The sequence below is a fragment of the Vulpes lagopus genome, chromosome 11 (genome assembly GCF_018345385.1).
Source record: "Vulpes lagopus strain Blue_001 chromosome 11, ASM1834538v1, whole genome shotgun sequence".
NCBI lineage: Eukaryota > Metazoa > Chordata > Mammalia > Carnivora > Canidae > Vulpes > Vulpes lagopus.
Window position 1 is genome coordinate 25,876,558 of NC_054834.1, and position 69,102 is coordinate 25,945,659.

Genomic DNA, 69,102 nt, shown 5'->3' on the forward strand with positions numbered 1-69,102 from the left:
ACTCAACACCACAAGAACAAATACAAGAAAAAAAAATGTGTAGAAGACATGAGTAAACATTTCCCTAAAGAAGACACCCATATGGCCAACAGACACAGACACAGGCAAAAAGGCTCAACACCACTCATCACCAGGGAAATGCAAATCAAAACCACAATGAGATATCACCCCACACCTGTCACATTGGCTGATTCAAAAGTACACAAGGAACAAGTGTTGTAGAGGGAGTGGAGCAAAGGGAATTCTTGTGCACTGTTGGTGGGAACGTAGACTGGTGCAGCCATGGTGGAAAACAGTGCGGTGGGTCCTCAAAAAATTAAAAACAGGGCAGCCCGTGTGGCTCAGCAGTTTAGCACCACCTTCAGCCCAGGGTGTGATCCTGGAGACCCGGAATCGAGTTCCACATCAGGCTCCCAGCATGGAGCCTGCTTCTCCCTCTGCCTGTGTCTCTCATGGATAAATGAATAAAATTTAAAAAATTAAAAACAGAATTATCATCTGATTCAGTCATTCTACTATTGACTATTTACCCAAACAATGTAACAGCAGTAAATGAAAAGAAACATGCACCTCAATGTTACTCCAGCATTATTTACGGTAGTCAATGTATGGAACCAGCCCAAGTGTCCCTAGATAGATGAACACGGAAAAATGAAAAAGGTGTGGTATCCACGCTCAATGGGATATTACTCAGCCATAAAAATGACTGAAGTCTTGTCATTTGCACCAACATGGATGGAGCTAGAGAGTATGATGGTGAGTGAGATAATCAGAGAAAGATTAGCGCCATATGATATCTTCATACCTGGAATTTTAAAAAAAGATTTTATTTATTTTTTCATGAGAGACACAGAGAGAGGGGCAGAGACACAGGGTGAGGGAGAAGCAGGCTCCATGCAGGGAACCCGACATGGGACTTGATCCCGGACCTCGGGGTCACGACCTGGGCCAAAGGCAGACGCTCAACCGCTGAGCCACCCAGTGGCCCCCTTCATATGAGGAATTGAAGAAACAAAGAAAAGTAACAGAAATAAATGACAAAGTTAAAAACAGACTGCTATCTATAGAGAACACACTTCTGGTTCTCCGGAGGGCAGGGGAGTGGGGATGGGGAATAGTGAAGGGGAGCAGGGTTGCACCCACACTGATGAGCATGGATAATATATAGAATTGCTGAACCCCTGTACTGCACACCTGAAACTAATCTAACACAGAATGTAAGCCATCTTGAATCTTAAAATAGATGAAATGAACAAGGGAAAAGGCATTCAGCGCCCCCAAATTTATACTTCCTGGTCTATGTGTTTTTCTTCCCTAAAAACTCCTTGAACACAGTGCCTGCCCTGCGCACACTGTACCTTCACGAAGGCAGCACAGTGCTTGGGTCCAAGCAGGTGCTAAGTGTCTGGTGGTGAGTGAATATGTATTAATGCCAGTCAGATGGAGGGGGAACTCTTCAGATGATTCCATGTCCTGTGGTCTCTGTGATGCCTGTTGGTTCATCCTGAAGAATAATGGAGGACTGGGGGTTGCTAAGGCTGCTACAATCATGGGGAATCTGGACAAGCAAATAGAGCATCTGTGGAAAAGAAACCCTTGGGCCCTAATGGCACCTTGGTCCAGACCAAGTCCCCAGATCTGGCTGAGTCTCTAACCAGCTGCAGTTCCCACCTTCCCCAGAAAGGGAAGTCTTCACCATCAGTGAGGGAGTCTCTGGTTTGGCCCAGGGAGGTTCTCTGCCACAAGGGCCCTCTCCATCTCCATGGAGGGGTGGTCATCTGCATGGTTAGACCCCCTGCTCTCCCTGTTAAGGGTAAGGGACCTTCCCCGAAACACTCCTTTCTCTTCTCTCACTGACTTTCTTCCTATGAAAACCCTCCATTTGCACCACAGCTCAGAGCTCCCCTTACCTGCCAGGTGGGAGGCTGCCCCATTCTTGAATCACTTAATAAAACCAGGTGGATCTCTGAATTGAATTCTTTGGTTGGTTTTTTGGCACAAGCAGTGAGAAGTCAGGGATGTGAAGGAGCTGGGGTGGGGGTGGGACAGGGAAGGAAATACCTGGGGGGGGTTGTCACAGGGCAGGAGGGACAGAGGGACAGCAGGTCCAGGGCTGGTGCTGGGAGCCGGGTGTTTTCCTGGGTTACTGTCTGGGTGAGAAGAAAGGGCTGAGAGGTGGGGCCACTTTTCCAGGCTACACAGGACTTGTTCTGTAGCATCTGAATCAGGGGGTGGGGGCAGGATGGACTCTGGTGACAGGAAGAAGCTGGAGGCCAGAGGGGAGGCAGAGCAGGAGGGGAAGTGAGACTGAGTAGGTACCAGAGGTTGAGGGAGGAGCACATTTGCATTGTGGCAGAGACTCAGGGAAGGGTTGTGTGTGGAGAGGAAGTCAGAGGAGAGGGGCTGGGAGGGGGTCTGTGTGTGAGGACAGAAGTCAAAGAGCGACTTTGCAAGAGAAAGAACATCTGCAAACACAATGTTGTTCCTGCAACTTGTGCTGTTGGTGGTTCTCCTCCCGGGGGGTGACAGCGAAGATGGTGAGAGCTGGGGTCCTGTCCTGTGGGCGCACTTGTGTGTGTGTGTGTGTGTGTGTACATGTGCTTTTGAGTCTACGTGTTCCTGTGTGTCTCTGTGTATTTCCCTCAGTCTGTGTGTCTGTAAGTCTGTGTGTCTGTTATGTGTGTACATGTGCTTGTGTGCATTTGAGTACGTGTATATTTAAGTGTGTATCGGTACCTGTCTGGTGTCCATGCACATGTGTGGTTAAGTGTCTGGGTGTCTCTGTGTGTAGATGCGCATATGTGGGGGCACATGTGTATTCTCTGTGGTTGTGTGTGTGCAATTGTCTCTGTGTGTGTGCACGGGTGGTGTGGGTTCCCGGCACAGACCTGGGCAAGGAGAGAGTCAGCTGGGTCCTTCCCAAGGATCCCCGGCCCCAGGGCCCTGTACTCTCCTGAAGGATGGGTGCGAGGCTCGGGCTCAGGGGCAGCATGTGTCTCCTGAGTTTAATATGGTTTCTCTGTCCTGCAGGTTTGGGTCCCGTCCCCGGCACCTTAGTCTCCACTCCCTTTCCTTCTCCAGGCCTTGCACTCCCAAAGCTTATGTCCTTCCCCACAGATTCCCAGGAGCCGATCTCCTTCCGGATCATCCTGACCACATCCTTTTACAGCAGTTCCTCGACGCAGAATCAAGGCTCAGCTTGGCTGGATGAGCTGCAGACTCACGGCTGGAACAACAAGACAGGAGCTTTCCGTTACCTGCAGCCTTGGTCCAAGGGCAACTTCAGCAACGAGGAGCTCCTGGAAGTGCAGAACTTATTCTACACATACACCATCCGATCCCCTTCCACATTTCATAACCACATCCGTGACTGGCAACTTGAATGTGAGTTCTGTTCCCTTGGGCTTGGGTGTCAGGTGGCAGGTGCGTCTGTGTCTCCCTGAGTTCCTTCTTCCTCTAGGAAATGAGCTCCACTGGACTCTGAACCTCATGTTTCTCTGCCATATAAAGGTTCACACTCATCTGGGCAGAGGGTGGAGCCAGACCCTGATTGTTGAAAAGCTTCCCATCTTCTGCTCCGTCCCGCTCCTCTCATTGGCCACAGGCTGGGCTCTCCTGTCCCACTAGTTCTCCCACGACCACCCCTTTCCCTGGCCTCCAACCAGGCAGCTCTGGTCCTTGCTCTGTGACTGACTCCTTGATCTATGTGCTTTTCTTCCCATCCTATCCCAGCAGCGATGTCTGTCTATGCGACCCTGTCACCCCCTGTGCTCCCTTCACCCTCGGTTTTTTCTAGCCCAGCTCTCCGGCCAAGCCCTTCCCTATTTTATGCCCACATCCTTCATGTCTCTCCTACAACATTTGCTCCTTCCTCTATCAATCAGCTCTTCCTCTGCTTCCAGCGACCACCACTTCCCCTTTGTGTGAGGCTCCCCTCAAACCAAACTGTTCTCCCTTCCTTTCAATCCCCTTAACTTTCCCTCTGCTTCCACCATCCATGGCTTCCACTCATGTCATATCATCTCTTTCACTCCCTCTGTCCTATCACCCACATCTCTCTTCCCCAGATCCCTTTCAGATTCAGCTGGTATTAGGCTGTGATTCCCACTTTGGAGAAGCATCAGCAGGCTTCCTGCAGTTGGCTTATCAGGGATCTGACCTCCTGAGTTTCCAGAACACATCATGGAGGCCATCTCCAGAGGGAGGAAGTAGGGCTCAGAAGGTCTGCAGTCTATTCAACCAGGACCATGTTTCCCATGAAATAGTACGCAAGCTCCTCAATGAGATCTGCCCCCGGATCTTGTTGAGTCTTCTTGATGCAGGGAAGGCGGATCTCCAGCGACAAGGTCAGTCCTGCTCCCTCCCTCCAAGCTTTCTGCATCCTGTGCTCAGAAATCTGTACTGTGCCCTCAAATTCAGAGTAAGAGAGAGTCAAGAGGGTGAAGGGGTGATGGTGACGGGCTTCAAAAGGCGGAAAGTTGTGTCTGTCTAACGTGATGTGAGCACCTCCCCTCAGTCTGTGAATCCCTGTCCTGTATCCGCAGTGCGGCCCGAGGCCTGGCTGTCCGCTGGCCCCAGCCCAGGGCCTGGCCGTCTGCTGCTGGTGTGCCATGTCTCTGGCTTCTACCCCAAGCCTGTGTGGGTGATGTGGATGCGGGGCGAGGAGGAGCAGACAGGCTCCCAGAGAGGTGATGTCCTGCCCCATGCTGACGGCACGTGGTACCTTCAGGTGTCCTTGGATTTGAAAGCCAAGAAGGCAGCTGGCCTGTCCTGCCGTGTGAGACACAGCAGTCTAGGAGGCCAGGACATGGTCCTCCACTGGGGTGAGGAAGAGCTGGGGTCAGGCTGGGCAACATGGTAAATGGTCATCCATCAGAGCTGGGAGCCTGAGGAAACATTTGTTCTGGTGGCTCCAGACCAAAGAGGACTAAAATACTCAGTAATCCAGAAATGGAAGAGCTGAGGGTGAGGGTCCTGCTTATGTGGGAGCATGCGGAGGGTTAGGTGAAGTGTCCATCTCTGAGGAGGGATGGGAGAAGGGAAAGGGGAAAGGGCGGTTGGTCAAGGAGAGGGTGACAGGAGTGGAGAGGAGCAGGGAGGTGCAGTTCAACCCAGGGTGGATGGGAAATGACACCCTCTGTGCCCAACCCCACAGAGCAGCCCCACTCCCTGGGCTTGGTCTTCCTGGTGGTGATCGTGGCTCTGGTGTTCTTGGCAGGCCTGGCGTGGTGGCTCTGGAAGCGCTGGTGAGTCTCTGGCGCCCCCTTCCTGCTCTTTCCCAAGTGTCTCCCCACCTTTTCCTGTGTCCTCAGCCCTCCTGCAGCCTGTGCCCTTCCCCCCTGCAGCCTCCCCTCCACCTGCTGCAGAGGACCTCCTCCTTGTTCCCCCAGGAAAGCCCATTAGAGACCTCAGTGGAAGGACTTCCCTTCGGAGCGAGATCCCAGCCGCCCAGGCCCCAGACCTATACCCAGCTCACCACTGATGTCCTGGCCACTCCCCATGCACAACTCTGTGTTCATTTCTTCTTAATGATCAGTTGTCAATATAAGCTAAGCATAATTTAGTGAGTTTTGTTGTTCTGACTTAGTCCTGGAATTTAAATCTCAAGTTTATCTCTGAATGGAATGAAGTTCCAGCACCTACATAGATCGAGAGACATCAAATGTCATGTCCTCCAGAGGGCCCTCCCTGATTCACAAGTAGAAGCAGTCTCTGCCTGTTGAGAATCTCTACCCCCTTTTCCTGACCTTTTGTAAATCTGTGTTTCCCAGCCCACTCCTCATTACCTCCAGTTATGTTCCTTTTCTCCTCTTATATTAGGATTCTTTTTTTTTAAATAATAAATTTATTTTTTATTGGTGTTCAATTTGCCAACGTACAGAATAACACCCAGTGCAATATTAGGATTCTTAAGAACTAAGTCCACGTCTTTTTAGTATTTGTATTCTTGGCGAGGTGTCTCACTACATGACATATGTCCTCAGTAAAAATCTGTGTTGACTCTATCCCACAGTTATACGGTTTTCTTCTTTTGCTTCTTGACATGTTTATGGTAGTTGGGATGTTTGATAATCTTCCTGTTAAAAGTTGTCTCCTGGCCTCGGGAACTCACACTCCTCTGGGTCTTTGCTGATGTATCTGAGACCTTGAGGAGAAACAGTTTTGGCTGTGACCATTCCAGTTATTTAGCTGCAGACACTTATGGGAGTGGCCTGTTGCCTGTTTCTTGTGGTTGATGGCCAGGGAATGAGATGCTCATTCTTTTCCTGGATGATAAGGTCAGGGCAAGAAACGTGAAAGAAGTACAACCCATTTTTCTGCACCAGAGAATCAAGCCTGAGGATGAAAGCTGCCTCCAAGAAGGCTGAGAAATTGTATAGATGAAGTTTTGCGTAAATATCAAATCATTCTGAATACCCCAGAAATCAACCTGAGGCCTGTAGAAAAGTGCACATCTAGGGCAGTGAAGAGGCCACATCATGGAAGGTAGGACGTCCAGAGCTGTGATTTGGAAGATATATGGATTGTGAGTGCTGTGGAGTGGAGGGAACCCTGGTCAAAGGCAGAGGAGAGAGAGAGAGAGAGAGAGAGAGAGAGAGAGAGAGAGAGAGATCAGGAGATCACACAAGGAAAACAGTTCTCCAAAGCCAATGACTGGAAAAACAAAAGGGGCTGATTTTCATGAGTTTTTACAACCAGTCGACTCAAAGACTGGATGGAGTTTTAGAGGTCTGCACCTTGTCTCATATGGAGCCCAGCAGGTGCTATAATGCCTCTGTGAAGGATGGGTAAAGTCCGGGGACACACAGTGTTCTGGTGTTTCTAATAAAAGGGTTTGGTATTTTGTAGTTCTAGTCTAGGACATTCAATGAAATGCCCTAGAATTTAGGGCCTGGGCCTGCCTCTTGTCTCTCTGTTCCCTTTTAGCACTCAGTGCTACCTCTCCGTTATTTTGGACCTTAAAAGCTATATCCAGAAGGGTGGGAGCACGGATTGAGGTCCTTGATACAGCTTATGAAGCTTTTGTTTGATATCAGGGGATACCTGGCTGACAAAATGCATTGCTTATGTTTCCATGACCTCTGGGCCCTCAGGATCTAGTTTTCTTTCTTTTCTTTTTTTTTTTTTTTTGTATTTTCTCATGGCCTTTGCTAAGTAAGAATGAAATTACTTGAGATTGAGATTTTCATTTGGGCCTTGGGTTATTTTTTTAAGTTTTGCATAATTTACAGGCTTGAAGACTGCTTTTTTGCATATCATCAATTAGGCAAGTTACCCTGTAATCTTGATTAATTCTGCCTTCCCGATAAATCAATCTAGGGTTGGCACTTGGAATCACATACCCATGAGAGAGCTCAGTCATGGGTACAGACATGGGCCTCTTCAGCCCAGTTCTGAGCCAAAGATCAGATACAAGCTTTTTTTTCCTCATGCATACAGCACATGGTAAAGATGATATGAAGGTCCTGCTAGGTGAGATCAAAAACAATTCTAAGGCTTTCAAATACCTTAGTGAATCCGAAAGGATCCCGGCTAAAGGAGTCAAGTTTTGTTTCTATATGAGACAGATCAGACATTGGAAAGGGAACGTGGACCCTAATTGTCCTGGCATCCTCATTTCCTACCTCCTGGAGGGGCATGGCATTTTGTAGAAAAACAGAAGTCAGGTCCTTAGGCTTGTAGTTAGTGCCAGATTGAATGTTGTACAGGGAGAAGGCACTTTGGCAAGGAGGTGGCATGGTGGTGACAATGGCAGGGACTCCTAGGACATTAGTAGGGTCCAGGAGAGCCTCTGGGTATTCAGAGGCAGTGGTAAGACAATGTGATGGAATGAAGGAGGGGTTGTCTAGAATGTCCGCAAGGTCAGATGGGCCATAGAATTGAGCAAGATACATTCTACAGTTTTTGTGGAGGCTAGGTTTTTGGGATCATGACATGAAGGTTTGCACATATGAAGCCTCCAATCATTTGGAGGAGTTCTAGCAAAAGTGTCAAGCTGGAAAATAATACATAAGAAAAAGTTCCATGAAGAGCCTTTCCTCTTGATCTGAGAGTTTGTACTAAGGCCAGGAATCATTACATAAAAAGATGATATGTTGTATCTGCAGGCCTTAGAGGTCAAATTTGTTCTCGATTTTAAGAATACAGCCTAAGGGTGAGTCTGCAGGAATAGAGGGTGTTTTGCCATAGTTGGAAAGAGGAACCGCCTATTTCCAAAGGGCCGTCCTGCCAGAGGGAAGGAGCTCTGACTCCTCGTTGCAATGTGTCAAGGCATCCCACTGATCTCAAAAAGAATCTGAACATATACAGGGTGACTGACTCTACTGCGGAGTCCTCCCAAGAAGAACGTCACGGCAAACCGCAATGGCAATTCCTGGTGGGGTTCTGGTCCCTTGCAACAGGGAGAGCTGAACATCAGTTGGCCAAACCAACTTTCCAGGTTGGAAAGTGAGGGGGAAGACTCACCACTCAGACACGTAGGAATGTATTTAGCCTATAGATCAAGGTGGTGACTGCACCCACAGGAACAAAGGAATAAAGGGATGAGAGCTGAAGAAGGTAAGGTGGCTGAGTCAGCCAAGGTCCCTAAATGATCCTAACTGAGTCTGTAATGTGTACAGATTTGCACTAGATGAGCTGCTGCTGGCAAGATTTCCTTACATTGGAAATGGGAACCTCAGAGAGACAGAGTGGGAAAGAGGAGAAAAAGGTATTTTTCACCCTCATACGTGTGGACCGTCTGACTGCATTGAGCCAACACTCACTAACTCCCTTGCTGTCAGCACACCACGCACTCACATTCCCCTGCAGGCACACTCATTCCAGTTGGGTTAATGCTCCGGGTGCCTTTCCACAGCAGGCTTGTGTAAACCTTGTTAACACCATTCATCCTTCCCCAGTGCTCTCTGTGGATCCATTCCCTCCAACCCAGCTTGCCAGCATCTCATTGGCGGCAGACCCCTCCAACAACACTTCCTGACACCGTGCCTCCAATCCCTGTGTTCTTTGGCAGATCTGTCTTCTCCATTACACTCTTGGCAAAAGTGTATTCAAAGTGGTGCCATAAGCCTGGCAATGTGCAAGCAGTCCTGACATGGGCCACACCACTCCAAGGTGAGTCTTGTCCTGTGAGAGGGAAAAGAAACTACACAGAACATTGTGACTGAGGCCCCAGAAATGAGTTGGAGGCAGACATCATGTGATGAAGGGCCCTCCCACCAATGAAAGTTTCTCAGAGGACAACATAGGGAATGTACCCTACAGTTTTGCACTAGATTATCTCTGACAAATTCTTGGTATGACACAATTTAAAGGCAATGAGGCCTCACAATGGCCAACCAACAACATAGGGACCAACTCTTGCCCACAACAGGCATTGAAGATGCCTCCATCAGAAGAAAAGTGGCTCAACTATCACATGAAGGCACATGCAACACATTAGGAGGCACCTCTGAAATGCCAGGCTCTGGTAACAGAGGACACTGCACTGCAGAGGACACAGAACCTCTTCTTTTAAGACCACTTCTTTCAAGAACAGGAGATGTACCTAATATTCCTAATATACAGAAACAGAAGCAGAGACTTAGATGAAATGAAGAGACAGAGGAATACATCTCAAGTGAAAGAACATGACAGATCACAGCAATAGGACTAAGTGAAAAGGAGGTAAGTAGCATGCCAAAGAATTTAAAGTAATGGTCATAAGGATACTCACTAGACTTGAGAAAAAGAGCAGAGAACTTCAGTGATATCCTCAACAAAGAGATAGAAAAGATAAAGAAGAACCAATCAGTGATGGATAAGTCAATAAATGAAATTGAAAAATTTCAGTGTAAAAATACTGATACTGATGGAATGGTTAATAGAATTGAGGAAGCAGAAGATCAGTGACCTGGAAGACAGGGTAATAGTAAGCAGTTAAGTTGAATAGGAGAGAGAGGGAAAAAATACAAAATGAAAACACACTTAGGAAGTCAATGACACCATCAAGCATAAAAACATTTGCATTATAGATCACAGAAGAGATAGAAAAGGGGGTAAAAATATTCGAAGGAATAAATAGCTGAAAACTTCCCCATTCTGGTGAAGGAAGCAGAAATCCAGAATCAGGAGGCACAGAGAGGCCCCAATTAAAAAAAAAAAAATCAACCCAAGGAGTCCACACCATAATACATATTAATTAAAATGGCAAAAAGTAGTGATAAAGGAGAATTTTAAAACCAACAAAAGAAAAGAAGACATAGAAAGGAAACCCATGAAGCTGATTTTTCAGCAGAAACTTTGCAGGCTAGAAAAAAATGGCATGATATATTCAAAGTACTGAAAGGAAAAACTTCAGCCAAGATTACTCTAGCCACCAAGACTGGCATTCAGAATAGAAGGAGGGATAAAGAGTTTCTCAGACACTTAAGTGTTAAAGGAATTCATGACCACTAACCCAACACTGCAAGAAATGTTAAAGGGGACTCTGAGTGGAAAGCAAAGATCAAAAGGAAAGGAATCATAAAAGCAATAAAAATAAGGATATTCGTAAACGTCAGTTAAGGGACTCACAAAATAAAAGGTTGTAAACTATGACAAAATATACCTAAAACATAAGTGAGGGTCAGGAAAGGAGTAAAAGGTGTGTAAAGTGACCTTAACTTGATATTGACTGCTATATACAAAAGCTGTTCTATATAAACTGATTAATAACTGGAAATTGAAAATTAGTAATATGTATGTAAAAATTCAAGAGAAATAATCCACATATATCACTGAAGAAGCAAACTAACCATTGGAGAAAAGAGCAAAAAAAGAGAAAAGAACATAAAACAACTACAAATAGTCATAGAACAAGTAACAAGGGGACAATAAGTACATACCAATCAATAATTGCATTGAATGTAAATGGATTAAATGCTTCAATCAAAAGACATAGGGTGATGGGATGGATAAAAAAGCAAGATCCATCCATATGCTGCCTACAAGAGACTCATTTCAGACCGAAAGGCACATGAGATTCAAACTGAAGGGGTGGAGAAACATTTATCAAGCAAATGGCTTTGAACTGAAAGCCAAGATAGCAATGCTTCTATCCTACACGATGGACTTTACCAGAAAGACTAACATGAGGCAAAGAAGGACTCTATATAATAATAAAGGGAACAGTCCAACAAGAAGATATAATAAAGGTAAATATTTATGTGCCTAACATGGGAGCGCTCAAAAACTGGTAACAAACACGAAGGAGGTAATCCATAGTAATGCAATAATAGTAGAGGACTTTAATACCCCACTTGCATTGGTAAACAGATCATCCAAGCAGAAAATTAACAAAGAAACAATCACCTTGAGTGATGCATTGAGCCGGATAGATAAATGATATTTCAGACCATTCCATCCTAAAACAGCAGACTACACATTCTGATATTTCTATGCACTAAGAGTGAAGCAGCATAAAGAGAAATTAAGAAAATACACCCATTTCAATTGCACCAAAAATAATGCAATACCTAGCAATACACTTATACAAAGAATTGAAAGATTTGGATTCTGAAAACTATAAAACATTGATGAAAACATTGAAAGGGCCACAAAGAAATGGAAAGACATTCCATGTTCATGGATTGGAAGAACAAATACTGCTGACATATTCATACTCCCCAAAGGAATTTACAGATTTTTGTAATCTCTTGAAAATATCAATAGCATTTTTCACACAGCTCGAGCAAACAACCTTAAACTTTGTATGGAAACACAAAAACTCTGAATGGTAAAGCAGTCTAAAAAGAAAAACAAAGCTGAAGGCGTCATAATTCCAGATTTCAAGTTATACAACAAAGCTGCAATAATGAAATATTATAGTACTGGCATAAAAGTAGACGCATATATCCATGGAACAGAGGAGAGAGCCCATAAACAAACCCATGATTTTATGGTCAATTAAACTTTGACAAAGGAGGCAAGAATATACAATGGGAAATAGAAAGTCTCTTCAACAAATGATGTTGGGAAAACTGGATACTAAATGCAAAATAAGGAAACTGGATGACTTTTTTATACCAGACAGAAAATAAAATCAAAGTGGATTAAGGACCTAAATGTTACACCTAAAGCCATAAAATCCTAGAAGAGAGCACAGTTATTAAGGTCTCAGACATTAGCCACAGCATCATTTTTCCAGATACGTCTCCAGAGGTGAAAGAAACAAAAGCAAAAATGAACTATTGGGAATACATCAAAATAAAATTCTTTTGTACAGAAAGAAGAATCAATAAAGCTAAAGAGCGATCACCGAATGTCAGTAGGTATTTCCTAATTACATACTCAATAAAGGGCTACTATCCAAAATATACAAAGAACTTGTACAACTCAACACCACAAGAACAAATACAAGAGAAAAAAATGTGTAGAAGACATGAGTAAACATTTCCCTAAAGAAGACACCCATATGGCCAACAGACACAGACACAGGAAAAAAGGCTCAACATCACTCATCACCAGGGAAATGCAAATCAAAACCACAATGAGATATCACCCCACACTGGCACATTGGCTGATTCAAAAGTACACAAGAAACAAGTGTTGTAGAGGGAGTGGAGCAAAGGGAATTCTTGTGCACTGTTGGTGGGAACGTAGACTGGTGCAGCCATGGTGGAAAACAGTGCGGTGGGTCCTCAAAAAATTAAAAACAGGGCAGCTCGGGTGGCTCAACAGTTTAGCACCACCTTCAGCCCAGGGTGTGATCCTGGAGACCCGGGATCGAGTTCCACGTCGGGCTCCCAGCATGGAGCCTGCTTCTCCCTCTGCCTGTGTCTCTCATGAATAAATGAATAAAATTTAAAAAATTAAAAACAGAATTATCATCTGATTCAGTCATTCTACTATTGACTATTTACCCAAACAATGTAACGGCAGTAAATGAAAAGAAACATGCACCTCAATGTTACTCCAGCATTATTTACGGTAGTCAATGTATGGAACCAGCACAAGTGTCCCTAGATAGATGAACACGGAAAAATGAAAAAAGTGTGGTATCCACGCTCAATGGGATATTACTCAGCCATAAAAATGACTGAAGTCTTGCCATTTGCACCAACATGGATGGAGCTAGAGAGTATGATGGTGAGTGAAATAATCAGAGAAAGATGAGCGCCATATGATATCTTCATACCTGGAATTTTAAAAAAAGATTTTATTTATTTTTTCATGAGAGACACAGAGAGAGGGGCAGAGACACAGGGTGAGGGAGAAGCAGGCTCCATGCAGGGAACCCAACATGGGACTTGATCCCGGACCTCGGGGTCACGACCTGGGCCAAAGGCAGACGCTCAACCGCTGAGCCACCCAGTGGCCCCCTTCATATGAGGAATTGAAGAAACAAAGAAAAGTAACAGAAATAAATGACAAAGTTAAAAACAGACTGCTCTCTATAGAGAACACACTTCTGGTTCTCCGAGGGCAGGGGAGTGGGGATGGGGAATAGTGAAGGGGAGCAGGGTTGCACCCACACTGATGAGCATGGATAATATATAGAATTGCTGAACCCCTGTACTGCACACCTGAAACTAATCTAACACAGAATGTAAGCCATCTTGAATCTTAAAATAGACAAAATGAACAAGGGAAAAGGAATTCAGCGCCCCCAAATTTATACTTCCTGGTCTATGTGTTTTTCTTCCCTAAAAACTCCTTGAACACAGTGCCTGCCCTGCGCACACTGTACCTTCACGAAGGCAGCACAGTGCTTGGGTCCAAGCAGGTGCTAAGTGTCTGGTGGTGAGTGAATATGTATTAATGCCAGTCAGATGGAGGGGGAACTCTTCAGATGATTCCATGTCCTGTGGTCTCTGTGATGCCTGTTGGTTCCTCCTGAAGAATAATGCTGAGACTGCTACAATCATGGGGAATCTGGACAGGCAAATAGAGCATCTGTGGAAATGAAACCCTCCCCTTGGGCCAAATGGCACCTTGGTCCAGACAAAGTCCCCAGATCCGGCTTAATCTCTAACCAGCTGCAGTTCCCACCTTCCCCAGAAAAGGAAGTCTTCACCATCAGTGAGGGACTCTCTGGTTTGGCCCAGGGAGGTTCTCTGTCACATGTGCCCTCTCCATCCCCACGGAGGGGAGGTCATCTGCATGGTTAGACCCCCTGCTCTCCCCGTTAAGGGTAAGGGACCTTCCCTGAAACACTCCTTTCTCTTCTTTCACCGACTCCCTTCCTATGAAAACCCTCCATTTGCACCACAGCTCAGAGCTCCTCTTACCTGCCAGGTGGGAGGCTGCCCCATTCTTGAATCACTTAATAAAACCAGCTGGGTCTCTGAATTGAGTTCTTTGGTTGGTTTTTTGGCACAAGCAGTGAGAAGTCAGGGATGTGAAGGAGCTGGGGTGGGGGTGGGACAGGGAAGGAAATACCTTGGGGGGGTGCGACACAGGGTAGGAGAGACAGAGGGACAGCAGGTCCAGGGCTGGTGCTGGGAGCCGGGTGTTTTCCTGGGTTATTGACTGGGTGAGAAGAAAGGGCTGAGAGGTGGGGCCACTTTTCCAGGCTACACAGGACTTGTTCTGTAGCATCTGAATCAGGGGCGGGGGTAGGATGGACACTGGTGACAGGGAGAAGCTGGAGGCCAGAGGGGAGGCAGAGCAGGAGGGGAAGTGAGACTGAGTAGGTGCCCAAGGCTGAGGGAGGAGCACATTTGCATTGTGGCAGAGACTCAGGGAAGGGTTGTGTGTGGAGAGGAAGTCAGAGGAGAGGGGCTGGGAGGGGGTTGGTGTGTGAGGACAGAAGTCAAAGAGCGACTTTGCAAGAGAAAGAACATCTGCAGACACAATGCTGTTCCTGCAACTTGTGCTGTTGGCAGTTCTCCTCCCGGGGGGTGACGGCGAAGATGGTGAGAGCTGGGGTCCTGCCCAGTGGGTGCACATGTGTGTGTGTGTGTGTGTGTGTGTGTGTGTACATGTGCTTTTGAGTCTACGTGTTCCTGTGTGTCTCTGTGTATTTCCCTCAGTCTGTGTGTCTGTAAGTCTGTGTGTCTGTTATGTGTGTACATGTGCTTGTGTGCATTTGAGTACGTGTATATTTAAGTGTGTATCGGTACCTGTCTGGTGTCCATGCACATGTGTGGTTAAGTGTCTGGGTGTTTCTGTGTGTAGAGGTGCATATGTGGGTGCGCATGTGTATTCTCTGTGGTTGTGTGTGTGCAATTGTCTCTGTGTGTGTGAACGGGTGGTGTGGGTTCCTGGCACAGACCTGGGCAGGGAGAGAGTCAGCTGGGTCCTTCCCAAGCATCCCCGGCCCCAGGGCCCTGTGCTCTCCTGAAGGATGGGTGCGAGGCTCGGGCTCAGGGGCAGCACGTGTCTCCTGAGTTGACTATGGTTTCTCTGTCCTGCAGGTTTGGGTCCCGTCCCCGGCACCTTAGTCTCCACTCCCTTTCCTTCTCCAGGCCTTGCACTCCCAAAGCTTATGTCCTTCCCCACAGATTCCCAGGAGCCGATCTCCTTCCGGATCATCCTGACCACATCCTTTTACAGCAGTTCCTCGACGCAGAATCAAGGCTCAGCTTGGCTGGATGAGCTGCAGACTCACGGCTGGAACAACAAGACAGGAGCTTTCCGTTACCTGCAGCCTTGGTCCAAGGGCAACTTCAGCAACGAGGAGCTCCTGGAAGTGCAGAACTTATTCTACACATACACCATCCGATCCCCTTCCACATTTCATAACCACATCCGTGACTGGCAACTTGAATGTGAGTTCTGTTCCCTCGGGCTTGGGTGGCAGGTGGCAGGTGCGTGTGTGTCTCCTTGAGTTCCATCTTCCTCTAGGAAATGAGCTCCACCGGACTCTGAACCTCATGTTTCTCTGTCATATAAAGGTTCACACTCATCTGGGCAGAGGGTGGAGCCAGACCCTGATTGTTGAAAAGCTTCCCATCTTCTGCTCCGTCCCGCTCCTCTCATTGGCCACAGGCTGGGCTCTCCTGTCCCACTAGTTCTCCCATGACCACCCCTTTCCCTGGCCTCCAACCAGGCAGCTCTGGTCCTTGCTCTGTGACTGACTCCTTGATCTATGTGCTTTTCTTCCCATCCTATCCCAGCAGCGATGTCTGTCTATGCGACCCTGTCACCCCCTGTGCTCCCTTCACCCTCGGTTTTTTCTAGCCCAGCTCTCCGGCCAAGCCCTTCCCTATTTTATGCCCACATCCTTCATGTCTCTCCTACAACATTTGCTCCTTCCTCTATCATTTACCTCTTCCTCTGCTTCCAGCGACCACCAGTTCCCCTTTGAGGCTTGCCTCAAGCCAAACTGTGCTCCATTCCATTCAATCCCCTGAACTTCTCCCTCTGTTTCCACCATCCATGGCTTCCACTCGTCTCATGTCATCTCTTTCACTCCTGCTGTCTTATCACCCACATCTCTCTTCCCCAGATCCCTTTCAGATTCAGCTGGTATTAGGCTGTGATTCCCACTTTGGAGAAGCATCAGCAGGCTTCCTGCAGTTGGCTTATCAGGGATCTGATCTCCTGAGTTTCCAGAACACATCATGGAGGCCATCTCCAGAGGGAGGAAGTAGGGCTCAGAAGGTCTGCAGTCTTTTCAATGAATACCATGTTTTCAGTGAAATAGTCCACAAGCTCCTCTTTGAGTCCTGCCCCCGGTTCCTGTTGGGTCTTCTCGATGCAGGGAAAGCATATCTCCAGCGACAAGGTCAGTCCTCCTCCCTCCCTCCAAGCTTTCTGCATCCTGCGCTCAGAAATCTGTACTGTGCCCTCAAATTCAGAGTAAGAGAGAGTCAAGAGGGTGAAGGGGTGATGGTGATGGGCTTTAAGAGGCGGAAAGGTGTGTCTGTCTAAGGTGATGTGAGCACCTCCCCTCAGTCTGTGAATCCCTGTCCTGTCTCTGCAGTGCGGCCCGAGGCCTGGCTGTCCGCTGGCCCCAGCCCTGGGCCTGGCCATCTGCTGCTGGTGTGCCACGTCTCTGGTTTCTACCCCAAGCCTGTGTGGGTGACATGGATGCGGGGCGACCAGGAGCAGCAGGGCACCTTGTATAGCGATATTTTGCCCAATACCGATGGGACGTGGTACCTTCAAGTGTCCTTGGATGTGAAAGTCAAGGAGGCAGCTGGCCTGTCCTGCCGTGTGAGACACAGCAGTCTAGGAGGCCAGGACATGGTCCTCCACTGGGGTGAGGAAGTGTCGGGTCCAGCTGGGAAAGGGGCACGGGGTCCTTCAGTAGAGTTGGGGAGCCTGATGAAAAATTTAGGTTGCTAGTGATTCTAGTCCCCAACATTAAAATATCTGTATCCCAAGAAATGGAAGAGCTGAGGGTGAGGGTCCTGCAGATGTGGGAGGATGTGGAGGGTTAGGTGGAATGTCCATCTCTGAGGAGGGATGGGAGAAGTGAAAGGAGGAAGGGCGGTCGGTCAGGGAGAGGGTGACAGGGGCAGAGAGGTTGTGGGAGGTGCAGTTCAACCCAGGGTGGACGGGAAATGACACCCTCTGTGCCCAACCCCACAGAGCAGCCCCACTCCGTGAACTTGGTCTTCCTGGTGGTGATCGTGCCCCTGGTGCTCCTGGCAGGCCTGGCGTGGTGGCTCTGGAAGCGCTGGTGAGTCTCTGGAGCCCCCTTCCTGCTCTTTCCCACGTGTCTCCCCACCTTTCCCTGTGTCCTCAGCCCTCCTGCCGCCCGTGCCCTTCCGCCCTGCAGCCTCCCCTCCACCTGCTGCAGAGGGCCTCCTCCTTGTTCTTCCAGGAAAGCCCACTGGAGACCTCAGTGCACGGACGTCCCTTCGGAGCGGGATCTCAGCCGCCCAGGCTCCAGCACTTACCTAAACCCAGCTCAGCACTGATGTCCTGGCCACTCCCTGTGGCCAACTCTTCCTTAGTCCTCCCTATTGACCGGTTCTCAGTGTCAGCTCAGCGTGATTCAGGGGGATTTGTTGTTCTGACTTGGTTCTGGAACTTAAATTTCAAAATTTAACTCAGCATAACCTGATGCCCCAGCAACCTCATGGGTCACAGACATCATATCCTCCAGTGAGTCATCCTTTCCACCAGTGAGCCGTCCCTGAGTCAGAATTGGAGGCCGTCTCTGCCTGGCGACAATTGCCAGCTTCTTTTCCTTCACTTTGACAATTCTATTCCTGACCCCCATCCCTTGTTGCCCCCATCAGGTCCTTTTCCCTTCTAATTCTTAGGATTCTTGAGAGCAAAGTCCATGTCTTTTTAATATTTGCATCCTTCGCAAGGAGCCTCAGCTACAGGGAAAATGTCCTCAGTAATAAAAACCTGCGTTAAATTCATGTTAAATTCCTAGATTTTTCTTATTCTTTTTCTTCCTACCGTGTTTGTAGTAACTGAGATGTTTGATCCTTTTTTTTTTTTTTTTTTTTTTTTTGGGTGGTTTGATCCTCTTCTTGTTAGAAGTCTTGTCACCTGGCCAGGGTACTCACACTTTCCCTGTTCCTGTTGACACCCCCAGGTCTCTATGCTGAAACAAGTTTTCTATTAAGATTTGTATTATTTAACTACATAAACCTTTTGGATGAATTGTTTTTCCAAGTATTCTGAATCAAGTAGAATGGTAGGATTCAGGTTCTTTTTTTTCTTTTAACCATTTTTTTTGTTTATTTTATTTTATGTATTTTTTTTATTGGAGTTCGATTTGCCTACATATAACATAACACCCAGTGCTCATCCCGTCCAGTGTCCCCCTTGGTGCCCGTCACCCAGTCACCCCATCCTCCCCACCTTCCGCTCCTTCCACCACCCCTTGTTCGTTTCCCAGAGTTAGGAGTCTCTCATGTTTGGCCTCCCTCTCTGATATTCCCAAAAAACATCAAAAACCTGAATCCCGAGAAAAAGTGAGTGGGGAAAATCAGGATTCAGGTTTTTAATGTTTGTTGGGCTCAAGGCACCAGAAGACCTACCACTCTGGGGTATTTTAAAAATAAAAGGTCAGCTGACTTCCTGAATGACAATTTGCATTTTAGCAAAATCAGCAGTTGATTCGAAGGTGCATAAACATGATGATGCCTGAGAAGGAGCAGGGCAAGTATGTCCTGAAGGGAAAGGAGATGCTCCGGGAAAGAGAACAGGAGTGCTGTGGTCAGGGATGAGTGGGGACTCAGCAAGGGGCGTGCACACAGCGCCTTCTCGCATTCCTGGGCGCTGTGTCACAGCCACTGAGGACCTGGAGTCAGCCGCACTGAGCCAGTGCTCCTGGGGCAATGCGGGGTTCGGGTCCTGGGCTGACTACGCAGCTTGGTTTCAGGTGTGCCTGTATGAAGACAGCCTCTTGGGGGCACCTAGGTTGAGCAGTTGAGCGGCTGTCTTTGGCTCAGGTGATAATCTCAAGGGTCCTGGGATGGAATAATAATAATAATAATTCAGGTTCCTGCTGAGCAGGAGGTCCGATTGTCCCTCTCCCTCTGCGCCTTCCCCTGTTTGTGCTCTGTCACTCGAATAAATAAAAAATCTTTAAAAAAAAATCTTTTTAACAAATAAAGACAGCGTCTTTAAAACATATATACTTGTAAACTATATACTGAAATACCAGCTCAGAAGTGTCTAACGTTTCTCGGCTTGGGTACTGTGACCACCAGCGTCTTAGGCTTGCAGCCCCACAGCTTTGCTGCCCAGGATGGTTTTAGAAAAAAAACAAACAAGAAACAGTCACCGTCTCATGGATCCATGAGCATAACCCCTCTCCCCCCTTTTCCCTTGGGGTCACCATAGCGTCCCAGATGATACTTCAGCACTTTCTGGAGTGGCTCCACATCGTCGTCGTGAATGTTTATTCCTTTTCATGGATTTACGGCATTGGTGACTCATTACCTTGGACCTCATGACCCACGAGTCTGCATCGGGACCTCAGTGAGCCTCAGTCACTTATAGGGTTTGTGTCTGCGAGCACATCCCCCACTTCTTACACTTAGGAACACCCGTTAGCCCTGCGGCTCTGGGCTTCAGAATGGTTTTAAACTGTGAAATCACCTAGAAAGAGCTCATCAATGCAGAAACTGTGGCACCAAATGGACCATGACTAAGACATGTGTTAACAGTGTAGGAATTAGCACGGGAAGGCAGAGGGGCGTCTGGTCCTGCCTCACCTGGGATCACCCGAGGTGGGGGACATCTGTTAGGCCCCTCTAGGTATCCGTGAATGGCGCCGAGCGCATGTCTGGGGCTACAAATCAAGGTCAGCAGGTAGGTCCATCAGCACAGAGTCCATGAATAATGAAGACGGACCCTTTGTGACTGGTGACCCCACGGCAGTGCGAGTGGAGACATCCACAGCCTGCCTTCAGTTACTTTAGGTTTCATTAATTAACTCAACAAACCATTCTCAAGTCCTGACCAGGCAGTGGGGATATTCTGAGTATCAAGTCACGGGGAGGAAAAGGTCTTCCCTGTTTCCGAGCTTGAAATTTTTGCTTTTCCTGATCTCATTATGGTTTTCATCGTTGTTTCTAAACCAGTTTGTTAGTCAGTGACTTATTTGCATTGAACTAGGAGACAGAGACTTAGTTCTAATTTGTTTAGGGGCTGAGAGAGGAGGCCAGGGTAGGAGAACTCCCAGAGGGACACGTGCATGTTCTCAAATGTCTCAAATGTCTACATGTGTAGGCATTTCTGGAAAATAACGTTGAGGTGGGAGAAGAGGCGAAGATGAAAATATGGGAAGGGGGGAGAACACATCACAGGACTTCTGCAACATTCCTGCCTGGGTCAGGCTGCTTGGCTGTTTCCCTAAGTTCAGTCCACCTTGCTCCCCTCGCATGGGCACCATGTGGTTTTGGTTGGTTGGATCCACCCTCATGGGTATCCCTGGGCTCTGATCATCCTGAGGCCATCAGGAGAAAGCATCCTTGACATTGAGACAGGCTGGAGGATGGACAGGTAGCCTCCAGGTCAGGCCAATCACTGGACAGGTATCACTTGTCCTGACTCAGAGTGATAGTTCAGGGCCAGGCACCTGCTCCAGGTGGCACAGAACACACGAATCCTGATTCCTATGGATATTAGAGAGGAAAAAAATGCCCTCTCTTGGCCTGGATGATAAGGTCAGGGTATGAAGCCTGAGACAAGTACAATCCATTTCTCAGCACCAGAGAAGCAAGCCTGAGGATAAAGCCTGCCTGCAAGAAGGCAGAGAAATTATACACATGACATTTGCCAAGAAGGTAGATCCCAAGTGTTCTCACCACAAGAAATAAAAATAAAAGAAAAGAAAAAAGAAAAGTTCTGGGTGTGAGGTGGTGGTCTGGTTGTGGGCATGGTATCACCACGTACATATACACCAAACTTCCAGTGGTTATTTCAGTCTATGTTTTTAGGAGAAATGTCAATTAAACTGCTCAAACATGTGATGAATACTATATAAAATATTAATTTTCATGATCTGCTTCAATGGAGGTTTTCTGGACAAATTCTGCATTTTCCTTCTGAAATGCTGCATGCCTCACGGGAGGCAGGGCAGGTATGGACGTGAGCATTCAGACGCGGCTCCCTGGAGGCTCCGTGTGTGCACCAGGCTCCCAGGATCTTCAGGCCGGCCTCTCTGAGGAGTCGTTGGAAGACTTTCTCAGGACCTTCGTTCATGTGGTGTCACAGGCTCTGCTGCACCTGTTAGAGCCAGCGAGGGCCCCCATGGCCCGTGGTGGCCCCCACCTTCCTCCCTGGGCGGCTGGAAAGCTGCACACTGTCCACACGTACAATTTTCAGGTGTCATCATCCTCCAGTGAGTCTGAAAACAGCAGCAATAATGAAACCAAAGCATCGGAAAAGCAAAGGCAGACACACAGACCCACAGAAGGTGCTGGAACTCCCACGACCCTGGGCTCCCCAGTTCCATCAGGCAATACCTTCCCTGTGTGGTTTCAGCCCAACAAGGTGGATTTCTATCCTTAGTGACTGGAAGCTCCCCTCTGGTGGATGTGGGTGTGGCCTCCGGGGATGCGGGGCTAACGTCTCTCTTCCTTGCAAAGCTCTTCTTCACTTTCCTCTTCCTTTCCCTCGAGTCTTTAAAATATTCATTATTTTTCTTGCCCATTTTCTTTTTCCCTCGTGTGTCCTCATCTTGTGACACTCTTACCTTATCTTGTGTGTTAACCCTGACATCTGGATCACTCCGTGTTCTGGGTGTTTTCATGGATTTCTAGCAGACCACAGGTCAGGAACGAGGTGCTGGGTCTGCTGTGGGCTACACGACTGGCAAGTATTTATACTCCAGGGTTTTCCTAGAGACAAGGGGACAAGCTGCTCCAGCATGTAATAAACCAGGAAGTGTCATGGTAGGAAGTTAACCAGGAAGGTAAGATGTAAGACATTTTCCATGGATTGCTTCCTGACACAATCCATCCATCCATCCATCCATCCATCCATCCATCTATCCATCCATCCATCCACTCATTCTTTCATCACTTACTCAGCATTTCCTATTTGTGTGATAAGCACATTCTCTGAGAGTGGTTCCAACACTATGAGAAGCAGCTCTGTGTCCAGGTATTTAAGATATGAGTAATCTCTTCCTCTAAGCTCTTTCCTTTTTTGATGTCTACATTTAATCACCCAGAGGCAAACTTTAGAAATCTTTGTAGCTTCTCTGTTCTAGCTTTTGTCTTTGTCAAGTCGTGCTCTACAAAGTCTCCGAAAACCTTATCTTTCCTTCCCTATGGTGGGCTTCATGAATCCCCACGTGGGCGGAGACAGAGCTTTCCCCTCTCCCTATAAGCGTTCCTCTTGGTTTCCTTTTTTTTTATTTTAAAGATTTTATTTATTTATTTATGAGAGTCACACAGAGAGAGAGGCAGAGACACAAGCAGAGGGAGAAGCAAGCTCCATGCAGGGAGCCCGACGTGGGACTCGATCCCAGGACTCCAGGATCATGCCCTGGGCCAAAGGCAGATGCTTAATCACTGAGCCACCCAGGTGTCCCCCTCTTGGTTTCCTAAACAGAGTCTCTATTGCAACCACAGCGGGCTCATGTTTAAGAGAAGGAAATGTCCACTGGGAGGAGCTCCTCATGGAAGGTTCGAGAGTATAGTACAAACGGGAGGCCAGTTTGTGATTGGACAGGGGAGAAAGGAGAAGCTGAAATGTAAACTTTCTGGATTTGGCAGTTGGAAGGAGAGTCCGTCTTGTCAGATCCACGGGCAGACAGGGAGCAGGTGAGGGAGTGATGGCAGGCCCTCGTGCTGTGCACATGCGGTGGGTGCTGGGCATTGTGCCCCCACTCTGCATCCCTAAGTAATTTGATCAAGTTAAAGGGTGAGATATTTTAAAATGTGAAGTTGTGTTGAACAGGAAAAGTGTGTTAAGTTAGTATTTGATGTTTTCCTAATTTATTCATTAGATCTTAATTTTGTTCCAAACTTTTTAATGGCATGTATAAGCTTTGTTTTTCTTTCTTTCTTCTTCTTCTTTTTTTTTTAGTCCATCTAGACATGTGACCAGATGACTACAGTCAGCTTTGTACACGAGAGAAGAGTTAGCTCATCACTGCATGCTCACTTTTACGAATCATTATGTGTACTATTTATAATAGTTTCATTATGAATCCTTTAATTTCTAACTATTTTAATTGTTAGTGGTCAGCTTTAAAAAAATCCTCTTCTTCCCACGTGAGAGGAAGTTTAGTTGGCCAAGTCCACAGTAAGCTGTAAGCGTTCAGGCATTTCTCCTTTCTAGAAAGATTAAGAGTGAACCTGGGAGCAAAGATGAGCATCTGCAGTTAAAAACAAGGGAAAGGACGTTTCCTCTCGGATGAGGGCTGGGCACGTCCGCGCACAAATGCAAGCTTCCTCATTACCAAGAAGGATAAACCGACCTAGCTTGGATCAGGACAGTTAGAATTAGCCTTTTTGCTGTGAAATCCACTTTCTGTGTGACTTTAGTTTGGGGCTAGGAACACTCACTGGTGAATTTGAACATGGGTACGGTCTCTATGTTTCAGAAATAATTTGCATATGCTTTGTCCCATTTTTTTTGTGGTGACTTGTAACTTCAGGCCTTGAGCATTTATAACAGGATTCAGACCTGAACTGTGAGCCTGGTGTGTATCTGGCCTCACACCTGTCTGTTTCTGTGTTTGTGTAATTTTTAAAAATATTTTTATTGGGGTTCAATTTGCCAACATATAGGATAACACCCAGTGCTCATCCCATCAAGCGCCCCCCTCAGTGCCTACGTTAGTGCAATTTAAAATATTCCAGATTTTTAAACAATGGTCACTCCTTAGTGGTTTTCACAGTCATTGTTTTTACACTGCTGAGCACATATTCTCTTTTCCTGGCTTAAAATGATTGCGAGGTGACAGGTATCGGGGGAATTTACTGCTTCAAAAGCACTTATTTGTAAACAAGAAAGGCTAAAAGCATAGGAGTTAAGATTTTAATTAGGAAGCTAGGAAAAGAGCAAAATCAGTAAAAATTTAGAAGGTAAAAAATTCATTTAAAAGCACTAAAAGTAAAACAAAAAAAATTATAAAGGTGACTGGCAACACTAAAGCACGGCCTCTTGAGAAAATCAATCAACATATAAAACCTCTGTCAGAACTGGTTGAAAGAGTCATAAGCATGAGAAAAGCAGACATATTATAGGAATGACATACATTGAATAAGAGCATGTTATTTATGATTTATATCAACATATTTGTTATAGATAACATTTTATTTTAAAAAATCCTAGAAGAGGGAGAGTCTGAATGTCTGCACTGTGCTCACTAAGGAATAGGAGTAAAGACCAAAGTTCCTGCTGGTTCCTGCTAGGTACAAACTACAGGTGTAGCAAGTAATTATACTCCAGATGCTTCATTCCAGGCAGAGAAAAGGACAGAAAACAATCCCAACTAATTGTCCAAAGTCTTCATGGTACCCAAACCAGCAAGGCTTTTTCCAGAAATAAAAAACAATTATTAAAATAGTAACTATCTGTTAACCTCATTTTGCATACTTACAGGGAAATTAGGTCTATAGACTCAAAATAATTGCCAACAGAAACCAGCACTAGATGAAGTAGGATTTGCCAGGAATGCAAGGATTATTTACCATTAAAAATCTCAATAGAATCACTTACTTTAACAGATTAAGAAAATAAAACCATATAATCATCTCCAGGATCACAGAAAAAGCATTTGAGGTATTTATTTATTTATTTATTATTTTTCTTTTTTTTTAAATAATAAATTTATTTTTTATTGGTGTTCAATTTGCCAACATACAGAATAACACTCAGTGCGCATCCCGTCAAGTGCCCCCCTCAGTGCCCGCCACCCATTCACCCCCACCCCCCGCCCTCCTCCCCTTCCACCACCCCTAGTTCATTTCCCAGAATTAGGAGTCTTCATGTTCTGTCTCCCTTTCTGATATTTCTTACCCATTTCTTCTCCCTTCCCCTCTATTCCCTTTCACTATTATTTATATTCCCCAAATGAATGAGACCATATAATGTTTGTCCTTCTCCGATTGACTTCTTTCACTCAGCATAATCCCCTCCAGTTCCATCCACGTTGAAGCAAATGGTGGGTATTTGTCATTTCTAATGGCTGAGGAATATTCCATTGTATACATAGACCACATCTTCTTTATCCATTCATCTTTCGAAGGACACCGAGGCTCCTTCCATAGTTTGGCTATTGTGAACATTGCTGCTAGAAACATCAGGGTCCAGGTGTCCCGGCATTTCATTGCATCTGTATCTTTGGGGTAAATTCCCAGCAGTGCAATTGCTGGGTCGTAGGGCAGGTCTATTTTTAACTCTGAGGAACCTCCACGCATTTGAGGTATTTAAATGTCCCTTCTGATAAAACCTGAACAACCCAGAATACAGGGACACGTGGCTGCAAATAGCCTGTATGACACATATTTGATTCCGAAGGTTTGAAATCATTCCAGTGAAAATCAAGGACAAGATGCCCACCTGCTGGAATCTTTGCTTTTCTGTAAAATACTACGAACTCTCCTTAATCCAGCAAGGCAAGGGATATAAGGAGGCATGAAAACAGAAATTAAATAAAAATTATTATTATTTACAGATCATATGGTTGTATATGAGGAAATTAAAAATAACTAAAATATTGGGAGTGACGAGAGTTCAGGAATTTATCTAAATAAAAAAATTAACATGTAAATAAAAATTGTAAGGATTTCAAGAGATGATATGATTTCTACCTAGAAACTAGTGGAATAAAAAGCAAACAATTATAGCTGACATAAAAATGTAGCACGTTTTTTAAAAAGATTTTTTATTTATTTATTTGAGAAAGAGAGAGCACGAGCACGGGGGAGGAGCAGAGGGACAAGCCGACTCCTCACTGAGCATGGAACCCGATGCAGGGCCGATACCAAGAATCTGACACCTAACTGACTGAGCCACCTAGGCGCCCAAAAATGTAGCAAGTTCTTTAGGCACAAAATATATATTAAAAAAATCAACAACACTTTTTTATACATGCAACAAGGACAAATAAGATGAAATTAGAAACCATTTATAACAGCATCAAAATCTATGCAATAGCTAAGAATTGGCTAAAGAAAGGATGAACAAGAATTCTACAGAGAAATATAAAAACTATTAAAGATCATAAAAGTATTTCTAATTAATTGGAGTAGTATGGAAGGAATTATTATAAAAAGTTACAGTTCTCTTTAAGTCATTCTATTACTTCAGCAAATTTCTAATTAAAATTTCAGTTGAACTCTGGGAAATGAACAAGGGGTAGGGGCGGAGGGGTTGGGTTGACTGGGTGACAGGCACTGAGGGGGGCACTTGATGGGATGAGCACTGGGTGTTATGCTATATGTTGGCAAATTGAACTCCAATAAAAAAATAAAGGCAAATCAAAAATTAAAATAAATTACATATGGCATATATATTTTTAAAAATTAAAAAATAAAATAAATGAACTAAGTAAAAACAAAAACAAAATAAAATAAAAAATAAAAAATAAAATTCCAGTTGGATTTCTGGAGGAACATAGTAAGCTTATTTTCTACATTACGTAGAAGAATAAATGGGAAAGGAGAAAAAATGAGTGGGAAATATCAGAAAGGGAGACAGAACATGAAAGATCCTAACTCTGGGAAATGAACTAGGGGTGATGGAAGGGGAGGTGGGCAGGGGGTGGGGGTGACTAGGTGGCAGGCACTGAGGGGGGCACTTGACAGGATGAGCACTGGGTGTTATTCTGTATGTTGACAAATTGAACGCCAATAAAAAATAAATTTATTAAAAAAAGAATAAATGATTACAAATATCTAAGTCATTCTTGAAAGAGTAGAGGAAAGATTCATTGACAATGGAATAAAGTTGCAAATGCAAAAGACAATCCTACAAAATCAGTAGTATTTACCAAAGTAGAATGTTTTTATGATCTATTGGTGGGGAATTATTTCTTAAAGTAAGTTCCCAAATTGGACACTGCAGAGGTTCGGTGAGAAACGGCCTGCGGCGGTGGCTCAAGCACCCTATATGTAACGTACTCAGTTCCGGGTGAGCAGCGGGGCTGGAGGGGGGCCTGAGGGGGGCCGAGGGGTCCCTCCCTCTCAGCCTCAAGCTCCAAGGCCCAGTCCTTCCCAGGGACCTAGAACCCAGTCGGGTCCTGCCTGGCAAGGGTCCTGAGCTCTCCACCCTTCGGGAACAGCGATGGGCACATCCAGGAGGAGTGGCGGCAACACAGACCATTCCTCTGTTTGCATATTTTCTTGCTTCAGAACCACAAAGAGTGTAAGACGGATGGACTTTTTGGGGAAAAAAAAATTAAACAAAAAATATAAAAGCTGTTAAATTTTACTTTGCAAAATTAAGGCTTTCTTATTAACCAAGCATCAACTGAACAAAATTAATGGTGGATAATTGAGAGAAATATTTGGAATTCTAAATATACATTTATATATATATTTAGAACACTACGGGAAGTGTTTAGAACAGAGCTTACTGAGATATGTTCATAAATAAAGGATATAGTATAATACGTTTTGTGGAAATCCAAGTTGTGTGCATCAAAGCAACACATTTTCTGAGGCACCTGGGGGCTCAGTGGTTGAGTGTCTGCCTTCGGCTCAGGTCAGGGCATGACCCCAGGATCCTGGGATCGAGTCCCACATGGGGCTCCCCTGCATGGAGCCTGCTTCTCCCTCTGCCTGGGTCTCCAGGACTAGGCCCTGGGCCAAAGGCAGGCGCTAAACCTCTGAGCCACCCGGGGATCCCCCCCACACTCCCATTTCTAACCACAGAAGCAAAACATGTGCAGCATCAAAACCGTCTGGTTGCAAACGTCGGGGTTTCTGTAATCACCCAAGGCTATGGGTCGGAGCCACTGTCTACGCCTTGCCTCCAGGTGGCAGTGGACAGTAAACCAGAGTGTGTCCTTGTTCCTATGACATCGGAAGTCCCCCAAATCAAGTGGCCAGCAGACCCACGCTTACGTCCACAGGAAGCTGCCAGCAAGGCACTGAAATTATTCACAAAAATATGCTCATGAGACCGAGGATCAGCGGTGAGAATAGCGCAGCCACCGAGTCAAGGGGGGACACAGCTGCTGAAGGAAGGTGGAGTGGAGCGGAGGGCGGGAGGTTTGGGGGCCCGAGGAGCCGTCCCTGGGCCTAGGAAGGTGGGGGGCCCAGTCGTTTGAGAAAGTGCAGCTCTTGCCGTCCTCAGGCACATGGCAGTTTCTCCCGACGGTTCTTACGAGGACCAAGCTGCGTGGTGCTGAGAACAAGGCTCTGGGGAAGCTGTGTCCCACGGGTGGCACCTGTTGCCCGCAGGTTCACGGGCTCCTGACCCAAGGAACCTGACTATAAGCCCCCGCGGAAAGTAGCCTCCGCGCAGCAGGCTCCGGGGGCGCCCAGGGTTGGCCTGAGAGGCTCCGGGGGTCCACGCGGTCCATGGGGGACCCGCTTCATGGGCTTCGAGCAGTGGTGGCTTCTAGGCCGTGTGCTCTAACCTCCGCCCCACCTGCCATGATCTCACACCACCTGTTAGAGCGGCAGCCGGACACCGGCTGAGTTGTGGTGGAGGTGACAGCTGGACGCTTCTCGAAGGCTTGCACACGTGCTCAGAGGTGGCCATGAGGGTCCACGGAGACTGCTGCTGGCCCTGTGGGGAGCCCCGATTCCTCCTGAGGTGAACCCGAGGCTCTGCTCCAAGGCAGAGGCCCTTGCGGCCCAACTCTGTACCATCCTGCTTGGCTAGGAGGCCAGACCCGGCCTGACCCGGCCCGACCTGGCAACAGGTGCCAGCCCCGATGTGGCTCCAGCGTGTCCTGAGGGGAGCAGCCACCGTCGTAGGGCCTTGAGTTGGTTCCGGGGATGTCACCTGAAACTGCTTGCCAGCCACACACCTACCCACCACCTGGGCCTCCACGGGAGACCCCACCGCTGTCTCTCAAAGATGCTTGCTCGACAGTAAATCAATCCCCCAAGCATTAGATGTTAGATGGGGGCACAGAGCTGCATCCTCGAGCGGAGTGACCCAGGACTGCCCAGCTCAGTGAGGGGACCGCAGCGGTAGTAGGGGCTGTGCCCACCTTCGTCCTGCCCCCGCATCGCTGGCTTCGAGGTGGCTCGAAGGAAGGGTCTCCGAAAACTACCTTGAAGTATGAGGTGACCTTCAGAAGGAGGACCAAGCATAGAAAGACCAGACATGACACAAAACAAAACAAAACACTCAAAAACCCCCCAAACAAAAGAGGAACCTACACACCAAGTCCCGAGGTAGCAGAAGCCACAACAGCCCTGAACGGCCTGCTTCCAGTTTTTTCATTGGAGAGCACTAAGCCATGATCGCTCGAAAGATGCTGCTAATGTGACCTTTTAGTACAATAAAAGTCAAAGGTCTACTTCCAAAAACATCCCGTAAATTGATGTCCGTAGCCCTGGCCTGTCATGATGTTTTAGTGCGATTAGTACCGTAGGCAGAATGAGATTAGAATTCCAGGTCAATGTGCTTAATTCCTTGTAACTGTCACAGGGTTAAGGGATTTTTTTTTTTTAAGGAAAAATGAAGTGATGATGTCACTAAGAAGGGGGCCATTGATGCAAATTGCCATTTTTAAATTTTGACTCCGAATCTTATGATTCAAAGTCAGTCTTCGCTTTGCATAAGAGTGTGGGACTGTAAAAACTGCTCATGCAAGCCGTGAGCTTGCAAAAAATATCTGGTTTCTGTTTTGCAAAAGAAAAGGACTCTTCATATGTCATGACGCATAGAAGCCTACGGTCAAGGCACAAGCAGTGCCGGAGGGTCCAGGGGTCACTCACGGCGGTGGCGGGTCCTCAAGGAACGGGGGAGATAAGCAGGAGGGGGGACAAGGGAGGGAGACCGGGAGCTCAGCGAAGGGCAAGGAGACAAGTGTGGACACAAGATGGAAGGTGACACGCGAGACGTGGGAGAAGAAGGAAAAGTTCTGTAAATAGTAATGAACGTGATCTGAGACCCAGGGAGATGATGGCAAAGTGAGAGGGTGTCAGGCTCTGTCCTTCAGACGTGAATCATGTGGGAACTGGCTGCAGGGGCCCCTGGGGGTGTCCTGGCCTCGGGGCTGTAGGGGGGCAGCCAGGGCATCTGCAGGGGCCCCTGGGGGTGTCCCTGGGGGGTGTCTTGCCCTCGGGGCTCTGAGGGGCAGCTAGGGCGTCTGCAGGGCTGGGCCGCCGGGGCCTAACACGCACAGGCCTTTGAGACCTACGAGATACTGGCCTCTCCCAGGGCCAGCGCACAGCGGCCTTCCCGACATGCGCTCAGGTGACCTTTCCTGGGGGAGATGGGGAGGGAGCGTCCTCGTTCTGCGGTGTCTCCTCTTGTTGGCGCCCCTGCTGGCATCCTGTGTAACCACGGCCACCTGCTCAGGGGTCCCACCTTCGAATAGAACCCTGCAGCTGCGGGGTGGGGGGGAACTTAGGGCTGCTAACATAGGAATGTTGGGGGGGCCCACAAACAATCCCTCTACAATAAGACCAGTCCATTTGGAGTTCGATGCCAGCAAAATTCCCTGGATGGCTCACGTAAGGGAAATTCTCTGGAAGCTTTCGCAGAGGTGGGGCTGACAGTTTGCTCATCCTAACGCTCCCTGTCTGTACCTCCTTTGGTTCTGAGCTCAGGAGGAGGAGAGGATGTGCGTTGCCCTGTGGGCCCCCGGGTGAAGCCGGGTTGGGCTGGGCTGCAGGCCCAGGTACACCCAAGCGTGTTAGCCACACGCAGCACCGTTGATTCCCGACGGCAACGAACCACACGCGGCCTCTCGTTTGGGCTCCGACCCCTGGCGGCGGCTCCCTGCCCGTGCGGGCCATGGGGTGCAGGTGCCTCATGTCTGCAGCACCGCACACCCCATTGCCCCGACCTGCTGTGAGAGCGGAGGGCTGCGTGTTTCCTGCGGGCCACGGGGGGCAGGGTGCTAACCATCCAGCACCATGTGGGCTGTGGTTTGGGACCAGAGCTTGCCACTGGCAAGAAGATTCAGGCAGCGAGGGGACCTGGGGCGTGAGCACCATCTGGGTGGGGCCACTGGCTTCCAGAGGAGTCTGTTTCTACCCGTGGCCATCGTAGAAAGAGCCCGCCAACCGTGACTTGGTCGCCGTGTGACAAACATGAAAGAGGGATGGCCGCATGTGGGATTTCATGATGTGTCCATCCCCTTGCCCTCAGCAAACTCGGGAAGTTATTAAAGGGCGCTGTCATAAACCCATGGCCCTGGCATGGCTTACAACCATCCACTTCCAGCCAGCCGCCCCTCGACGGGCACCTACGTATCCTCGAGCATGAACAGACCCCGCTCTTTCTTCCTGACAATGTATTTTGCTCTGATCGCCACACTTGCCATCGGCGAGGACGTGCCAGGTCCCCCCTTGCACGTGTCCCCTCGGAAGGCTGCACCCGTGACCCCCCGGCCCTCCCTGGCACAGCGCCCACCGCAGCCTGGGGCTGAGAAGTGAGCCTCTCCCAAGTGTTCCGATTGCAGACGCTCCCGGGGCAGGGAGGTCAGCACGCCTCCCCGGAAAGGCTCGGCTTTGGGTCCGGGACGCTGGACGCTGAAAGGACAACAGTCTCGATGGCTTTCAACCGTTGGTTTAAATACCCCTGCCCGTCTCTGTATGTTACCCACCAACACACTTGGTGCCAAGCGTGTGTTGAGGGACTTTCTCAAGTGTGTGAATATAGATGAATTAGAGTCACCAGGAGGGCAGGGGACTTTTGCACTGCGCTGTGCCCCATGGGGGGGCCGCCCTTCCACCGCCCGGGGCAGTGGAGTGTCCCCACGGTTTACCAGATGCCCAGGGAGAGGCTGAGGACTGGAGGAGGCAAATCCTCCTGCTACAAAGGGGACCAGCAAGACAGGTGGACGGCTACGGGGTGAGATGGGAAAGCGGGGAAGAGGCGGACCCAGTGTCCAGACAGGAGGCAGGGTGGGGACACTGAGGCAGAGCCTCATGGAGAACCCGGAACCCTGATCTCTCAGGACAAGCGGGGCTGGGCAACGCACTGCAGTGTGTGTCTTGTGGTTGTCGCCTTGCGACGCGAGGCCCGGACAGGTGCAGGGACCTTCCAGGGCTCGCGGAGGGAAGCCGGCAGCAGGGAGGCTAGTGACAAGGGAGCAGCGGGCCACCAGGCAGGAGCCACTGCTGGTCTGAGCTGGAGGGGAAACGAGAGCATGAGTGGGAGGTTGAGGGAGCCGCAGACCGTCTTCTGTTTCAACGGGTGCTTGTGGGGAGGAGCTCAGCGTCCTGGTGCGAGAAGGAAGTCAGGACGGAAGCGCTGGGGTTGCTCTGCTGAGAAGGCAGGGAGCAGGGAAGCATCTGCAGGTGACATGCTGCCTCTGGAGCATGTCCTGCTGGCCGCTCTTCTCCTGCAGGGCGACAGCGCGAAAGGTAAGAGCTCGCCGGCTGCCCAGTCCCTGGGGCCTGGTGGGACATCCCGGCCGCTCCCAAGACAGACGGAGACTCTCAGGTCACCAGAGTGCTCACGCCCAGAGGGGTCCTGTTTACTCCTTGATGGGATGGTGGTGAGTTTGGGGCCCCAAAAGCGCCATCACCAACCCAGTCACAGCTCATCTCCCCGCCCCCCGTCTCTGTCTCTCTGTCTCTCCCTGTCTCTCTCTCTACCTGACCCGCTACCCCTCTACTACCCACAGCCATCCAGGAACACCTCGTGTTCACTGTCATCCAGATCTCATCCTTTGTCAATCAGTCCTGGGTGCAGCATCGGGGCTCAGGGTGGCTGGGTGACGTGCAGACTCACGGCTGGGACAGCGACTCTGGCACCATCATTTTCCTGCACACCTGGTCTAAGGGCAACTTCAGCGATGAGGAACTCCTAGATCTGGAGATGCTGTTCCGCGTCTACTTCATTGGATTAACCCGGGAGGCCCAAGAATACGCCAGTCAACTGCACTTCACATGTAAGTTCCATCCTAAGGGAATTAGGAAAGTTCCTAGGAATAAGTTCCTAAGGGAACCCCTCAGGAGGTTCTCCAATTTCTGGGGAGCATCCCACCCTTCTGGACCACTGCCTGTTATTCCTGCTCCACCGTAAAAATCTTTGTGCATAAACCTCTTGGGGGTCATTCCAGATATCAACTCCTCAAGATGTCGTAGACTCTCGCTTTCTCGGATTCCTTTTTTCTTGTGCATTTTCATCTTTCCCTGGTGGTTTCCCTTCTACAGCCTAAAACATGGAGACGGAGACACACAACTGTCCCCCTCTGCGCCTGACTCCCTTAAAGTATAATCTCTTTCCCCATTGGGTGTCTCCCCAAGTCTATGTCCACAACTCGACAACCCTCACTGCCCACGTCACGGGACCTGGAGAGTGGTACTTGCAGCTCCTTCACCTGGGCTCCTCCCCCGCCCCCACCCTCTGACCTGCGGCTCACTCATCATTTCCCGGACTTCTTCAGATCAAATCCATAATTCTTGCCATGTATCCCTTACGGCCCCTTCCCCATCCCATCAACTCTCTTCCTCATTCCCAAATACATCTTTGGCTTACACCTCCATCCTCATAAAATCTTCATGGGCCACTTTATTTATTTATTTATTTATTTATTTATTTATTTATTTAATTTTTATTTTTTATGTGCCACTTTTTAAAAATTTTTATTTTATTTTATTTTTATTTTTTTCATATGCCACTTTAAAAAATTTTTATTTTATTTTATTTTATTTTTTCATGCGCCACTTTTTAAATTTTTTTATTTATTTTATTTTATTTTATTTTTATTTTTTCATGTGCCACTTTTTAAAATTTTTTATTTATTTAATTTAATTTTTATTTTTTCATGTGCCAGTTTTTAAAATTTTTTATTTATTTTATTTTATTTATTTATTTTTTCATATGCCACTTTTTAAAATTTTTTATAAATTTATTTTTTATTGGTGTTCAATTTGCCAACATATAGAATAACACTCAGTGCTCATCCCGTCAAGTGCCCCCCTCAGTGCCCATCACCCAGTCACCCCGTCCCCCCACCCACCTCCCCTTCCACCACCCCTAGTTCGTTTCCCAGAGTTAGGAGTCTCTCATGTTCTGTCTCCCTTTCTGATGTTTCCCACTCATTTTTTCTCCTTTCCCCTTTATTCCCTTTCACTATTTATATTCCCCACATGAATGAGACCATATAATGTTTGTCCTTCTCTGACTGACTTATTTCACTCGGTATAATACCATGTGCCACTTTTTAATAAAATTCTTATATCATTTCTCTCAATTTTCCCCACAAATCTGTTTCTCCTTCTTCCCAGATCCTTTTGAACTACAGGTGGTCGGTGGCTGTGAGCTACATTCCAGTGACATTTCAAAAGGCTTCTTGCGGTCAGCTTATGAAGGATCAGATTTTGTGACTTTCCAAAACATGTCTCTGGTGCCATCTCCAGGAGCTGATAGCAAAGCCCAGAGCGTCTGTTATCTCATAAACCAGTACGAAGGCATCAAGGAAATAGTGTACAGGCTCATCACGAGCACCTGTCCCCGATTTGTCTTGGGTCTCTTTGATGCAGCAAAGGTGGATTATAAGAGGCAAGGTTCGTACAGCCCCTTCTTCTAAGATTTTTCCACACAGCTCTTGCCCCTTCCCACCGTCCCTATCCAAATTGGAATAAGGAAGAGTTCAAGAGGGACAAGGTTTTTTGGGTTCATGTTCCTAAAGCAAGATAATATGCATGTGCCGATGCGGTTAATAAGCCCTAAGGCTGTGTCTTAGAGCCCCCCTCTGAATGTGCTTCATGTTCCCCACAGTGCGACCCGAAGCCTGGCTGTCCATGGGTCCCGCTCCAGGGCCTGGCCGGCTGCAGCTGGCGTGCCACGTCTCCGGCTTCCACCCCAAGCCTGTGCAGGTGACATGGATGCAGGGCGAGCAGGAGCAACAGGGCACCCGGCGAGGCGACATCCTACCCCATGCTGACGGCACGTGGTATCTCCGAGTGACCCTGGACGTGGTGGCCCGGGAGGCGGCCGGCCTGTCCTGCAGGGTGAAGCACAGCAGTCTAGGGGGCCAGGACATCATTCTTTACTGGGGTGAGGAAGATGGGGTCTGGAGGTGTGCAATGGGGGTTCCTGAGCCTAGAGGCTGGGGCAGAGGACGGTTTCTGGAGGCCAGAAGTAGGGCCTGTAACAGCAGGAAGGAAGAAATACAAGTGATTTCAAGGATGTGAGGATGGAGCGCAGGGAGCCTCAGATGTAAGGGACTTGGGGAGGGATGGGTGCCCTTCCCTGAGCAGGTGTGAGGACAGCGACCGGGCTGGTTGGAGATGGTGCATGTAGCCAATGTACGTGTCGGTGTGGACGGAGTAGAACTGGCGGTGGGTCACCCACGACACCCGTGTGTCTCTCCAATGCCCACAGGACATCACGTCCCCGCATACTTGATCCTGCTGGCCGTGATGGTGCCCCTAGTGCTTCTCATAGTCCTTGTGTTGTGGTTTCGGAAGCGCTGGTGAGTTCCGTTTTCTCCTCTCTTCCCAGTACCTTATTGTGTGTTCCATTTCCACCTGTCTTAGCGTCCGTGTCCTGACCGCGCCACCTCCAGCGCACCCAGTGTCTCCCATCTCTCTTCCCCAGCTCCTATCAGGACATCCCATGAGCTTCATCACCACGCCTCCCCCAGCGGCTGGGGAGCCTCGGACAACAGACTGATGATACCCTTCTTTCCACCCTCCGTGTAATTTTTTTCCCCCTGTTTCTGGTTCTGACCTCTTGTTCACACAAACTAGCTCAGTTCTGTGACTCCGTATGGGACGCCTTGCTTGTAATCTCCGTTTGGTCCTTAGTCCTGTACTTTTGAAGCCCATTCGGCTTCACAGCCTCTAGGGTGTTCCCTCGTCCGTACACGGGAAACCCTTCTTCAGCTCTGCTACATGGGCACCTTGCTTCTACCCTGCACGCCGTTACTCAGGTCTTTCTTCCCCTTCCAATGTGCAAGCTCCTTTGGGACGACGACGGAGACGAAGGTGTGTTTCCTGCGTGCAACATATGCTCAGTGAGAATCAAACCCAAATAACCCATATCCAAGTTCGATTTCCTGATGTGGTTGCAGTATTGGAAGGACTGACGTTTTCCTTCACGTTCCAGAGTGTCCCCGGCCCAGAAAGCCCACATTCCTTTATATCCCTCATTTTCTCCCTAACACATAAGTGCAGCTTTGCTCCTTGCCCTCCTTACTTTGTAAATACAATGGGGTAACTCTCTCCAACTTACTCTAAACAAGAAGAGAGACTGAACAGGCCACATCTGCAGGGCAGGGGAGCAGGCGTGTTGCTGGATGGTTAACAAAAAGGAAAAAGAGAACTGGTCCCCAGCATTAGGATGGGATCAAGGCAAGGGATGCATGTGGAAGACAAGCCCCTATCTATCTCAGACACCCTCATCTGGATTTTGTTTCCTTTAAGTTTCATTCACGAGCTCAATACTTGTCAAGCACTGAACCTGAGACAGGCACATGCACCCGTAAATCAGTGGGCGGGGAAATGGTGAGGGCCGTACCCCCCTGCCTGGAGGTACAATGCCTACTTCTTCAGTCTACGTCCTTCGTCCTGGGTACATCGTTTTGTTTCTTTTTAGGAATTCTGAATCAGTTCCATAGATAAGTTGATGCATTTTACTGTACGTAAATTCCACATTTACGTACAGTAAAATGCGTCAGTTTTAAGTGTGTAGTTCTGCTCCTTTTGAAAGATGTGTACACCCATGCAAGCAAGACCACAATCAAGATGCAGCACAACCCATCACCCTGATACCCCTTGCACCCATTTGCTAAACTGTCAACGGGGCTTCCTTGCAACTACTGGCATGCTTACTGTTATAGTTAAGCTTACATTTGTCTTTTCTATATTTTTTCTTTTTTTTTTCTTTTCTATATTTTTATTAAAATGAAATCATCTGTATATACTCTTTGTATCTAGGTGTTTTTCCCCCTACCTAGCATATGGTTGTAGGTCACTCAACATTCCTTGTTATTGCCCAATTGATTGCATGTATGAATAAAGCACTTTTTTTTCATTCACCTCTTCTTTGATGGTTATTTGTTCTGTTTCTAGGTTGAGGCTCTTTGAATAAAGTTGCTTTGTTTGTTCCATTACCTGCCTGGACTAATTCTGTGGATTCTGGGTGCCCTGACGTTTGCCCTGCTCTCTCTCTCTTTTTTATTTAATCGAGGTGACAATTGGTATATAACATTATATTAGTTCCAGGTGTACAACGTAATACTTGGGTCTTTGTCTACACTGCAAAGTGGTCACTGTAAGATCTCTTTTCTTTCCTCCCTTCCTATTTTCCTCCCGCTGTCTCACCTTCCTCTGAGTCACTCCTACCTCTACTTCCTAGATGGGATGCTGCCCCATTCATGAATGATTTAATAAAGCCAAGACATCTTCAGATTCACTTGGATGAAATGTGTGTTTTAGCAACATGTCAAACAGGTAAGGAGGTAAGGCTTACACCCTTTGTTGGGGGGACGCCTGTGGATTGGAGCGCACGTTCACCATTCAAGCAGCTTACAGACCTGCCCTGGTTTCTACTTTGTGCAAAGCTTCACGTCTGGCCAGGAAGAAGCAGGTAACCGTGGCCTGCTTTGCTCTCTCCTTAGTTTGTGTGCAACCTTCTGCATCTCTAGGAGTACTCGAGAGCTCATCAAGGTCCACCGTGGATGACTCACTTCCCCAGTGTCTATGAAATTTCCGCTGCTCTCTTCTTTGCTTCGAGTGGAATTGCAGCTGTAGGCAGCAGACATGTAGACCTTTGACTCTTGTTACCCTTTGCTATTGTTTCCTACAAGCTCCCTGGGCATAGGGCCTCTCTGTGGAGTTCCACATTGGGTCTACGCTTCTGATGGCCTCAACACTACAGGTCCTCGGTCTCCACAGTCACACCAGGGGTGGAAGGAAGCAGCCGTGTGTTCAGTCACCCCATTGCTCTTGCTGACTTTAAGGCAATGTTTGAACAAAGTGCTTCTCCATCTGTTGCATGCCTTTGGTCTTTTCCCAGAATTCTGAAATGGTTTATTTAGAAAATTATGTCCAGTATTATCCCTGGTATTTGGGGGAAAGAATGTGCTGAGCCCCTCACCCAGCCATTGGGGTGTCCTGATCCATGTAGACATGTTGTAACATTATAAATCAAACCAACAAGAGTCTCAGTTCCTAGCCATTGAAAGCAAAGCACAACAGTATGCAGTATGGAAACAGCTCCTCCAGACATTCTGTTGTTAAAATCTGAAGAGCCTGGAAGGAATGAGAGATTCTAGAATATTAAGCAAAAGCAAACCAAAAGAAAGGGTAGGAGGTGTCAAAGATGCTAGAGCTCCTTGTGGGTGCCTACTGGCCCACTCTGTTCCCGGGTGCCTCTTCGTGCTCACGCGGACTGGAGCGCCGGGGTGGGGACATCAGACCTGGGTCAAGGGCGAGAGCTTCTGGAGGTCATTCCTTGTGCAGATGCTCAGCAGCTCCTGGGACCCCTGAGAGAGCCCCGGGCCCCTGACAGTGTGTGATGGTGGCATCATGGTTTCTGGGGGTCACACTGTGTTGTCAAGAATCCCACAGCAGTGTTTCGACCCAGGCTGGCACCCAGTCTGCCCACGTGAACTGAGAGCCACTCTGGGCTGCGCTGGACACACAATGGCCAACACCATGAGGTCCAGCCCTTACACCTGCCAGATCCCCGGGGTAATTGTCGCACTTCACAATGGTCTTGCTGGTGACATCAATGTTCCAGATCTGCACGACACTGATGGGTGACTGTGCTCCCAGATGCTGCTCCGTGTGCTCGGACTTGCTGTGGAGCCACTCACCCAGCTCCACGGCCACCAGCTCCTTTCTGCAGCCTTGTCAGCGTTGGCTAGCCACTCCGTCTATCTGGACTTCTCCAACATGTTTATTCTTAAAAAAAAAAACAAAAAACAAAAAGGTCAGCCACTTACAAAGCCCAGAATCCGAGACTGAGTCGGGTCTCGGCGTACGGATTCCATATCGTATTTTCCCATTATAAGGGACCCGAGAGCTGGGGGGAAATGGCAGAGTTTGTACCCGAGTCTGGAGCTGCTCTGCTGCACCAGGAAGGGATGGAGAGCTCAGGGAGGAGGGGGTGTTGGGAATTCAGAAGCAGGCTGACACGAAAAGGATCCCAAGTCACAAATGGGACTCAGCAAATACAATGGCTAGGACAGAGTCCAGCATTTTCTTTTCTTTTCTTTTCTTTTTGTATTTTTTTTAAATTGGAGTTTGATTTGCCATTGCAAACACATTGACGTTCGTGCATCTATTGCACAAAAAAATGACTCATTGGTTACCTGGGAAGCTACACAAACAATTCATTCTCTTGAAGATTGGTACATAAATGGGAAAAATCTCATACTTATTCTGTCTTTGGTTATCTCAGGGTAATGAGATAGTTATTTAGGAGAATATATCTTTGTAGAAATATTTTAACTAATAAAGAAGGTATAACACCTTTGCGTTTCCCCCGAAGAAACACCACATTTAGGCCAGTTGTTGTTGCGGTGTGTTCAGGTGTACCCGGGAGCCCCTGGCCCCCTTCCGGAGGCTCTGTGAGCTCAAGACTATTCTTATAACAACACTATGATGATATTTTAGTGTAAATCACTTTCCAGAGACTATGGGCATGTAATGTCTCATCAGATTTTATTTGGAAGGAGATATGAAAATTTAGCTGCCTTCTATTAAGTCAGATGTTAAAGAGAATGACAAAAGGTATTTTAAAAACCTACAAGCCACTATTCTCATTATGTTTTTTTAAAAGACACATTCATTTTGTTTTTAAGTCAGTAAAGAAACACATATCTTAAAAATGTATTCGTGTTTACGTCAAGCATAAGAACTATCTAAAACTCCATCTCTCTTATGTCACCAGGGGGCACGTAAAGTGGGACATCTGCCGTGAAAATGGTTTGGCAGTTCCTCAAAAGGTTAACCATAGAATTAACCATTTGGCCCAGACTTTTCACCCCTGGATATATCCTGAAAATAGATGTTCAGGGACACCTGGGTGGCTCAGCGGCTGAGCGTCTGCCTTTGGCTCAGGTCATGATCCCGGGGTCCTGGGATCGAGTCCCGCATCGGGCTCCCTCCATGGAGCCTGCTTCTCTCTCTGCCTGTGTCTCTGCCTCTCTCTCTGTGTCTCTCATAAATGAATAAAATTAAAAAAAAAAGAAAATAGATATCCAGACAAACATTTGTATGCAGATGTTCACAGCAGCATTGAAGAGGAAGAAACAACCCCAATATCCACTAGTGAAAAAATGGTGACCCAAAATGTGGTAGACTCAAACAAGGGAACATCATTCAGCCACAGAAAGGAAAGAAAAAATGATACAATGTGGGTGAACCTCAGAAATACGATGTTTGGTAAAAGAAACTAGACACAAACATGCTCATGCTGTGTAATTCCATTTATATGAAAAGCTCAGAATAGGTAAGTCCTTTGAAACATTAGGAAGATTATCAGTTAACAGAGAATCTGCATGAGGGCGGAATGAGGCGGGAAGACTGGGCAACGGGTATGGGATACTCTTGGGGTGATATGAATGTTTTGGAAGTTGTTGGAGCTAGTGGTGGTGCCACAGTGTAATGTACTAAACACCACCAAACGGAACACTTTAAAACAGTTCATTCTTTTGAATAAAGATGTTCTTCAAAAACAACAAAAAAATTAAAAAATAAAAAATAAAACAGTTAATTCTATATTGTGTTTCGCCCCAACAACAAAACAGATAAGCAATTAGATATTCGCACTATAATGCGAAACTCCAGAGTCTAAGTATAGGATGTCCCACTTTGGAAAAGAATGGAAGGAAAGATGGAAAAATCTCTGGAAAGAAAAATCGCCTACAAAGTAATGACAAATGCTGTAACAGAAGTCTCCTCTTCAACAGCAAATGTAAGAAAATAGTAAGTTAGAATTTGACATTTGAATTTGAAATCCAGACAGCCCTGGACCTCTGTCTGCTCTTCCAATAAAAGGGTTGTAGGGACCCCACCATGTGCTCTCTTAAAAGACAGACAACGGCAGAAACCAAAGTGAACCTACAGGAACAGAGTCACGTTAGGAAGCAAAACAAAACAAAACAAAAATACGAAACCCACAAACATGCAGTTTGGTTTGAAAGCCAAGAAGGCAAAAATGCAGTGGGTTTTCCAGTCTGTCTCAAACGTTTAAACCTCTGTGACCTAGTCCGGGGGAGGCCAGGGTTCATTGTCCCTGGAAATACCCCTCAGAGTTCAAATTTAAGGTTCTTTCTGACTCTTATGAGTCTGTGGGTCCCAGGCTACAAGCCCATCAAGGTTCCAGAGCTTAATAGCAAGTCTGTGAACTGACTTCCAGGTTTGGGATATGCTGGGATGGGGAGTCGGAATTCCAATGGTGACGAGACAGCACTGAGCCACCACACGTACAAACAGGAGGTGCTCAATTGGTACCTGGGGGATAAGTGAATGAGCTCATAAACGAACAAGTAGGTCAAGGCACACTTGCCATTTTTGGGTCTGTTGTTGACGTTCATTCTTCGGTTGAAATCACGAAATTCAGGGCAGCCCGGGTGGCTCAGCGGTTTGGCGCTGCCTTCAGCCCAGGGCGTGATCCTGGGGACCCAGGATTGACTCCACGTCAGGCTCCCTGCGTGGAGCCTGCTTCTCCCTCTGCCTGTGTCTCTGCTGTTCTCTCTCTCTGTGTTTCTCATGAATAAATAAATAAAATCTTTAAAAAGAAAAAAAAAAAAGAAAGAAATCATGAAATTCAAGCAATTCAGTGGGCCACCCGCCGGCTCCATCTCCTGTGGCCGCTGAGGGCCCGGGCTGCTCCCAGCCCAGAGGCCAGCTGGGTGCCAACTCACAGGCCGCCTGCGCTTCGCTGGAGGGGCCCCTGCTGGCCCCGCGGCTGCAGAAATCTCATGATTGGCTCCAAGATGCTTGTCTTCTTTGCTCTTGGGGTAGAATTTGAGGATATTTGTTGTATTTCTAATTCTGGGATCTTGGAGGAAGGAATCAGAGGGGAGTTTTCATCTGTTAATCCTGTTCTCTCTCCTTTTCACCCGTAAAGGCAGGACCCTGTCTTCTGAGCTCCTTGACCGGCGTTAACCGGGTGTCGAAAGATTGGTGTCCTCCCGGCGTTTGGTTTTGGAGGCTTGGGCCATTCGGGAGAGGAGGCCGACAGCCTGCACGTGGAGTAGCTGTGTAACCAAGCTCCAGGTGTGCCTCTTGCATCCACACCTTAGGTCTGGTTTGCACGGAGCAGGGGTGGTGGTGGTGACAGTGACAGTGTCGGGGGCGCGGGGGGAGGGGGGCACAAGAACACCTGTCAGGTGCTGACCCTGCAACGGAGCCTGTAGTTCACACGTGGGCTTTGAGTGAGCTCCAGGAGCCGTGGGCGCTCACGCTGACGCTGGCTTCCCCACCACGGCCGCCGGCACTGCCTCTCCTGCCGCCACCTCGCCCTCAGTGGAATACTAGTCACGTAGGAGAATTAATCTGCTCATTATGCTCACACACCCCTAAATTCTTAACACTGGTGCATGCCAGCGAATTGCCTGCACATCCAACCGAGTCTTGGGCGCTCTGTCTCAAACTCAAGGCTTACAAAGAAAAAAAAATGACAATGTCAAGTAACGTTAAGTCTCTGCTGTCCTCTGGCTGTGACCTAAAAAGTGAATTAGCTTGTAGGAGGTATTGGATTCCAGGAATGTTGTTCTAACTTACATACTTTGCAATTTGGACTTTGCAATCCATCTTGGATAAAGGCCGCTCTTAACACCGGGAGCCGTTTATTTCCAGGCATAGAGATCGTTACAGTCCTCATTTTGCGTTGTTTTTTTTTTTAATCTACATAAATGGATCGGCTACTGAAGGCTCCTTATGCTCGGAATGATTTACCACCACCTTTCTGCTAGATGGTATGTAGATCTATGCAAAATTGTCATTTTTTTTCCTGATTGGAGAAAAATCAAAGAATCATCCTTGCAGCTAATATTGATTAGAGTCCAAATATTTCACTCAGAAGGTGCTCAGTGTACTGTTGCAGCATGCCAGGGGCATCCCAGAGAAGACGGGGGATGGCATCTTAGGACTAGCACCTCTGAACATTTGGTGAAAAGCGACAAGCGCCCTGCTCACCTAGTAATCTTTTGTTTGGTGTCAGAAAGGCCAAAATGTCAACCCAGGTTGGGGATGTTGCAAGAGGAGGAGGAGGAGGAGGAGGAGGAGGAGGAGGAGGAGGAGGAGGCGGCCCTATTGCTTGTGAACCTTCTACAGAGAGCTATGCTTGACTGACTCCCCAGGTTCTCCGGGCCTCAAGGTTAGTTACCCCGTGCTCCAAAGCTTGAGAGGGACTGAAAGAGGACCATACGCTGGTAGAAGATGTCATTTTTACCCTCAAAACTGTCTATGGCATGAGATCGATTGCTTGCATCACACACAGCGGTATTTGTCGCATTGGGCTTGGGGATCTGCATCTGTAGCACCGCAGTCAGGTGGGGTGGTGTTCACTGGCCTTGGTGTGAGTGATGGTCAACGTACACCACCTCCCCCCACCCAACTGCCTTGCCCAGAAATGAGAATGTGGGTTAGAGGGACAAGTCAAAGGGGTGAGATGAGCCATGGGGGCCAGTGTGGACGCTGGGGGAGGTGAGGACGCAGGGCCCGAGCAAGGAGGTGGGGAGAAGGCCGAGCCACATGGATGGACCTGAAGCATCCCTGTAGAGTGGAGCTAGCCTGGCAGTTGCCCAACAGCCCTCTCTTGTTGGAGGTTGTAGGGGTGCAGACCTGGCAGGCGAAGTGACCTTCCAACCACACTGGGCGTCTTCCCAGGAGCTAAGTACGAAGGGAACCGAAGACAGGAAGCAGCTGGAGGCCGGGGAGGTAAGAAAATCAACGCTAGAGTCAGGCTGGGGGGAACTGAGAGTGAGTGGGAGGCTTGGGCTGTGGGAGGCGCAGCTCTTGTGTGCCGGGGGCGAGGAAGTGGTGGGCCCAGCGGCCGAGAGGGGCAGCCCGCTGTCCGGGGAGATGCGGCTCCTGCTGCTGCTGCTTTGGCCCGCGGCTCTGTGCCCGGGGGGAGGCGGTGAGGCAGGTGGGCACCTGGCTGCACCTGCCTGGGCGGTGTCTGGATGCAGCCAAGGAGGGTTGGGCTGCTCTCAGAGGTGGGCAGGGGCCGAGGCCCTGGAGACTCCTGTCTCGGGGTCTCTGCGGGACCCAGAGGTTCCAATTCTCCGTGTGTCATGCGCCCCGACTGTCCCTCCCCTGCCCCTCTGTCGCCCTTCCAGAGCCCGCAGACCTTCAGGGGCCTACCTCGTACCGTGTCATCCAGATCTCGTCCTTCGCCAACAGCAGCTGGGCACAGAACCAGGGCTCGGGGTGGCTGGGCGACATGCAGATCCACGGCTGGGATGCTGACGCTGGCAGGGCGGTTTTCCTGAAGCCCTGGTCCAAGGGCAACTTCAGTGACGAGGAGATGGTCGAGCTGGAGGAGATCATCCAGGTCTACCTGAGCGGGTTCATCCTGGAAGTGCAGGACCACGCCCCGGAGTTCCAGATGCAATGTGAGTCCAGGCCTCTGGGGTCGGGGAGGGGGCTTCCAGGGCCTTCTCTCCCCTTGCTCCAGGCGGCTGCTCCCTGGGAGCTCCCACCCGCCCGCCCTCCCGCGCTCCTTCTCTGGAGCAGGTGCTCGCTCTGACTCCACACCCCGCACAGCCTTCCGGGTTCTTCCTGCCGCCGTCTCTAACATCTCCTGCTTGGCTTGGGCACGACTTGCTCCCTCAAACCCCAGCAAGGAGCCCCACTCCCCTGCCCCAATGCCTGGGTGACCTCCTCCTGCACTGCCCTTCCTGGGACCTCCTGCGCGGTCCCCCTCCCGGGCCCCCTGGATGGCTCACCCCAGCCCTTGCACTCTGCCCCCCTCCCTTCCTCCTACATGCATCAGCACAACTGCGTCTCTACCATTAGGGACGTGCATGCCTCCCCTGGGTCTCAGCCTTCTGAAAAATCCCTGCTTGCTGTAATGAGATTTTGGCCCTTTATTTGACACCTTAGACCTTTCACATCCCCCCAAATCCCAAATCCCAGGTTCTTCCCCCATCTCTTTCTCGTTTGCTTCTTCATAATTGTTTCTCTATTTTCCTTCTATTCAGACCCCTTTGAGATCCAGGGCATAGCAGGCTGTCAGCTGCACCCCGACGGGGGCACGGTGAGCTTCTTGCGGGGAGCCTTAGGGGGCCTGGACTTCCTGAGCCTCAAGAATCACTCCTGTGTGCCCGCCCCAGAGGGTGGCAGCAGGGCGCAGCGCATCTGTGAGCTCATCCTTCAGTATGAAGGCATCCGGGATATCGCGGAGAAGCTCCTCTTTGAAACCTGCCCTCGGTTTCTCCTGGGCCTCCTCGATGCCGGGAAGGCAGAGCTGAGGAGGCCAGGTTAGTCCTGTCCTTGGCCTCCACCCCCAGAGGCTTTTCCATTCCAGTTCCCACCACTTGTTTTAAATTCAAGAGTAGCAGGTGCCTGGGAAGAGAGGGGTTTAATCGATAATTTGGCTTCCAAAGGAGGAGAAGGGGTCCCTGTCCCAACTTGTGAGCTTCCCAATCCCTGGGCTCTAGAGCAGAGTCACCGTCTGACACCTCCCTGCTGCCTCCTGCCCCAGTGCGACCCGAGGCCTGGCTGTCCGCTGGCCCCAGCCCCGGGCCTGGCCGGCTGCAGCTGGTGTGCCACGTCTCCGGCTTCTACCCCAAGCCTGTGTGGGTGACGTGGATGCGGGGCGAGCAGGAGCAGCAGGGCACCCGGCAAGGCGACGTCCTCCCCCATGCTGACGGCACGTGGTATCTCCGAGCGACCCTGGATGTGGCAGCCCGGGAGGCGGCCGGCCTGTCCTGCAGGGTGAAGCACAGCAGTCTAGGGGGACAGGACATGGTCCTCCACTGGGGTGAGGAGGGGCTGGGGCCCCGCTGGGCACGGGGAGTGGGTCCACGAACATCCAGGGGGTGCTGGCCGTGAGCAGGGCTGGACAGATGAGAGGGAGAGTAGAGGAGGGTGGGGGTTAGGAACGGAAGGTGTAGGGGAAGAAGAGGGAAGGATGGAGGGAGGGACAGAGGGGGACGGGGTGAGACGGCAGGGACAAAGAAAGGGATGGAGGGAGAGGGGGATGGAGAGATAGAAGGAGGCAGAGGGAGAGATGGAGGGAGTGTACCCCAGGAGCAGGCAAAGGAAGGCGAGAAGAATCAGAGAATGGGTTTTGAAGTGACTTCCTGTGTCCTTTCCTAATTTCCAGGAAACTCCATCTCCATCGGCTTGATATCTTTGGCAATAATACTGCCCATCTTGATCTTTCTGATAGGTCTTCTGTTTTGGCTTTGGAGGCGCTGGTGAGTTTTTATTTTTATTTTTATTTTTTTGAGTATTTATTTATTTATTTATTTATTTATTTATTTATTTATTTATGTTCAATTTGCCAACATATAGAATAACACCCAGTGCTCATCCCATCAAGTGCCCCCCTCAGTACCCATCACCCAGTCACCCCCACCCCCCGCCCACCTCGCCTTCCACCACCCCTAGTTCGTTTCCCAGAGTTAGGAGTCTCTCATGTTCTGTCTCCCTTTCTGATATTTCCCACTCATTTTTTCTCCTTTCCCCTTTATTCCCTTTCACTATTTTTTATATTTTATAAGGGTAGGTTTTAGGTCTTATGACGAAGGTTTACCACCATGGAAACAATAGATTTACATAAAGAAGATGGGATTGGGGAGTAAGGGAAGAGGGTCTGGTGGAAAGACTGAGGTAATGCGATGTAAATCGATAAAATGGTAGAAAGAGTGGATGTGTAGACCAAAAAAAAAAAAAAAAAGATTAAAAATAAAAACTCTTTTTAAATATTTTTATATTTTTTATATTCCCCAAATGAATGAAAATGGGGATATTATATTGGGTAATATAAAAATATAAAAAAAAGAGTTTTTATTTTTAATCTTTTTTTTTTTTTTTTGGTCTACACATCCACTCTTTCTACCATTTTATCGATTTACATCGCATTACCTCAGTCTTTCCACCAGACCCTCTTCCCTTACTCCCCAATCCCATCTTCTTTATGTAAATCTATTGTTTCCATGGTGGTAAACCTTCGTCATAAGACCTAAAACCTACCCTTAGAAGTATGGACATTCACATGTTCGTGCAACCAATTTCTAGAGCTCATCTCATCTTGGAAAACTAGAACTCTGTACATATTGAACAACACCTCCCCAGCCCCTGCTCCCCACTATTCTATACTCTGTCTAGGAATTTGACACCTCTGGGGACCTCATTTAAGTCATACATTTACGCGTTGTCCTTTTGTGATTGGCTTATTCCTCTCAGCACAAGGCCTCATGGTTCATCCACGTGTCACAATTTCCTGTGTTCTCAAGGCTGAGTCATGATTTCCATTGCACGAACAGGACACAGGGTGTTTACTATTTACCCGTCGATGGACACCTGGGCTGATTCCACATTTCAGCAATTTGTGTATATCATTGCTATGAGCATGGGAGCACGAGCGTCAAATCTGCATTTATTTTTTGCTTGTGTTCTTCACAGGTCCTATCAGAGTATCTCATGAACCCTCGCCATCTCATGAACTCTTCTTCCATTTGGGATAAGCACTCGGAAGCCCACAAATTCAAGTTGTCAGCCCTGGGATCTGGGGAGGGGTCGATCGCATCTTATTTCACCGAATAATCCTCCTATTCAATAGTATCAGAGTTCCTATAGGATGTAACGCAAATCGCTAGCTCTCGCAGGAAAATAAGAGAAAACCATGAGTTTATTATGAGGTGGTATCAAGAGTAGGATTCTCCTTGACTTCCTACACATGAATGTGGGAGAGAATGTGTCTCAGAATAAATGAAATATGATATACTGGGACACCTGGGTGGCTCAGCTGTTGAGCATCCCCCTTCAGCCCAGGGCGTGATCCTGGAGACCCGGGATCGAGTCCCACATCAGGCTCCCTGCATGGAGCCTGCTTATCCCTCAGCCTGTGTCTCTGCCTCTCTCTCTCTCTCGGTGTCTGTCATGAATAAATAAATAAAATCTTAAAAAAACAAAATATTATATACAACTTACTGATGACGTCCTTTTGGCTTCTGATGTTAGACCTTTTTTTTTCTGTTTCTGCTGAAATGTCATTTGTCAAGTAGGCAAAGTATCATTATGCTGGGAAGGTTGTGTTTGCAGAGATGCTGAGCATGTTTACCATAATGTCTCCGACTGGTTGACCGTTGAGGCGCAGCTGAGACACTTCTTCCTCCAGGAAGCCTTCCTTAGTGCTACAGTGGAAGTGATTCTCCCTTGTCCGGTGTCACTTCACTCTGTACCCCTGGCATTGAGCTATTTCCGGGTTTCTGCTCGTTTTCCTTGCAAGCTCCTTGAGAGCAGGGCCTGCTTCAGGTCAATCTCTAGCGTGCATGAGCTCTTCCGTGCACAAGCATTTGCTCAGTGAAATAGTCTGAGTTGATAGAATTACCTCATTAATGGTCTTTTCCAAACTTATAGCCTTCCCTATCCCCAACCCCTTCCTTGAGATTCTGCATTTTCTTCTAAGATATTTCTCACTTAGCAAAAAAATACCATGCTCTACTCTTTTCTGCCCTGAAGCCTTCCATGGGAAATCGCTTGTGTCCGTGCTGTGATTTAGCCCACCTGCAGAGCTTGATCTGGATGGGATCCTGCTCCTCACATTTCCAGTGGGAAAGAGAGGCAGGATGGAGGAGGGATGATGATGATGCAGGTGGGCTGTTAAATATTCACTCGAAAGACTCAAGAGGGCTTTCAAAAAATATCTGTGCTATAGCAATTCAGTTGTATTTTGATTTACGTTTGCTCATTCTTTTGCTTATTCCATAGTTTTTTAGAAACCTCATTTAAGAAAAAATCAAACTCAGTTTGATTAAAATAGCAGGAGGAGGAAGGGGAGAATTTGAGGGTATTTGTTATAGGACTTTGGGAACGGAGACTAGAATGAGCAGATGTTGGAGAAGCCAAAGGTACTGAAAACAATTCTCCCAACTGGAAATTTGAGGAGAATATGAATTTCAGGATTGAGGAAGGTTAGGAAATGGCTGAAATAAATGTACAGCTTCCTCCCCTCTCTGTTACCAGAGTTGGTGAGTTTTCCAGGATGCATTAAACTCCACCTTCCCTTAGAGCAGAGGCGCCCTCAGCTATCACCCGGGGCTCTGATGAGTGTGTTTTTTGGAGTGTGGACTATGAATCAGCAGCTGGAATGGTACCTATGAGCTTGTGAGCAAAGCAGTTTTCAGGCCTACCCTAGACCTATGGAGTCAGGAAATCCAGGAATGAGAACCAGAAATCTGTATTTTTAACAAGCCTTTCTGATTATTCTGATGTACAATTAAGTTTGAGAAAACTGTCTCTAAATAGTTCTCAACATTCACTCTATTGACCTTTTGGGCCAGATCTTTCTCTGTTATGGAGAGTTGTCCTGTACAGTAAGATGTTCAGCATCTCCGTCCTCTACCCATTAGATACCAGTGACACCTCCCCAGTTTTAACAACCAAATGCATCTTCAGACCTTGCCAAATGTCTCCTATGGGGCAAAACTGACTCCAGATGAGAATCAAGGTGTACGATAATGAACAGAATTCCATCCCCCTGCTTAGTTAGAATAATCGGTTCATGGTGCACACGTGACCTAATTTGGTCCAAACTACCTGAAGCTTGACTTTCTATTTGGTGGTTGAGGAAGAAGGGGCTCTCTCTTGGTCGGGGTGGTACAATGTCTTCAAAGCTCGAAATCGCTGTGGAGTTTTGTTCCAGAAGTAAAGCTGACCCAGGAATGAAGTTCACAAATAAAGTAGAACAAATAAAAACAGTTATTTAAGGATCTAATATATTTCATTTCTCCCTTTGAACTGGCTGGGCTAGAACTTTAGTTGCTTGAAAATTCTAATACCCCATGATCTCTGATGTCTTGCATTGGCTCCTTTATTTTCTTCTTATACTTTTTATTTACCCTCCTTGTCTCCTCCCTTCCCCAAGTCATCCCTCCGAGGTGGTTTCTTGGGTTTATGACTTTCCTCTGATTGTCCTTAACCTGGAAAACCTTAATTAACGCTTCTATGATTTACCTATGACTTCTGGGTGAATGGCCTTCAGAATTAGATCCTTAGTCTCAAACACAAGGACTTTCCAACTCCTTTTGTGTGAGAATGTGTGTACGTGTGTGTGTGTGAGTTCTGCTAATATACAAAAATATGTTTAAAATAGTTTCACCTTGCTTCCAGTAGCCAAGTTTAGTTAACTTATTCAGTTTAATATTTTATCTGTAGATCCTTTTGGATTTTCTATACATAATCTCCTGACATCTCTAAATATGAAAATTTTAACTGTTTTTTTTTTTGAAAATTTTGTTTTTTAATCCTTCCATCTTTTGTTGTATTTCCTCTCCCAATTACACTGATTGTGACCTCCAGGAAAATGATGCATAGAATTATTGAGAGCTGACATTCTCGTCTTTTAAAAAAATATTTATTTATTTGAGAGAGAGCAAGAGAGAGAGAGGATAGGGAGGAGGCGAAGAGGCAAAGGGAGAGAGAATCCGCACTGAGCACGGATGAGTGAGGCTCAATCCCACGACCCTGAGATCATGACCTGAGCCTAAACCAACAGTCATAAGTTAACCAACTGTGCCACCCAGGTGCCCCTTCATCTTTTTACTTTTATTAGATAAGAATTATCCAGGAGTTAACATTAGTTATGATAATTGCTGTGTGCTCCAATTTACTTTTTTTAAAAAATCAGATTAAGGACATTTTTTTCAAATTTAATAAAAACTTTTTCTAGTCATTATTATTATGGATAGTTGTTGAAGTTTATTAGGTGCTTATTCTGCATTTCTTGACATGACAAGATGTTTTATATCCTTTTTCCCCTGAATGTTATGAATCACACTTATTTATTCTCAAATGGTAAAGTAAAATTGTGTTCCTATAAATCATCTTGTCATAATGTATGTATGTGGATTCAGTTTGCAAGTATTTTGCTTATAATATTTTGTTCATTTAATTTTTATAATTTCCTTGTCAGGACTTTTTGCCTCATAAAATGAGTTGAGAAATCTTTTCTTTGTACCTATTCTCAGAGAGTTTTGTGTTATTTTCTTTTTCCTTAAGTATTTGGTAAAATTTATCATTGAAGTCTAATATTTTGGGGGTTTTTTGTTTGTTTTTTGGTATGGGAGAGATTTTAAGTTTCACTGCTAATTTTTAAAAGTACACGTAGGTTTATTCAAATTGTCTCTTTCTTTTTGTGTCGGCTTTGATGAGTTGTGTTTTTCCAGGATTTATCCAATCCAGTTTCTTACCACCTTGTTCATAATATCCATATCATTGTTATCATCTTTCTACAAGATTTTGTAAATTTGTTCCCTCTTTTATTTGTTCTTTCTGTTTCTTATATTTACAGGGTTCATCAATTGTATAAACTTTTCAAAAGCTAACTTGTGGCTTTGCTGGTTCTATGAGCATATAATTTTATCATTTCCTGCCTTCCACTGTCATATGCCAGAGATACTGCGGGCTTACTTTCAGACTACCGCAATAAAGCAAATATAATAAAGCGAGTGAAATTAATGTTTTGGTTTCCCAATGCATATAAGAGTTACATTTACAGTATGCTGTAGTCTATTAATTGCAGTAGCATTATGTCTAAAAAATGTACATAGCTTAATTGAAAATATTTTATGGTTAAAAAATGCTAAGCATCATCTTAACTTTTAGCAAGTAGTAATCTTTTTGCTGGTGGAAGGTCTGCCTTCATGTTGGTGGCTGATGACTGATGAGGATGGTGGTTCCCGAAGGTTGAGGTGGCTGCGGCAATTTCTTAAAATAAGACCACAATGAGGTTTGCTGCTCCAATTGACTCTTCCTTCCACGAATGGTTTCTTTTCTTTCTTTTTTTAAAAAATTTTACTCATTTATTCATGAGACACACACACACACACACACACACACACACACACACACACGGGGCGGGAGGGCGGGGCAGAAGGAGAAGCAGGCTCCATGCAAGGAGCCCAATGTGGGACTCGATCCCAGGGCTCCAGGATCACGCCCTGGGCCGAAGGCAGGTGCCAAACCGCTGAGCCACCCAGAGATCCCCCCATGAATGGTTTCTTGGTAGTATGTTCTACTGTTTGATAATATTTTACCTGAAGTAGCACTTCTTTCAAAATTGGAGTCAATCCTTTCAAATCCTGCCACTGTTTTATCAACCAAGTTTATGAAATATTCTAAATCTTTTGCTGTCATTTCAACAATCTTCACAGAATCCTCACTAGGGGTAAAGAACATCTCAAAAAAGCATTTTCTTTGCCCATTCATAAGAAGCAACTCCACATCTATTAGAGTTTCATCATGTAAGTGCAACAATTTAAATATAAATAACTAAAACATTTGAAATATTGCATGAATTACCAAAATGTGACATAGAGACACCACGTGAGTAAATGCTGCTGAAAAAATGACACCAACAGACTTGTTCAATGTGGAAATGCCAAAACCCCTTCAATTTGTAAAATATACAGTATCTACAAAGTGCAATAACATGAAGTGCCATAAAATGAGGTATTTTCTTTGCATTTAATTTGTTGTTAATAAGTATTTTGATCACCAAATTCCAATGTGTAGGGGGAGGGGGTTTCCCACACACAAACCGAATAAGAAAGTCTCTGACACCCATGGGGAATTCTACAATTCAACGCAATTTTGTCTACCTGGACATAGCATCAGATCCCACCTGTCAGACTTTCAGTCCTTCTGAGACTGCACATCACACTTGAGGTACCAATTGCAAATTTAGGTGATCACCTGTGCTTCTAAGCAGCCAACTATATAGATGGGAAGTTCCTATGACCTCCTCCTTGGGTTTGATCCATTTGCTCCTTTTTTAAAAAAATTTTTTAATTTTAAAATTTTTATTTGTTATATTTTTAATTGAAGTTCGATTTGCCAACATATAACATAACACCCAGTGCTCATACCAGCAAGTGCCCTCCTGAGTGCCCGTCACCCAGTCACCCCATCCCCCTGCCCACCTCCCCTTCTGCAACCCTTTGTTTGTTTCCTAGAGTTAGAAGTCTCTCATAGTTTGTCTCCCTCTCTGATTTTTTCCCACTCAGTTCCCCTCCTTTCCCTTTCACTATTTCATATATTCCACGTATGAGTGAAATCATGTGATTATTGTCCATCTCTAATTGACTTACTTCACTCAGCATAATACCCTCCAGTTCCATTCACCTTGAAGCAAATGGTAGGTATCCGTCCTTTCTAAGGGTGAGTAATATTTCATTGTATCCATAAACCACATCTTCTTTATCCATCATCTTTCGATGGGCACCGAGGCTCCTTCCACAGTGTGGCTATTGTGGACATGGCTGCTATAAACATCGGGATGCAGGGGTCCTGGCGTTTCACTGCATCTGTATCTTTGGAGTAAATCCCCAGCAGTACAATTGCTGGGTCGTAGGGCAGGTCTATTTTTAACTCTTTGAGGAACCTCCACACAGTTTTCAAGAGTGGCTGCACCAGTTCACATTCCCACCAACAGGGTAAGAGGGTTCCCCTTTGTCCACATCCTCTCCAACATGTGTTGTCCCCTGTCTTATTAATTTTCCCCATTCTCACTGGTGTGAGGTGGGATCTCAAGGTGGTTTTGATTTGTATTTCCCTGATGACCAGTGACGCGGAGCAGTTTCTCATGTGCTTGTTGGCCATGTGTAGGTCTTCTCTGGAGAAACGTCTGTTCATGTCTTTGCCATTTCATGATTGGATTATTTGTTTATTGTGTATTGAGTTTCATAAGTTCTTTATAGATCTTGGATACTAGCCGTTTATCTGATATGACATTTGCAAATATCTTCTCCCATTCTGTAGATTGTCTTGTAGTTTTGGGGACTGTTTCTTTTGCTGTGCAGAAGCTCTTTATCTTGATTAACTCCCAATAATTCATTTTTGCTTTTGTTTCTCTTGCCTTCATGGATGTATCTTGCAAGAAGTTGCTGTGGCCAAGTTCAAAAAGGGTGTTGCCTGTGTTCTCCCCTAGGATTTTGATGGATTCTTGTCTCACATTTAGATCTTTCATCCATTTGAGTTTATCTTTGTGTCTGGTGTAAGAGAATCGTCCAGTTTCATTCTTCTGCATGTGGCTGTCCAATTTTCCCAGCACCATTTATTGAAGAGACTGTCCTTTTTCCCATTTGCTCCAAGAACTCAGATAAACATCTTATGTACCAGATCACCAGTTTCTTTAAAAGAATATAACTCAGATGTAAGAATAGCCAGATGGAAGAGATGCATGGGATGAGGTGTGGGAAAGACTCTGGAGCTTCTTTTCATGTCTTTTCCAATCGTGCCATTCCCTTGAGTCTGCATGTGTTCCCTAACCTGGAAGCACTCTAAACCAGTCCTTCTGGGTCTTTATGGAGGATTCATTACATAAATATGGTTGATTGAATCATTAGCCATTGGCAGTTGATCCAACCTCTAGCCTCTCTCTCCTCCCCAAGGGCCTGGGGCAGTGGAACTGGAAGTTCCAACCCTCCAATCATAGGGTTGGGTCCAGGGGTTAGGTGCAATCCAAAAGTCACTTCATTAGTATAACAAGTACTCTTACCACTTAGGGAATTCAAGGGTTTTAGGAGCTCTGTGCCAGAAATGGGAATAAAGACCAAATATGTATTTCTTATTATAAACCATAATATTACATTATAATTCTAATTTCTTAATGTAGGTGCTTAAGTAATTTATATTCAGTCATTATTCTCTTATATGTCCTTCCGAGTCTTAAAATTCCCTTTTCGGGGCACTTGGGTGGCTCAATTGGTTGAGTTTCCAACTCTTGATTTTGGCTCAAGTCATGATCACAGGGTCATGGACTCAAGCCCTGCGTTGAGCTCCACCTGGGCATGAACCTGTGTAAGATTCTCTCTGTCCCTCCACCTTGCCCGACTCTCTCTCTTTTTCTCTGTCTCTCTCAAAGAAGTAAATATAAATTAATTTAAAAATAATAAAGAAAAAATAAAAATTCCCTTTAAGCATGGATGTCACTGCATATCAGAAAGTTTGATAAGCTGCATCGAATTTGTCAGTTCGATATATTTTCTCATCATCATTAGTTATTTAGAATTTGTATTTCTGAGTTTCCAGACATGGACTAATGTCTATTTCTACTTTCATCATTGATTTTTTTTTTACCTTACTTCCACTTGTCAAAAAACATTTTGTACTGTTTTAAACTTTTAAAATTTATTCACATAACTTCATGAACAAATATATTATCATTTTTTAGCTTCATTGAGGTATAATTGATACACAAAAAATTGCACACATTTATTATATACGTCTTGATGAGCTTGGACACATGCACACATCCACGGTACATTAGTACAGCCATATGTACATAGCCGTCACCTGCAAAAGTTTCCTTCTAATTGTGGGTTCAGGTGTGTGTGTTAAGAACACTTCCTATGAGAAAATGTATACAGTTGTTGAATAACTGATGTGCACTTGGAATGAATGTAACATTGTGTGTCATCTATGCTTCTATTAAAAGAAACATTTGTGATGGCTTTGGCAGTACCGTATACTAAAATTGGAACAATACAGAGGAGATTAGCATGGTTCCTGCCCAAGGGTGACATGCAAATTAGTGAAGCATTCCTTATTAAAAAAAAATAAAACAACAGCGCTTAACATGAAATCTACCTTCTTTAGCATACTTTAAAGTGCACAGTACCATATCGTTAACTGTAGGCACGAGGTACAGCAGATCTGGAGAATTTATTCATCCTGTATGATAGAAACTTTACATGCATTAAAAAAAAATTCCCTATTTCTCCCTCCCCCGCCAATCCCGGGCAACCCCCATTCCATTCTCTTCTCCTGTGGGTTTTGATGACTTTCAGCACTTCATGTAAGTGGAGTCATTCAGTTTTTGTCCTTCTGTGACTGGCTTATTCCATCCTGCATAATGTCTTCTAGGCTCATCCTTGTCACAAATGATGAGATTCTTTCTTTTAAGGCTAATAGTCTTTTTTTTAAATAAATTTATTTTTTATTGGTGTTCAATTTAAGGCTGAGTAATATTCTATTCTATGTATATACACCACATTTTCTTCATCCATTCATCTGAATAAATGTTTCATGTGCACTTGAAAAGAATATATATTTTTCTTTTGGTAAATTCTTGAATTCTAAGTGTATCAGCTGAGTCTTATTCATTAAGTGTGCTGTACAAATATTAAATATACTTGCCGATTTGCTTTTTCTGTCACTCAGAAAGGTATACTTAAAGAATTCTCAGAGCACCTGGGGGGCTCAGTGATTGAGGATCTGCCTTCGGTTCAGGTCATAATCCTAGAGTCCTGGGATCGAGTCCCACACCGGGCTCCCTTCATGGGACCTGCTTCTCCTTCTGCCTGTGTTTCTGCCTCTCTGTCTCTCTCTCTCTGTGTCTCTCATGAATAAATAAAAATCTTTAAAAAATATATATCTACCATTATTATACATTTGAAAATATTTTCTATCAGGTTTTGCTTTATAATTTTGAGAAAGTAGGCTTAGATGTGTAGGAGTTTAGAAATGTTACATCTTCTCCGTGATGAATTTCCTCCTTTACAGGCCTGCTCCCTTGCCTGTGTGGCCACTTTGTCACCACTTAAATGTCAGCCTTCCACAAGCTTCCTTGTGACTCGTGTTGTCAGACTGTATCTTTCCCATTGTTTTAGTCTCAAATCTTCTGTTTACTTACCTTCGTGGTATTTCTCTTATGGGCAGGATATGATATCTTCATGTTCTAATCAGTTTGACAATCTTTGTCTTCTAGTTAGTCTACTTATTTTCAGGATTATTACTGAGATTTTGGGTTTAAACCTAACCTTTGCCGTCTTGCTCTTGTTTGCCTCCTCTCTGGTCTCTTTTATATTCTTCCTCCTCCCTGCCTCCCTGCCCACTTTTTGGAGTAAGTATTTTAAACTTAGATCCTTTCCTCAGTTAGGCTGGTTGGTCTCATGGTCTTTTATAATGTTTTTATTGGTTATTCCAGAAACATTGATTTCCATCTGAAGCTTATCAAATGTATTATAAGTTGGCATTTTGCCAGTTCATGCTAGCGCAATGATCCCAGAACACTTTTACCACATCTGTCCCTCTCCTGATTTATGTGCTACAGTTGCTGTATATTTCAATATATTTCACAGAGTAAAGTTAACATTTTAAATAAATTCAAAGTTAAATTTATCCAACACAATAAGCATTTATTTTGATTTATTTGCCCTTTTCTGCACTCAATGTGGCAGTTAGTGTTGGGGGTAGCAGGGTCAGTTGACCCTATTTGAACCAGGAATTGCAATCATTCAAGTGTGGATTTCAGTCCCTACTAGGTCTGCTCTATTTTTTCTATTTCTGATTCACTTGCACTCCTTGAATAGAAGGCTTTAGAATGTAGGCTTTTAGGGTCTCAACCTAGAGTCTGTGCTGTTTACCAGGGCTTCTCTCCCAATTAGATCTCAATTCCAGTGTTTGTCTCCTTCAGCGCCTGACTCTGTGGAAGTCTCCGCTCAGCTTCTTGGCCTCCTGGGTGCCACTCTTGGGAATGGCAGGTGCCTGTCAGGGAAAACATGGTCCCGAATGCTGACTTTCATCTCCCAGGACTTTTTTCCTTTCCTGGATCATGGACTTTCCATTCCTCACTGCCTTGAGAGTTCTCAGATGTCTTTAAATAGACGATATTTTTCAAAATCTAGTTTTACCAGCTGTTCCTAGCAGGATAATTTTCCCTAAATGATGTAACTCATCATCGGCAGTGTTATTTTAGAAGTCAATAAAATCATGACCTTGAAAGTACAAAAATTTAGTAATCAGGAAGGCAGATGGAAACTGATTGATTCATGCCATTAGCACATTCATGGGAGACATTGTTTTCTCAAGCTGCAGACATCATCAACGATGATGATGGTGATAGTGATGATGATGATGGTGATGGTGATGATGATGGTCATGGTGATAGCCCTAATAATCTTTTTTCAAAGATATTTATTTATTTATTTATTTATTTTGGAGGGAGAGACAGAGAGAGAGAGAGGGAAAGAGAATCTCATGCAGACCCCCCACTGAGTAGAAAGCCGGATGTGGGGCTCAATCTCATGACCCTAAGATCATGACCTGAGACAAAACCAAGAGACTCTGACTAAGCCATGCAGGTGTCCTGGTTTTAATAATTTTTAAATGCTTTGTGTGTGCTTCTCCCCCCGCCCCCGCCACATTCCTTGTTTCATCCTTACAATAACCCCATGAGGAATGTAATGTAGTTGATCCCATTTCATATGGGGAGGCTGTAACTCCCAGAATTGTGCAATTGGTTTATGTTATATCCACATACAGTAAGATGACCTAATAATACTCTTGTTTTAATTCTTTTTTTTTAAGTGACTCTTGGTGAAAAGAACTTGCAACACTTTTCATATAGTATTAGATATATGTATTAGATAGAGACAACTTTAGAGTTTGAGTTGCTCTTGACATGGGAGGCTGGTTTACAAGGAAAATTAAGGAAATGGGTCACAGAGACAAGGATGGTCACTAACAAGGATTGGAGTAGAAGTGATAGTAGGTCTTAAAAATCCTAGTAAGTATAAAATAAATATGCACAAGCCCTACATAGTAAATAATGAATAAAATATTAAATGGGAGAAAAGAGATACTTCTTTCTCCTAGAAGAATTCCAAATTACCTATATAGATATTTCCTTTCCAGGAGGTAGGGCTTAATATCTGCCCTCATGTGTGGGCTGGACTAACTTCCAATGCACTAACTTCCAAAGTAAAAGAGTAACTTTACAGTGGAAAAACCTGACAGATGACGTTAGCTACATAAAATGGTGAAAGTGCATGCCACCAGTCACAAGTCATGTAGATAGCACATACCCCTAAGATGGTGTGAAGAGAAGGGCATGCCACCTCCATAGCATTTTTCCTTCAAACCCACAACCCCAAGCTGGTCACGAGAAAAACATCAGACATCCCTAAAGTGAGGGAAATTCTAGAAGATTTGACCTGTACTCTTCAAAATCAAGGTCATGGAACAAGACAAGACCAAGAAAACTAAGGAGACATGACACGGAATGCAACGTGGTTTCCAGGATTGAAACTTTGAACAGAAAATAGAAATTCCTGGAAAATCTGGTGAAATCTGAGTAAATCTGTCCTTTAGTTCATGATAATTACATTAATATTAATTTCTTAGTTTCAGCAAATTAATCACAGTTACGCAAGATGTTAATTTTAGGGGAAACCAGATAAAAGATACATAGGAATGCCCCATACCATCTTTGTACCTTTTCATTAAATCTGAAATTATTCTGAAATAATACATTTTTAAAAAGCCCTAGTAAATTCCTAAAAAAAGTCTAAGAAGTTCAGAGTTCAGAGCTCCTAAAGCATATTTATTAACTGATAAGATGACCTATACAAGTGTGTGCCTCTTGAAATTGCACTTGCTCTGAGAGCATATACACTTTAGGATAGAAACTAAAAACAAGTTTAAAAAAATCCTGGAGTATGAGCAATAGAAAGAAAAAAATAAATTAGAGATAGGTGGACAATATATGAATTGAACGGAATAAAAAATGCATAGGCTGAAATTCAGTATTAAACCTATTATTCAAATATTTTGTCATCAGAAGTGTTCATGAGAACTGTCAAGTCTCCTGGCTGGAGAGAAGCAGCCCATAGGTCATGAGAAACCAGCCTTTCCCAGGGGCTGTTCCATCTTCCATCTACCTAATAGTACAGGGGATAAAGAAAGAGTCATCGTCAGTCGTAGAATATAAGATACCATGAATTTGGTAGTGTGGATAGAGACGCGCAGGCTGTTGCGGTGATGACTCCTCCAGTCTCCCTAAATGAAGCACTACGGCTACCATGCCCGTCTGCAGTGGCTTCAGCTTGGGCTAAACTGTGGCCGTCTCCAGGACCCGGGTGTGAGGCGAGCGTCTGGTTGATCTGTGGGCTGGACACATTTGAATCATGGAAAGCTATAGAGATGTGGATAAAAACTGCAAATTATTCCTTGTGCTTTGGACACTAAAACAACACTTTCCAAAAGTTAATTAAATTAAATTAAGTTAAATTAAATTAAGTGGTGTACTCGGCAGTACAGAATGGAACGTCTCCATCATGCAGATCGTTTCATTAGCACTGCGGCAAGATGTGGGCAGAATAACTGAAAACCTCTTGTGCAGCAGAAGTAAAATGCAACTAAAAATGGAGAGAAGGACAGAGATTTTCATTTGAGGTAAGCACTTTGAGGGCCTCAGCCTTCACTGTCCTTCTGAGCCTGTGGGCCCAGTTCATGTCAAAAGCCAACACTGTCCGGGCACATGAGTCAGTGACGAGGGAGACGGGGCCGGGGAGCTTGCACATGGGTTTTCAAAATGTGGGAGCTACGTGGACACATTGGTGAGCTCATGGAAGAATCACCGCCACGCTCTTGGGGGACCTAAGGGTAAAGCACCCTAAGGAGCATCATCCGAGCCACGTGGGTTGATGCTGCTGGCATCCTTTTCACGTCTTTTTACCGTGATGCTCTGAGACAACATGGGCTCTGTTCACTGGAATGGAATTGCTATCTAGGGAAATGTCTTTGCGAAAGAACGAGGCTCAGAGAGGAAATGTCACAGGGATTTCGAATTAAGTGAGGAAGGAAAAGCGCTATCATCTTCAGGCCCCCCAGGAGTTAGCCATGAGAGGGAGCTGACTGCGCGCAGTTGCGAGATCAAGCATCTGCTGATAGCCTGCAGGTGAAGAAGGCTCAGGAGAGACCTCGTTAGGTTAGGTACCCGTCTAGAGCCGCCTGCACTCCTGTCCACCCTCCTCCTGCAGCTGGCGTGGAATGGCATCTTCAGGGGGAAAGATGACAGTTTGTCACACAAAACTGTGGTTACCTACCAGGTAGTAAGACCTGATGCTATTTTACACGTTCTGTTCACGTTTTGTTAAGTTCTCGTTTTTTATTACAAAATCATTAAAGTTGTAGATCGGACTCCTCTGCAGGAAAAACAGGAAGGTCATCAGAGGATTACAGAGTTTCCAGGAGCAGCAGATTGACCACTTCCTTACGTTTACACAAATGTGTTCCAATATGTGTTGACTATTTTAAATCGATTCTAGGTGATCCCTCCCCCACCCCCCACCCCCTCAACCATTTTCATTCCTAGGAAGGTTAATTTGTCTAAAGCCACAACTCGTGATGGGTTTCCAGGGAATCTTTCTGTTTGTGTAAGAAGGTTTACAAAAGGGATCTGGGAGTTTGAGGGACAGACAGAGGTGTAGGAGGGGAAATTTCTTCTTAAAAGAGACCTGGCCGCAAATGGTAAGGGTTTTTTCTTTTTTTCTTTAAGTGAAAAATTGTGGTTATGAACTAAGGAAGTTTTGTCAAGCGAGGAGGAAAGATTTCTACCATTTTATGTAGCAAAAACATTAATGCTATATATTTTTTCCTGTGGAATTTATCTTCATGCTTTCAATTTAGAAGGAATCTCCTTAATGGTTTTGTTCACCGTTGTTGGGTTGCTCTCAGGAATTTAGTTCTGTTTTGCTCACTTCATTACAGCGGTTTGTGGATTCAGTAACCTCCAAATAGCAAAGTGGTGTGTGGTTAGGTTTACCCATATAACTGTGATTTCTTGTGGAATAATGCAGTTGTTTTTCTCTCTATCCTATTTTTGCTTTTATTTTGGAAATGATCCTAAAATTCCTCAAATTAGTACAGTTATTTGTGACATAAATGTTTGGGTTATGTCATTCCAATCGATTGGAAGGAAAATTCATATATATGTTTATGTGTATGAGTCTTTTTATTTACACTAAACTCTACCTGGACAAGGAGTTTATAGTCTCCTTCCCTACTCTTAATTTGCTCTACTGTCATATTCTCAGCCTCTGGAAGAAAGCCCAGCATATAGTAAGTGTTCAATCAATATTTATTTGATGAATGAAAGAGCTAAATGACCAAACTTCAAGAGACTTGAAGGTTTTCTAAGACACATACAGTTATAATACTTATTAAATCTAATTTACGGATATAATTTGAAAGAGGGACAGATTTGTAGACATCTACACTTCTGGTTATGGTACCATGTGGGTGACAGGTTCTGTGAAGTCCATAACACCCCCGGGCAACACCCCAAATGCTGTGAACCACCTGACACCTCCACCTGGAGTCTCAGTCTCAATATGACCCAGACCGAACTGTGACCTCAGCGCCATCCATTGCAAACTTGTGTTGTCTGTCTCTGTGGATGGCACCATCTGTCTCCTCCTGACCATGCCTCCTAATTTGGTTAATACTGGTCACCCCCATGCTCTCTCTGCTATTCCATTCCTCTCCATCCTCACTGCCCCTGCCTTTGTTCGGGTCACTAACACTCTCGCCATCTTGCTGACACCCCGCTCTGATGCACTCTCCTGTAACTCTCATTGGAGTTTAGGAAATTTTCCTAAATGCCATTTTTAACTAGGTCATGGTCCCGTTCAAAATCCTTCCCTTGCTGGGCAGCCCCGGTGGCTCAGCGGTTTAGCAACACCTTTGGCCCAGGGCGTGATCCTGGAGACCCGGGATCGAGTCCCACGTCGGGCTCCCTGTATGGAGCCTGCTTCTCCCTCTGCCTGTGTCTCTGCCTCTCTCTCTCTGTATTTCTCTTATGAATAAATAAATAAAATCTTAAAAAAAAATCCTTCCCTTCCTGGATAAACAAGACAGCTCTTCAGTACAGCCCATGACATAAGGGTTTATCAACTAACTCGTGCTGCCTTTGGTGCCCAAGGCTCAGGACCCACTTGTCTCATGGAACATGTTTTAACACTAACTTTCTAGTATGCTGTACCATGTGGTGAGACAAATACTCTTTTCAAAAAAAAAAATACTCTTTTCATTACTATTTAGCCAAGATATGTAGTGTCTTATGCTTTTATTTTTTAAGGTAAAATTTAAAATAAATTTGTCAAATCCACCTGACTTTCTGCAGAACTAGGAGGCTGGTACTCAGAATACACCCCACTGACCTCCACATTTCTGTGTGTGTGATGCCACAAATTGTCCAAGTTCTTGAAAGAACAAAGAATGTACAATTGGGGGGGATCTAGCTGCCCCCGTATCAGATGGGCTTATGTGGTGCCTGTGTGCCTCCCTAGGTGGATGCGTGACTCCCCTATGAGAGCAGGCCCTGGGTCACCAGCCTACACCCAAGCACTCCTGCAGCTAGAAGCTCACCGGCTCTCTAACCTGTGTTAGAAAGAGCACTGGGTGTTATTCTATATGTTGGCAAATTGAACACCAATAAAAAATAAATAAAAAAATAAAAAAAAAATAAAATTGAGTTGTTACTAAAAAAAAAAAAGAAAAGAAAAGAAAAGAAAAGAAAAGAAAAGAAAAGAAAAGAAAAGAAAGTGACTCTATCGAGTGTCATCAACTCTTGTGTATGTCACCACATTTTGCAGACATGCTCTTCGGTATGCCTGGTGTTTCTCCTGAGTGTGTCCTATGCTCAGCATGTTGAACCCATTTCACCTGTCCTTTTTTTTTTTTTTAAATAAAGATTTTATTTATTTATTTGTTCCTGAGAGACACAGAAAGAGAGAGGCAGAGACACAGACAGAGGGAGAAGCAGGCTCCATGCAGGGAGCCTGATATGGGACTCGATCCCAGGACCCCGGGGTCACGACCTGAGCTGAAGGCCAATGCTCCACTGCTGAGCCACCCCAGTGTCCCTGAAAGACTTTAAAACTTCTCTTCCTCAATTGGATCTATTCAGCATTTTCCAGCATGATAATGGATTCATGTGGTTTTTTGTAACACACATTTTTAAACATTTCAGATGTTTTGGAGATAGGAGCTAAAGGTTCCTGTCACCTCTATGTAATCAAGTTTTCTCCAAATGTCATGATTTAACTGATTTTTCTAATTCCATTTTGCATTGTGTTCTTGATCAATAAGAGATGATTTGAAATAAGCCTATTTCTCTCTTTCTTTTCATTTCCCCACCCAGGTTTTGGTGAGGTAATATGGAACGTGATTCTTCTATTATTAACTCTTCTTTTTTCTTAAATATTAAAGAAATGTATTAAATTTTACAAGTACATTTTAAGCAATTATTGAAAATTGACTATATCTTTTTAACATACTTTGATACTGACATTTCTTACATCATTTCTTGGGTGTTTCCTTTGGGTTAATTCTTGCTTTTACTCAGACAACTGGTTTCATGAAGGTAGTATGGAGGATATTCTTTGAGGTTTTGAGTGTTCAAATATGGATTAATTTTGGCCTCATCAGAGAATGATAATTGGCCTGAGAAAAAACTTTGGGATGATCTTATCACCTCAGAATTTTGAAGTATCTCCCCATGGCCTTGTGTGCGAGGTATCTGAAGTCAGTGTCATTCTTCTTTGAAAGTAGCCAGTATTTTGTCTGATTTTTTCTTTACGCCTAGAATTCAGAAATAGTACCAGGATGAGAGGGAGTGTGGGCCTTTTCTAAGAATTGGTCACTATTCTCTGAGTCTTCTCTGTAGGAGAAGTAGAGGTTTTAGGTTGAGCTTGTTTTGTTTCCTCTGAAGGACTTCTTGGCACCAGGTGGGTTCTGATGCAGTGTTGGCTGGATGAACACAGGAGAACCAAACAAAGGAACCGGTATTCCAGCTGGCTTCACGCTTCCCCGGCAAGCATCCATGAAGAGAACAAAAATAAAGGCTTTAGACAGTAGCTAATTCTCTCAGCCACACGCCAGGCCCCTAGTGCTCCTTCTCTGCTCCAGTGGACCTCCTTTGGGTCAGACATCACCCAGGGGATACCCGTGCTCCCAGGCCATGAACTGAGCACCCTTTCCACCTAGAGTGAGGCCTGCCCACAGACTTCTAGATTAATCGGGGATGGGGAGGATTCAAGACTCCTGTGTGCTCCCTCCAGACCCACCCCTATCCCTCAAGTGGGAATTACCTGCCAGCCAGCTCCCCACTGCCAGGGCAAACCCACCCTCAGACCCCTTCAACCCTAACAGGTGGTCTGGGGGAAGAAGCTGGGCCCAAGAGCCTTTTCTTAGATTGTCAGTCCACTTGCATTGCCAATGGACACTCCTTGTCATGGTGGGGGTACAGCTGCTCTCTGGACGCCCCGTGTCTTTGGACAATGGCTTGAGAAGAACAGAATGAAGAGACAAAGGGGGTGAGGGGAGGGAGAAAGTAAGGGAGCAGGAGGGACGAAAGCAGTCTTGAGAGGGAAGAATGGGTAAGTAGAGAAGAGAGTCACGGAGGATCACAAAGAGGGAGAAGGAACTGCAGCAGGAGGAGGAGGCCGCTAGAAAGGCCATGGGCTCCATGACCCCTTCCATCCTCTCTCTTCACGGAAGGGGACACTGAGAACCCAAGCATGCACCCCATTTCTCCAAGGCCAGATGGATCTGCATTTTCCAGCAAGACCACAGACTGTAGACTTTGTCCTGAGCCAGGACTCTTCTGACAGCGGGTGTGCAGAGCGGAGGTCCGAGGGTGCAGGGGGAACATCTGGAAGCTAGGGAGTGGCGAAGAGGGAGGGGAAATGAGAGCCCTGTGGGCCTGCCCTGGGGAGGCAGGAGGGTTTCTCTGACAGGGAAGTGGGCAGAGGGTGAGGTTTGCCCGTCTGTGGCAGGGGAAGTCAGACCGCACTGGAGAGTTCGGAGCACAGTGGCATCTGAGGCCTGTTCGGGGCATCCTGCGAGCGACTGAGCTGCAATGCCACTCCTGCTGCTCCTGCTCTTCGGGGGACTTGTCCAGCGCGGGGCAATCACAGGGGGTAGGAAGGGCCCTGGGGAGGATTCCTGAGGCTGGGTGCATCAGGGTGACGTGCTGGGAGGACCCGCGGGAGGAAGTACTGCTCCCACAGGATGCCCTTGGAGTCCGCAGGTCAGGCTGGCTCCAGGCAGAGTACCTTGCCCCGTCTCCTTTCCTCTTGCTGGTTTTGGGGGGGACGAGCCTGGCCCCGGGGAGAGGGGTGGGCTGTGGGAATGTGTGCAGGCTGTGGGACCGGCCCCAGCGTTCCGCTCCTGTGTGCACCCCCCTCACCCATCCTTGGGGCCTCTCTCCGCATGGCCTGGCCTCTCAGCATCCCAGGGCGCAGGACCCCCTCATCCAGCCACAGAAGAGCCCCCCTCCTTCCGCGTGCTGCAGACGTCCTCCTTTGCCAACCTCAGCTGGGCATACACGCAAGGTGCGGGCTGGCTGGGCGAGCTGCAGACGCATGGCTGGGACAATGTCCAGGACACCATCCGCTTCCTGTGGCCCTGGTCCCGGGGGAACTTCAGCGCAGTGGAGCTAAAGAATCTGCAGAGCCTGTTCGCGCTGTATTTCCATGGTTTCCCCATCGAAGTGCAGGCCTTTGCACGTTATTTTCAGTTTGAATGTGAGTTCATTGTTCCATGCCGATGTTTGCCAGGAGGCTCCAGCCCTCTTCCTAAGGGGCTCGGACTTCAGCCAGCCTTCCTGACGTGTCCCCTGCCCTCCTTTGGCTCATGTTCTCTTCTGCTTCACGATTCGCCACCATCCCCACCCCAGCCACCCACCCAGCACATACACAGAGGGGCCTGCAAGTACCCACCTCTTCACACCGCTGTACGCACCTTCATGCTCTTGCTCCTTGCAATGGTTGTCTCCTCATGATCTGCTCACCCGCCGGACCCCCGACATGGCCTTTCCCAGCCAGGACCCAGCCCTCCCTTCTCCTACCAGGCCCAGCCTGTACCTCACCATTCCCAAGTGAGCCCTTCTAGCCAGGCCCCCAGCTTTCCAACACCTTCCCATCTAGCCTCTCTGCATCAATTATTCCTCATTATTCCTAAATACCTTCTCATCGTCCCATTTTCTTTCCACAAATTTCCTCTCCTTCCCCACCCAGCTCTAGCATGCTATGTGATTCCAGAGCAAATCTCCCTTCCCTTGACTCCCTTTATTCCTAGACCTTCCCTCCCTTTAATTGTTTCCACACGGCTTCTGTCCTCTCGTCTGCCCTCAGACCCCTTCGAGCTCCAGATGTCAGCCGGCTGTAGACTGCATGCTGGGAAGGCCTCGGAAAGCTTCTTGAATGGAGCGTATCAAGGCTCAGATTTTCTGAGTTTCCAAGGAAACTCCTGGTACCCATCTCCAGGAGCGGGGAGTCGGGCTCGGAAGGTCTGTGAGATGCTCAACAAGTACCAAGATATTAAGGAAATCGTGAAGAACCTCATTGGCCATATCTGTCCTCAGTTCCTGGCGGGGATCCTTGAAGCAGGAAAAGCAGAGCTGGGGCGACAAGGTGAGCATCCCCAGGGCTTTGACCTGCATGGTCCCCTCCTGACCGTCCCTTTGAAACATACACCGAGAGGCCAAGAGTCGGATGTGCAGGTTTAGGGTTGTTTCTTAGACAAGAGAAGGAAGTGAACTCCAACTGCTAAGAGCACCCAGTCCCTGAGCGTGGTCCCAGGGGCCCCTAAATGCTGTGTGTGCCTCCCCTGCAGTGCGACCCGAGGCCTGGCTGTCTGCTGATCCCAGCCCTGGGCCTGGCCGTCTGCGGCTGGTGTGCCACGTCTCCGGCTTTCACCCCAAGCCTGTGCGGGTGACGTGGATGCGGGGCAAGCAGGAGCAGCGGGGCACCCGGCGAGGCGACGTCCTGCCCCATGCTGACGGCACGTGGTATCTCCAAGCGACCCTGGATGTGGCAGCCCGGGAGGCGGCCGGCCTGTCCTGCAGGGTGAAGCACAGCAGTCTAGGGGGCCAGGACCTGGTCCTCCACTGGGGTGAGGAGGGGCCGGGGCCCCTTCCCTGAGTCCTGGGGTGCAGGGCAGGTGTGGGGAGAAGAGGACAGAGGTGGATCAATCCAAGCCAAGAAGGGCAGAGAATGACCAAGGCTAAACTTCCAGAAATGGGATGAGGGGATTCAAGTACTAAAGAGAAAAGGTGTTTGGTGATTTGGGAAAGAGATGGGGCGGGGAGGGCACTGGGGACACAGACTCAGGAAGAACTGCGGTGAAGTCCTGAACACGCAGAGGGAGAATCTGGGAAGGCCCATCTGTGGAAGGAGAAGCACCGATGGTGACAGAGCCCTGTTCGCTGACATCCTGGTTTTGTGCCCAAGGAGGTGGAAACTCAGCCCTGCTGACCCTCAGTGGCCTGGCAGCCGTGGTCACCCTGCTCGCGCTGCCCGTGGTGCACGCCTGCTGTAAAAAGTGCAGGTGAGCCTCTTCTCGTTCTGTTTCTTCAAGTCTTTATCAGCTTGTTCTTCTTTCCTCCACCTCCCCGCATTCTCTCTGACGTCCCTTCATTGAGATAAAAATCCTCTTCTTCGTCCACAGCTCAAATCGGAAGGCCCCTGCACCCAGTCCTGACTCGCCCACGGGGACCAACACCCACAAGCCCAGGACGTCTGGACACCAGCTCTACACACCACAGGAATCATGGGTCAAAAATAGATTTTTAGAGAAATTGAAAGCAAGCCTAAATCGACTCTGGCAACGTTAGTTTTACCTAACACGTGAAAACCTTTTCTGTCTCTTCTTAAACATGGTTCATACCTATAAACAAAGCATAATTTCG

At 46.6% G+C, this 69,102-nt stretch overlaps 5 protein-coding genes and 1 non-coding gene across 7 annotated transcripts in view; all 6 read left to right on the forward strand.

Annotated features, from left to right (window-relative positions):
- The first annotated feature begins 2,396 nt into the window (after positions 1-2,396).
- LOC121471791 (T-cell surface glycoprotein CD1a-like) lies at positions 2,397-5,885 on the forward strand. Of its 2 annotated transcripts, XM_041722588.1 has the most exons (6): positions 2,397-2,537; positions 3,118-3,384; positions 4,068-4,346; positions 4,545-4,823; positions 5,156-5,246; positions 5,391-5,885. In XM_041722588.1, the coding sequence occupies exons 1-6, from the start codon at positions 2,477-2,479 to the stop codon at positions 5,401-5,403; spliced, it is 990 nt and encodes a 329-aa protein (XP_041578522.1). In that variant the 5' UTR covers positions 2,397-2,476; the 3' UTR covers positions 5,404-5,885. The 2 variants fall into 2 exon arrangements, with proteins under 2 accessions (XP_041578522.1, XP_041578523.1); XM_041722589.1 differs by lacking the exon at positions 4,068-4,346.
- An 8,820-nt stretch (positions 5,886-14,705) lies between these two features.
- On the forward strand, positions 14,706-18,280 carry LOC121471445 (T-cell surface glycoprotein CD1a-like). The gene is made up of 6 exons (XM_041722225.1): positions 14,706-14,876; positions 15,465-15,731; positions 16,412-16,690; positions 16,889-17,167; positions 17,500-17,590; positions 17,735-18,280. The coding sequence occupies exons 1-6, from the start codon at positions 14,816-14,818 to the stop codon at positions 17,829-17,831; spliced, it is 1,074 nt and encodes a 357-aa protein (XP_041578159.1). The 5' UTR covers positions 14,706-14,815; the 3' UTR covers positions 17,832-18,280.
- Positions 18,281-32,752: 14,472 nt separating this feature from the next.
- On the forward strand, positions 32,753-37,397 carry LOC121471765 (T-cell surface glycoprotein CD1c-like). The gene is made up of 6 exons (XM_041722554.1): positions 32,753-32,843; positions 33,107-33,373; positions 34,716-34,994; positions 35,209-35,487; positions 35,815-35,905; positions 36,031-37,397. The coding sequence occupies exons 1-6, from the start codon at positions 32,783-32,785 to the stop codon at positions 36,050-36,052; spliced, it is 999 nt and encodes a 332-aa protein (XP_041578488.1). The 5' UTR covers positions 32,753-32,782; the 3' UTR covers positions 36,053-37,397.
- A 7,000-nt stretch (positions 37,398-44,397) lies between these two features.
- On the forward strand, positions 44,398-48,430 carry LOC121471731 (T-cell surface glycoprotein CD1b-like). The gene is made up of 6 exons (XM_041722498.1): positions 44,398-44,538; positions 44,732-45,007; positions 45,596-45,874; positions 46,099-46,377; positions 46,723-46,816; positions 48,027-48,430. Exons 1-6 carry the CDS (start codon positions 44,475-44,477, stop codon positions 48,046-48,048), a joined length of 1,014 nt encoding a protein of 337 aa, XP_041578432.1. The 5' UTR covers positions 44,398-44,474; the 3' UTR covers positions 48,049-48,430.
- Positions 48,431-56,074: 7,644 nt separating this feature from the next.
- Positions 56,075-56,177, forward strand: LOC121472463. Its single transcript, XR_005982929.1, has one exon. It is a non-coding gene; the product is annotated as a U6 spliceosomal RNA (small nuclear RNA).
- A 10,012-nt stretch (positions 56,178-66,189) lies between these two features.
- Positions 66,190-69,102, forward strand: part of LOC121471473 (T-cell surface glycoprotein CD1e, membrane-associated-like) — a 3,415-nt gene continuing 502 nt past the window's right edge. The window contains exons 1-6 of the mRNA XM_041722277.1: positions 66,190-66,331; positions 66,641-66,937; positions 67,547-67,825; positions 68,028-68,306; positions 68,645-68,741; positions 68,862-69,102. The exon at positions 68,862-69,102 is cut by the window's right edge and continues 502 nt beyond it. Coding sequence (XP_041578211.1) covers positions 66,271-66,331; positions 66,641-66,937; positions 67,547-67,825; positions 68,028-68,306; positions 68,645-68,741; positions 68,862-69,027 — 1,179 coding nt within the window. The 5' untranslated portion in view covers positions 66,190-66,270 and the 3' untranslated portion in view covers positions 69,028-69,102. The remainder of the gene's footprint in view (positions 66,332-66,640; positions 66,938-67,546; positions 67,826-68,027; positions 68,307-68,644; positions 68,742-68,861) is intronic.

Coding starts and splice junctions, on each gene's coding strand:
- LOC121471791 (XM_041722588.1), top strand. CDS start 2,477: ATGTTGTTCCTGCAACTTGTGCTGTTGGTGGTTCTCCTCCCGGGGGGT. Junction 3,385..4,067: donor CCGTGACTGGCAACTTGAAT/GTGAGTTCTGTT, acceptor TCTCTTCCCCAG/ATCCCTTTCAGATTCAGCTG. Junction 4,824..5,155: donor GGACATGGTCCTCCACTGGG/GTGAGGAAGAGC, acceptor CCAACCCCACAG/AGCAGCCCCACTCCCTGGGC.
- LOC121471445 (XM_041722225.1), top strand. CDS start 14,816: ATGCTGTTCCTGCAACTTGTGCTGTTGGCAGTTCTCCTCCCGGGGGGT. Junction 15,732..16,411: donor CCGTGACTGGCAACTTGAAT/GTGAGTTCTGTT, acceptor TCTCTTCCCCAG/ATCCCTTTCAGATTCAGCTG. Junction 16,691..16,888: donor AGCATATCTCCAGCGACAAG/GTCAGTCCTCCT, acceptor CTGTCTCTGCAG/TGCGGCCCGAGGCCTGGCTG.
- LOC121471765 (XM_041722554.1), top strand. CDS start 32,783: ATGCTGCCTCTGGAGCATGTCCTGCTGGCCGCTCTTCTCCTGCAGGGC. Junction 33,374..34,715: donor CAGTCAACTGCACTTCACAT/GTAAGTTCCATC, acceptor CCTTCTTCCCAG/ATCCTTTTGAACTACAGGTG. Junction 34,995..35,208: donor GGTGGATTATAAGAGGCAAG/GTTCGTACAGCC, acceptor TGTTCCCCACAG/TGCGACCCGAAGCCTGGCTG.
- LOC121471731 (XM_041722498.1), top strand. CDS start 44,475: ATGCGGCTCCTGCTGCTGCTGCTTTGGCCCGCGGCTCTGTGCCCGGGG. Junction 45,008..45,595: donor CCCGGAGTTCCAGATGCAAT/GTGAGTCCAGGC, acceptor CCTTCTATTCAG/ACCCCTTTGAGATCCAGGGC. Junction 46,378..46,722: donor GGACATGGTCCTCCACTGGG/GTGAGGAGGGGC, acceptor CCTAATTTCCAG/GAAACTCCATCTCCATCGGC.